The sequence below is a fragment of the Sorghum bicolor genome, chromosome 3 (genome assembly GCF_000003195.3).
Source record: "Sorghum bicolor cultivar BTx623 chromosome 3, Sorghum_bicolor_NCBIv3, whole genome shotgun sequence".
Taxonomy (NCBI): Eukaryota; Viridiplantae; Streptophyta; class Magnoliopsida; order Poales; family Poaceae; genus Sorghum; species Sorghum bicolor.
This window is the reverse complement of record NC_012872.2, coordinates 34,795,980-34,868,068: the sequence shown is the minus strand read 5'-3', so window position 1 is coordinate 34,868,068 and position 72,089 is coordinate 34,795,980.

Here is a 72,089-nt window from a genome sequence, read left to right as displayed (position 1 = left end):
CTTCGTCCTCGTCGTCGGCGATCCTCACGAGCCGGCGACGCTTCGGGGCCTGGCTTGTCTCCGCCGGCATTGCCTCCATGGGGGATGGCTCCATAGCCATTGGCCTTTTCCCCGCCACCCTGTCTTCAGTGGTCGGTGCTGGTCGGCTCTGGTCTTCTTCGCTACTGGTCTATTGGAGACACCGAGCAACATTGTGTGCCGGTGGGTCCACCCTTGCAGGATGGTCCACACCGGGTGCCAGCGACACGTACACCGAGCACCGGTCAATATCTCCTATCTGCAATACAACAGCGACAAGTCATCAGTCAAAAGTCATCAGTCAAAAGGCTATCTTACTTATATTGAAATATAGATAAAAAAGGGCATCCATTTACCTTAGGAGCTGGTCGGCCTAGCTTAAAAGCAGGCATCCGGTCATCACTTCGAACGAAGTTATCATCAGTCAGGTTGAATAACTCGTTCATCAACCGCTGGACCTCTGCCTTCTCCAAACCGTCCCGGTGCATCCTGGTCGGGTCTTGGCTTCCTACGTACTCGTACGCCGAGTGCACCCTCCTCTGACAGGGCATTACTCGTCGCATGAGGAAGTTCCCGACCACTCCTGGTCCGTCCAGGCGGGACCAGTCGATCAAGTTCATCAACTCCGACACCTGACCAGCATACTCGGGCCGATATGTCCAGCTGACCCTCTTCTCGGGAATATATCCAACATCGCAAAAAGTGGCGCTGCCCGATTCTTCCCTAATGTAGAACCACCTCTTGTACCATTCGGTGAGGGAGGTGTTCCACGGGCAACTAAGGTAACGGTTTTTCATCCCGTCACGAAGATTGAGGTATACTCCACCTACAGTCTTGGAGCCTCCAACTGCTCCCTTCTTCGTCAAGCAGAATAAGTAACGGAAGAGATCAATGTGCGGCTCTATCCCGACATAGGCCTCACACAAATAAATAAAAAGTGGAACGAGAAGAATGGAGTTCGGGTGCAGGTTGCAGATCCCGATCTCATAGTAAAGAAGAAGGCCTTGAAGGAAAGGATGAACTGGAATCCCAAACCCCTCTTGAAAAAATCTTCAAAAACTACGATCTCACCGGCATGAGGGTCGCGGTAGCTTTCCCCTTCCGGTGCTCTCCAGCCGTCGAGCTCCTGATTGTGTAGGAGTGCCATCTCGACGAGGTCATTGAGGGATCTTGTGTTGCTCCGGGACTTCTTCCATTCCTTGGCCATCATCTCGGCCCTCTGCTTGGCGTCGCTCTTCGTCATTTCCTTCTTGTGGAAAGCTTTGAGCTCGGATTTGGGGTTTGAAGGTGCTGAGGAAGATGAAGGCTGGGCAATAGTATGTGATTGCTGGGTACAGAACTAGGGTGCGACATTGGGCTTTTTATAACAACAGCACCACCTCTACCACTTCCCGCATTTTGGGGAAGTGGGCGGATCTTGCGGCAGCTGCGGTGTTTTGGTTTTCAATAATTATCGCAGTTAATTTGGTGGCTTTTCTGCATAATTGATGGTTTTCTTTTCTTGGACCGCGCAAAGAGCGGCTGCACAGTTACCAGGCGCACCTTTTTATGCAATAGCCTAACAATATGGCAGGATGCTGTGTCACATCGCACATTAATACGGCGATATGGTTTTGTCAAAAGAAAAGTAGGACTTTTGGTCAGACAGACATGATATACTTGGGGACTGTACCGACCACCGAGCATGACATGCTCAGGGACTGGTCGACCAGTCTGCCAATTCGACATCCTAGGGACTGTACCGACCACCGAGCATGACATGCTCGGGGACTGGTCGACCAGTCTGCCCTCTCGACAACTTGGGGACTGTACCGACTATTGAGCTTGGTATGCTCGGGGACTGGTCGACCAGTCTGCCCTCTCGACAATCTAGGACTGCACCGACCACCGAGCACGCCATACTCAGGGACTGGCTGATTAGTCTCATCTTTTGAAAATCTGGGAATTGTGCCAAACCTCGAGCATGACACACTCAGGGATTGGTTAATCGGTTCTCTCAGACACAAAAAGAGCAACACGATCTTGGCATTGAAAAATCAAATTGTATAACGGCTGCTTGGATAATTCTAATTTTTTAGACCCTGCTACAAGGCTCATGCTTTGCCTTCCAGCAAGCTTGGGGACTACATCGGTACGATGCATCTGGCGATGCATTTCAGTATCAGATTTTTCTATGTGGTTTTTCTCTTTAGACCCTGGCACCACGTGCCTACGTCACCTACTACTAGGTTCGGGGACTAAGTGGGCACACTTCACCTTGCGGTGAATATGCTAGCTTTTTGAAAGTCTATACTTTTTAGAAAAGTAAAGTGGGCACACTTCGTTAGGAAAAAAATATTTTTTGATTAAGAGCACCATGCATTCTTCGAACAACCTGCTTCTTTGATGTCAATGTTGATCAACTGTCTTTTAAGTTGATTAAAATACCATTGCAACTGTTCAGGCGACTTTCCTGCTAATCAAAGACATCAAGTCTCACTCGTCGAAGAAGATCAAGATGGTGTGTTACATCACAATACACGGTGCTCGGGGACTAGCTGTGGGGGTATAAACCCCTATACCCTTACGGCTAGACTTGGGCCAGGAGGCTTGGCCCATCACAAGATAGTTCGAAGCTTGAACCAACTGCTCGGAGCTTCACGCAAGGAAACAAGATGTGGAGATCAAGTAGGATTCTAGTCGGTTAGAATAGGAATTGATGTCGCACTATCTATGGCAATTGTAACCGACTAGGATTAGTTTCTAGAGCTGTAACCCTGCCCTCTGGACTATATAAAGAGAGGCGAGGGACCCCTTAGGATAGATCATCTCAACTCAACACAATCTACGGCAATACAATAAGACACATGACGTAGGTATTACGCCCACACGGCGGCCGAACCTGGATAAAATCCTTGTCTCTGTCTTGCGTCACCATCGAGTTCGTAGCTTGCGCACCTGTCTGGCGATAAACTACAACCGTGGGTATACCCCAAGATAGACTGCCGGCTAGCTTTCATCGACAGAGTACAAATAGGTGTGTCAAAAATGGTTTCTTAGACTTTGGTGCATTAGGAGCAAACCGTGCACATATCTTGCACCGAAACTAATATTGTCTCTAAGCACACCAAAGCGAGATTCCATATGACACACGTCATCAAGGAGTTCTATCAGGTGTGTCCAAAATTAATTTCTAAGTATATGGTACGTTCCATGCACACCGTGCATCTATCCTGCATCAAGATTAGCACTATCTCCAAATAGACCAAACTGAGCTTTCACTTGAGCCTTTTACCTAGGAGTACCATCGGGTGCGTCCAAAATGGCTTCTTAGCCTATGCTGCATTATGTGCAAACCTTGCACCTATCCTGCACCGAAACTAACACTGTCTCCAAACAGACTATGGTTTCTTAGACTATGGTGCATTAGGTGCCAACTGTGCACCTATCTTGCACCGAAACTAACAATGTCTCCAAATGGACCATAGCGAGATTCCATATAACACACGTCATCAAGGAGTTCCATCGGGTGCATCAAAATGGATTTCCAAGCATATGGTATGTTCCATGCAAACCGTGCATCTATCTTGCATTAAGATTAGCACTATCTCCAAACAAATCAAACCGAGCTTTCACTTGAGCCCCTTGACCTTGGAGTACCATCGGGTGCATCCAAAATAGTTTCTTATCCTATGGTGCATTAGGTGCAAACCGTGCACCTATCTTGCATCGAAACTAACACTGTCTCTAAACGGACCGAAGTGAGATTTCATATGACACATGTCATCCAGGAGTTCCATCTAGTGCGTCCAAATTGATTTCTGAGCATATGGTATGTTCCATGCAAATCGTGCACCTATCTTGCATCAAGATTAGCACTGTCTCCAAACAGACCGAACCGAGCATCCACTTGAGCCCCTTCACCTAGGAGTACCAACAAGAGCGTCCAAAATGGTTTCTCAGACTATGGTGCATTAGGTGCAAATTGTACTCCTATCTTGCACCGAAACTAACAATGTCTCCAAATGGACCGAAGCGAGATTCCAAATGACACACGTCATCAAGGAGTTCCATCGGGTGCATCCAAATTGATTTCGAAGCATATGGTATGTTCCATGCAAACCATGCACCTACCTTGCATAAGGATTAGCACTATCTCCAAACTGACCGAACCAAGCTTCCACTTAAGCCTCTTCACCCAGGAGTACCAAATAGTGTGTCCAAAATGGTTTCTTAGACTATGGTGCAGTAGGCGCAAACTGTGCACCTATCTTGCACTAAAACTTACGATGTCTACAAATGGACCGAAGCAAGATTCCATATGACACACGTCATCTAGGAGTTCCATTGGGTGCGTCCAAATTGATTTATAAGCATATGGTATGTTCCTTGGAAATCATGCACCTATCTTGCATCAAGATTAGCACTATCTCCAAACAGATCAAACCGAGCTTCCACTTGAGCCTCTTCACCGAAGTACCAACAGGTGCTTCCAAAATGGTTTCTTAGACTACGGTGCATTAGGCGCAAACCATGCACATATCTTGCAACGAAACTAACACAGTTTCTAAAAGACCAAAGCGAGATTCCATATGACACACGTTATCAAGGAGTTCCATCGGGTGCATCCAAATTGATTTCCAAGCATACGGTATGTTCTATGCAAACCGCGCACCTATCTTGCATCAAGATTAGCATTATCTCCAAACAGTCCAAACCGAGCTTCCTGATGCGAACCCGCTAGGGTTTTTGCCTGATCTTTTGATGAGAGACGGGGATAACTCGATTGGTGGATGGAGATGACGTTCACGGCCCGACTACAGCCCTCAAGACCGCGCCTTAGCAACCGATACACCACGTCCAACAGCCGTCACGATCTTGTGGAGCGCGACAACCAGCCCCTAGGGCTCCCGTCCTGCAAGCAATCGAAGAACTAGCAAGAACGAGGAAACAAGTACTGAATTTGCAAGATGAATTGAAGGTTTCAAACTGATTCTGAATCAACAATGGGGTTCCGAAGACAAGGAGACGGGCGGCTGATCCTGCACGCGCGCCTACAAGCAAGTAGCGAAGGCTAAACTTGATCTAAACAAAACCCAACGACCATGGCGGCTCTAGAGGAATATAAGTAGATGGATTGACGACCAAAGAGGTGTTGGGGTCGTCCTCCAACCCTAGGACGCGTCCCTAATGGACCCAACTTGATACATGGGCCATCAGCCCAAAATGAGGTGACGCAGCACCCTGGACAGCAAGACCTATCGACGGTAATTGGATCATTGCCGCTGCTGCCGAACAGGTATTGACGTGGGACTTGATTCATATGAAAGTAGACTTGATAAGCTTTCCAACAAGACCTGAAGCACCTGAATCCGAATCCGTATGCAACCGTGGTAACGGTCACAAGTTGGCGCTTTGCTGCTGTCCGAATCCAGCGAGCGTGAGTCCTTCTCCCTTTCGGTCTTCTCCTTGGTTCCTAATCAAAACAAGAGTGCACGCGTTTCCATTGTCTAAACAAGATGGACACGAGCTTATCAAGGAACTCACTTGATTATTAAGTTGACGAACACGAGCACGAGTAAGAGGACCAGCTATAGGTTGTGTCGGAGAGGATGTATCGCTGGTGTTGATGTCCTCATCACTTCCACTTGAGCCTCTTCATCTAGGAGTACAAACAGGTGCGTCCAAAATGGTTTCTTAGACTATGGTGCATTAGGCACAAACTATGAACCTATCTTGCACCGAAACTAACATTGTCTCCAAACAGACCGAAGCGAGATTCCATATGACACACGTCATCTAGGAGTTCCATTGGGTGCATCCAAATTGATTTCTTAACATATGGTACGTTCCATGCAAACTGTGCAACTATCTTGCATCAAGATTAGCACTTTATCTGAACTGACCAAATCAAGCCTCCACTTGAGCCTCTTCTACTACGAGTACCATCGGGTGCATCTAAAATGGTTTCTTAGCCTATGGTGCATATGGTGTAAACCGTGCACATATCTTCTATCAAAACTAACACTGTCTCTAAACGAACCGAAGCAAGATTCCATATGACACACATCATCAAGGAGTTATATCAGGTGTGTCCTAATTGATTTCTGAGCATATCGTATGTCCATGCAAACCGTGCATCTATCTTGCATCAAGATTAGAACTATCTCCAAACAGACCAAACCGAGCTTTCACTTGAGCCCCTTGACCGAGGAGTACTATCGGGTGCGTCCAAAATGGTTTCTTATCTTATGGTTCATTAGGTGTAAACCGTGCACCTATCTTGCACCGAAACTAACACTATCTCTAAACGGACCGAAGTGAGATTCCATAAGACACATGTCATCTACGAGTTCCATCTGCTGCATCCAAATTCATTTTTGAGCATATAGTATGTTCCATGCAAATCGTGTAGCTATCTTGCATCAAGATTAGCACTATCTCTAAACAGACCGAACTGAGCCTCCACTTGAGCCTCTTCACCTAGGAGTACCAACAGGTGCTTCCAAAATGGTTTCTTAGACTTTGGAGCATTAGGCGCAAACCGTGCACATATCTTGCACCGAAACTAATACTATCTCTAAGCACACCAAAGCGAGATTCCATATGACACGTCAACAAGGAGTTCTATCGGGTGTGTCCAAATTAATTTCTAAGCATATGGTACATTCCATGCACACCGTGCATCTATCTTGCATCAAGATTAGCACTATCTCCAAATAGACCAAACTGAGATTTCACTTGAGCCTTTTACTTAGGAGTACCATCGGGTGCGTCCAAAATGGTTTCTTAGCCTATGCTGCATTATGTGCAAACCTTGCACCTATCCTGCACAGAAACTAACACTGTCTCCAAATAGACTATGGTTTCTTAGACTATGGTGCATTAGGTGCCAACTGTGCACCTATCTTGCACCGGAACTAACAATGTCTCCAAATGGACCAAAGCGAGATTCTATATGACACACGTCATCAAGGAGTTCTATCGGGTGCATCAAAATGGATTTCCAAGCATACGGTATGTTCCATGCAAACCATGCATCTATCTTGCATTAAGATTAGCACTATCTCCAAACAGACCAAACCGAGCTTTCACTTGAGCCCCTTGACCTTGGAGTACCATCGGATGCATCCAAAATAGTTTCTTATCCTATGGTGCATTAGGTGCAAACCGTGCACCTATCTTGCACCGAAACTAACACTGTCTCTAAACGGAACGAAGTGAGATTTCATATGACACATGTCATCTAGGTGTTCCATCTAGTGTGTCCAAATTGATTTCTGAGTATATGGTATGTTCCATGCAAATCGTGCACCTATCTTGCATCAAGATTAGCACTGTCTCCAAACAGACCGAACCGAGCATCCACTTGAGCCCCTTCACCTAGGAGTACCAACAAGTGCGTCCAAAATGGTTTATTAGACTATGGTGCATTAGGTGCAAATTGTGCTCCTATCTTGTACCGAAACTAACAATGTCTCCAAATGGACCGAAGCGAGATTCCAAATGACACATGTCATCAAGGAGTTCCATCGGGTGCATCCAAATTGATTTCCAAGCATATGGTATGTTCCATGCAAACCATGCACCTACCTTGCATAAGGATTAGCACTATCTCCAAACTGACCGAACCAAGCTTCCACTTGAGCCTCTTCACCCAGGAGTACCAAATAGTGTGTCCAAAATGGTTTCTTAGACTATGGTGCATTAGGCGCAAACTGTGCACCTATCTTGCACTAAAACTTACAATGTCTACAAATGGACCAAAGCAAGATTCCATATGACACACGTCATCAAGGAGTTCCATCAGGTGTGTCCAAATTAATTTCAAAGCATATGGTACGTTCCATGTAGACCGTGCATCTATCTTGCATCAAGACTAGCACTATCTCCAAATAGACCAAACCGAGCTTTCACTTGAGCCTTTTACCTAGGAGTACCATCAGGTGCGTCCAAAATGGTTTCTTAGCCTATGCCGCATTATGTGCAAATCTGCACCTATCTTGCACCGAAACTAACACTGTCTCCAAACATACCGAAGCAAGATTTCGTATGACACACGTCATCTAGGAGTTCCATCATCTGCGTCTAGATTGATTTCCAAGCATTTGGTATGTTCCATGCAAACTGTGCACCTATCTTGCATTCAGATTAGCATTATCTCCAAGCAGTCCAAACCGAGCTTCCACTTGAGCCTCTTCATCTTGGAGTACAAACAGGTGCGTCCAAAATGGTTTCTTAGACTATGGTGCATTAGGCACAAACTATGAACCTATCTTGCACCGAACCTAACATTGTCTCCAAACAGACCGAAGCGAGATTCCATATGACACACGTCATCTAGGAGTTCCATTGGGTGCATCCAAATTGATTTCTTAACATATGGTACGTTCCATGCAAACTGTGCAGCTATCTTGCATCAAGATTAGCACTTTATCTGAACTGACCAAATCAAGCCTCCACTTGAGCCTCTTCAACTACGAGTACCATCGGGTGCGTCCAAAATGGTTTCTTAGCCTATGGTGCATATGGTGTAAACCGTGCACATATCTTCTACCAAAACTTACACTGTCTCTAAACGAACCGAAGCAAGATTCCATATGACACACATGTCGGGCCCTCAATTTGAGAGTCCAAGTGTACATGTATTTGTGCTAGGATCAAGCACAAATACGCACGAGATAACAGAATTAGCACTCAGATTTAATATAAAATACCGAGCTTTATTGATATATTAAAAATATATGGTCTTACAATAGTCATGGTTCAGATGGTATAGCCATAGGCATTACATAGCTAGCGAGATTTTGCTGCCGTAAAGTAGCAATTTATTACAACAGGATGGTAGATACTACAACGGATTCTATAGCATAGCGATACTCTAAACCACAGGCAAGCTTGAGCGCGGTCGAAACCCTGTGCCCTAGAGACTCCTAGCATATCCGTAGACCTTCGTGTGGCTCCTAGTCCTCGTGGTCTGCCTCCTCGTCGACGTTATAGTCCTCCTCGGGGTTGATATCTGTGAGTCATCAATAGGTGAGTACATACAGTACTCAGCAAGCCCTAACCTTGGGGTACGGTGGAGTGGATGGTGGAGGTGGTAAAGGAATGGTGGTATAGTACAATTAAATAACGGTTGGACCCTGGGAGAGCATTACCCTTCTCGCCAGTTTCCGAGTTAGTATCACAAATATGAAAATAATTATGTTAGCACAGTTCCATTTCTCATAAAATAACTAATCATAAGAGACCTCATCCTAGTGGCTGCCCATTCCAAGGACGTGGCTATTCGAATAGGTTTATTACTCTTTGCAGAGGGTGTACACTTTCCCCACATGATAGGCACAATCCCAACCATGATCAGTGGTAGAATTAGCCTAACAAGACCCCATTCCCGGTTGGCGCGACCTTGGGTTTCCATATAATTCTACTACGGCCTATTCAGGGGTCGGTAACCACAAAGCGTTTGGATGGTCACATGACATCCTATCAGCGTTTGGATGATCACACAGCATCCAATTAAAAAAAGGGGCTCGCACCCGGCCCAACAATAATTTCACATGGAAGATCACATAGCAACCATGCCGACCAGACCACGGAGATCACCCAGCAACCGTGTCCTTTCCTGATAGTCCGTTGCCACCCCGGCCTCCTAGTAACAATTATATTTCTACCCAACGGGGTGTGAGATCAAGTCTACCCATATAGACATGTGGTTGTACGCATATCAGACTAGGTGAGATGGCCTATGAACCGGTCCTTACATGACCAAAACGAGCATCTCCAACAGGAACCTTCTCTAGGCGATCCTGCCAAGGTAAATCATACCACATGATTTACCCTCGCTCGTTCCCGTCTAACATGTTCAAGTTCACCAAATTTATGTTGCATATTTATATAGTTCAGTTCACAGCTTGTCCATATTAGAAGTTCATAGAGTATCATATAGTTCCCATCATAACATGCAGGTCGTTCCATTTTACGAATATTCAACGGTTCGTAACATAACATAGTAGCTCATAATATTCAGTTTCAAAAGTATACATGTCTATATATATATAGAAGGTGACACACATTATATAATTTAAGTTTATTAGTCGTTTGGTGGAAAAATGAGTGTTGATGGGTTTGTAGTGGGATGATAAAACATGGTGGCGGCGGAAGGGGGAAGCTAGGACTTGCCTTCGTTGTACTCTCCATCCGATTCAACGTACTCTGGGTCCTCGCCTTCCTGGTACTCACTCTCCTCTGTCGGTCATTGCTAAAATGAGACTACCGTTCACACAAAAGTAACACATAAAAACAAACATAGAACCATATCGTGGTACTATAAAATAATTAGAGCTTTTTTTAAAAAAAATGGTGGGGGTCTTACGGAAAACTATTATGGATTGGAGAATATATGATTTTTAGGAGTTTAAATAGCTTTTGGAAATTCATGGGATTTGGAGGTATTTGGACGAGTCGGAGGAGTCATGGTAAAGGTATGGATAGGTTCTAGGATGAATCTAATATTTTTTTTAGAAATTTTCTAGAAATTTTTTCTGAGTAAGGAAAATGATTTCCCATCACTCTATGCATACTGCCCGTGTAGTAAACACTTGCGTGTTGTGCATTGTGTACGTGAGCTGGTGTATATGACAAGTGGGGTCAGGCCGTCAGTGACTCGTTTCCATCCCTGGCCTCTTCACACACACAGATAGAGGATGCATTTTGGCTGGACCCGCGGAGCAGAGGGGAGTGAATCAACGACGGGACAACGGGATCCCCTCGCGTCGGCCAAACAGGGGAGGGGCGTGCTCTCGCCGGAGTTGGCCTTACCGGCGTCGTACTTGTCCGAATCTCGGTACTAGGTGCTGCCCGTCATTTCAGAGGTGCTCCCATGGTTGCTGGCGGCTTTTCTTGGACAAAGGATACCCATGGTGCTGATGACGGCCAGCCGAGGTGAATGCCACAGCGTGGTGACGTGCTGAAGCGTTTGGGTATGAGCCAGTGCGTGTGTTGTATGGCTACGTGTGTGAGGATGTCATATACGTGCTTGGCCATGCTTGCCCACCGGCCGTGGTGGTCAACAACACGAAGCTGCATTTCGTTGGCAGGTGCTACACGGCGGCAGCTTACAGCAGAGCGAAGGAAGGATGCTAGGAGCAATGGAAGAGGTGGGGTAAAGGTCCCGAGCCTCACCTGCTTCCCAATCTGGCCGGAGTTGCGCTTCAGGGGATGAACTGAGGCTCGGACTCCACAGCGGCGGCGGCGACACCCAGTTTTGGGGAAAATGTGACGGTGCTGAAAAATGAGATGGGAATAGGGGAGGTGCGGGGAAGACGGCGTGTTCCAACTCAATGCGAAGCTCGTAGTGATGGTCGTGACGGCGGAGACTCACCCGTAGAACCCTTTTATAGGCCGGCGAGGTCAGTGGCGGCGGCGAGATCTTTTCAGCTCGCCGGCAGATATTTTCTTCCTCGCGCACGTGGTCGAGCTCGAGGTTCTAGGTGCCGGGCTAGACTCTTCCTTGTCCTCTCACCTCCGGCGAGGTCGGTGCTAGGTGAGGTCTCATCAATGGCGTCGGTGGGGTTTGCGTGCCATCCTCTCTGATGGTGTTGACATGCTGTGAAGCATAGGGAAGAAGGAGAGGGGATGATGGAATGGTTCGAGGCTGGTCAGCTGGTTCCTGTGTGCTGGTCCACCTTGACATTGGGACAGGGCCACGACAGGGCCGGTGAATCGAGCGTGGATGCGGATTCACGCTGAAGATGATGAAGCTGACCAGAGGGTCCCACTCGTCAGTGAGAAGTGAGGGAAAGGGGTAGAGCTGTCGCTGCGCCTTGCTGGGCTAGAAGGGAATAGGGGAAAAAAAAGGCTTGAGTTCGTTTTTTCTCATTTATAGAATGCCTTTTCCCTTTCCCTTTCTCCGAAAAACCACTAGAGAGAAATTTACTTTATATTCGAAAATAATTTTCAAGGGATATTATGTACCACCATAGGTTCATTGAGCATAACACAACACATGATTTGTTCAACTTGGTGAATTCTATTCGTGTCAAAAAAATGCTACGCGGTTAATTATTTTTATAGAGAAAATTTAAAAGTTCAAATTTTTAGTGACTTTTGAAACATAGAAAATTTTTAGGGTGTTACAACACATCATCAAGGAGTTATATCAGGTGTGTCCTAATTGATTTCTGAGCATATCGTATGTTCCATGCAAACCGTGCATCTATCTTGCATCAAGATTAGCACTATCTCCAAACAGACCAAACCGAGCTTTCACTTGAGCCCCTTGACCGAGGAGTACTATCGGGTGCGTCCAAAATGGTTTCTTATCCTATGGTTCATTAGGTGTAAACCGTGCACCTATCTTGCACCGAAACTAACACTATCTCTAAACAAACCGAAGTGAGATTCCATATGACACATGTCATCTAGGAGTTCCATCTGGTGTGTCCAAATTGATTTATGAGCATATGGTATGTTCCATGCAAATCGTGCACCTATCTTGCATCAAGATTAGCACGGCGCAAACCATGCACATATCTTGCACAGAAACTAATACTGTCTCTAAGCACACCAAAGCGAGATTCCATATGACACACGTCATCAAGAAGTTCTATCGGGTGTGTCCAAATTAATTTCTAAGCATATGGTACGTTCCATGCACACCGTGCATCTATCTTGCATCAAGATTAGCACTATCTCCAAATAGACCAAACTGAGCTTTCACTTGAGCCTTTTACCTAGGAGTACCATCGGGTGCGTCCAAAATAGTTTCTTAGCCTATGCTGCATTATGTGCAAACCTTGCACCTATCCTGCACCGAAACTAACATTGTCTCCAAATAGACTATGGTGCATTAGGTGCCAACTATGCACCTATCTTGCACCGAAACTAACAATGTCTCCAAATGGACCAAAGCGAGATTCCATATGACACACGTCATCAAGGAGTTCCGTCGGGTGCATCAAAATGGATTTCCAAGCATATGGATGTTCCATGCAAACCGTGCATGTATCTTGCATTAAGATTAGCACTATCTCAAAACAGACCAAACCGAGCTTTCACTTGAGCCCCTTGACCTTGGAGTACCATCGGGTGCATCCAAAATAGTTTCTTATCCTATGGTGCATTAGGTGCAAACCGTGCACCTATCTTGCACCGAAACTAACACTATCTCTAAACGGACCGAAGTGATATTTCATATGACACATGTCATCTAGGAGTTCCATCTAGTGCGTCCAAATTGATTTCTGAGCATATGGTATGTTCCATGCAAATCGTGCACCTATCTTACATCAAGATTAGCACTGTCTCCAAACAGACCGAACCGAGCATCCACTTGAGCCCCTTCACCTAGGAGTACCAACAAGTGCGTCCAAAATGGTTTCTTAGACTATGGTGCATTAGGTGCAAATTGTGCTCCTATCTTGCACCGAAACTAACAATGTCTCCAAATGGACCGAAGCGAGATTCCAAATGACACACGTCATCAAGGAGTTCCATCGGGTGCATCCAAATTGATTTCGAAGCATATGGTATGTTCCATGCAAACCATGCACCTATCTTGCATAAGGATTAGCACTATCTCCAAACTGACCGAACCAAGCTTCCACTTGAGCCTCTTCACCCAGGAGTACCAAATAGTGTGTCCAAAATGGTTTCTTAGACTATGGTGCATTAGGCGTAAACTGTGCACCTATCTTGCACTAAAACTTACGGTGTCTACAAATGGACCGAAGCAAGATTCCATATGACACACGTCATCTAGGAGTTCCATTGGGTGCGTCCAAATTGATTTCTAAGCATATGGTATGTTCCTTGGAAATCATGCACCTATTTTGCATCAAGATTAGCACTATCTCCAAACAGATCAAACCGAGCTTCCACTTGAGCCTCTTCACCGAAGTACCAACAGGTGCTTCCAAAATGGTTTCTTAGACTATGGTGCATTAGGCGGAAACCATGCACATATCTTGCAATGAAACTAACACAGTTTCTAAACAGACCAAAGCGAGATTCCATATGACACACGTTATCAAGGAGTTCCATAGGGTGCATCCAAATTGATTTCCAAGCATATGGTATGTTCTATGCAAACCGCGCACCTATCTTGCATCAAGATTAGCATTTTCTCCAAACAGTCCAAACCGAGCTTCCACTTGAGCCTCTTCATCTAGGAGTACAAACAGGTGCGTCCAAAATGGTTTCTTAAACTATGGTGCATTAGGCACAAACTATGAACCTATCTTGCACCAAAACTAACATTGTCTCCAAACAGACCGAAGCGAGATTCCATATGACACACGTCATCTAAGAGTTCCATTGGGTGCATCCAAATTGATTTCTTAACATATGGTACGTTCCATGCAAACTGTGCAACTATCTTGCATCAAGATTAGCACTTTATCCGAACTGACCAAATCAAGCCTCCACTTGAGCCTCTTCAACTACGAGTACCATCGGGTGCGTCTAAAATGGTTTCTTAGCCTATGGTGCATATGGTGTCAACCGTGCACATATCTTCTACCAAAACTAACACTGTCTCTAAACAAACCGAAGCAAGATTCCATATGACACACATCATCAAGGAGTTATATCAGGTGTGTCCTAATTAATTTCTGAGCATATCGTATGTTCCATGCAAACCGTGCATCTATCTTGCATCAAGATTAGCACTATCTCCAAACAGACCAAACCGAGCTTTCACTTGAGCCCCTTGACCGAGGAGTACTATCGGGTGCGTCCAAAATGGTTTCTTATCCTATGGTTCATTAGGTGTAAACCGTGCACCTATCTTGCACCGAAACTAACACTACCTCTAAACGGACCGAAGTGAGATTCCATACGACACATGTCATCTACGAGTTCCATCTGGTGCATCCAAATTCATTTTTGAGCATATAGTATGTTCCATGCAAATCGTGCAGCTATCTTGCATCAAGATTAGCACTATCTCTAAACAGACCGAACTGAGCCTCCACTTGAGCCTCTTCAACTAGGAGTACCAACAGGTGCTTCCAAAATGGTTTCTTAGACTTTGGTGCATTAGGCGCAAACTGTGCACATATCTTGCACCGAAGCTAATACTGTCTCTAAGCACACCAAAGCGAGATTTCATATGACACATGTCATCAAGGAGTTCTATCGGGTGTGTCCAAATTAATTTCTAAGCATATGGTACGTTCCATGCACACCGTGCATCTATCTTGCACCAAGATTAGCACTATCTCCAAATAGACCAAACTGAGCTTTCACTTGAGCCTTTTACCTAGGAGTACCATCGGGTGCGTCCAAAATGGTTTCTTAGCCTATGCTGCATTATGTGCAAACCTTTCACCTATCCTACACCGAAACTAACACTGTCTCCAAACAGACTATGGTTTCTTAGGCTATGGTGCATTAGGTGCCAACTGTGCACCTATCTTGCACCGAAACTAACAATGTCTCCAAATGGACCAAAGCAAGATTCTATATGACACACGTCATCAAGGAGTTCCATCGGGTGCATCAAAATGGATTTCCAAGCATAAGGTATGTTCCATGCAAACCGTGCATCTATCTTGCATTAAGATTAGCACTATCTCCAAACAGACCAAACCGAGCTTTCACTTGAGCCCCTTGACCTTGGAGTACCATCGGGTGCATCCAAAATAGTTTCTTATCCTATGGTGCATTAGGTGCAAACCGTGCACCTATCTTGCACCGAAACTAACACTATCCCTAAACGGACCGAAGTGAGATTTCATATGACACATGTCATCTAGGAGTTCCATCTAGTGCGTCCAAATTGATTTCTGAGCATATGGTATGTTCCATGCAAATCGTGCACCTATCTTACATCAAGATTAGCACTGTCTCCAAACAGACCGAACCGAGCATCCACTTGAGCCCCTTCACCTAGGAGTACCAACAAGTGCGTCCAAAATGGTTTCTTAGACTATGGTGCATTAGGTGCAAATTGTGCTCCTATCTTGCACCGAAACTAACAATGTCTCCAAATGGACCGAAGCGAGATTCTAAATAACACACGTCATCAAGGAGTTCCATCGGGTGCATCCAAATTGATTCCAAGCATATGGTATGTTCCATGCAAACCATGCACCTACCTTGCATAAGGATTAACACTATCTCCAAACTGACCGAACCAAGCTTCCACTTGAGCCTCTTCACCCAGGAGTACCAAATAGTGTGTCCAAAATGGTTTCTTAGACTATGGTGCATTAGGCGCAAACAGTGCACCATCTTGCACTAAAACTTACAATGTCTACAAATGGACCGAAGCAAGATTCCATATGACACACGTCATCTAGGAGTTCCATTGGGGGCGTCCAAATTGATTTCTAAGCATATGGTATGTTCCTTGGAAATCATGCACCTCTCTTGCATCAAGAATAGCACTATCTCCAAACAGATCAAACCGAGCTTCCACTTGAGCCTCTTCACCGAAGTACCAATAGGTGCTTCCAAAATGGTTTCTTAGACTATGGTGCATTAGGCGCAAACCATGCACATATCTTGCAACGAAACTAACACAGTTTCTAAACAGACCAAAGCGAGATTCCATATGACACACGTTATCAAGGAGTTCCATCGGGTGCATCCAAATTGATTTCCAAGCATATGGTATGTTCTATGCAAACCGCGCACCTATCTTGCATCAAGATTAGCATTATCTCCAAACAGTCCAAACCGAGCTTCCACTTGAGCCTCTTCATCTAGGAGTACAAACAGGTGCGTCCAAAATGGTTTCTTAGACTTTGGTACATTAGGCACAAACTATGAACCTATCTTGCACCGAAACTAACATTGTCTCTGTAACATCCCTGATGTTACGGTTACTAAAATTCGGATCATGGCATCATCAGCATTGCACAACATAGTTGTTAAGCACACCTTGATGCATCAACTTAAAATGAGTTTAATTTGGTTGAATGTGCTTAGGGAATTAAAGTGTGTTTATCTTGTGTATTGATGCTTGTGTTGGTTGCTAAAACCCTAGGGTAAAAGATTTCCGAAAGATTAGGGGGGGAAACCCTGATTTTTGAACCCTAGATTTGCCCCCTTTTTCACAATTTAAAAACCAAGCAAAATTTGAGGTTGAGTTCAAAAGCAAAGTTGTAGATCTTGTCAAGATGTACAACTTTGGTGTTTTGAGTTTTTGAAGTTTCAATACAAAATTCAAAGTAATTTTGAAAATACAGATTTCCAGAAAGTGCCCCCTTTTCCAATTTGAATCTCCAATTCAAAATCTATTTGGAATTTTGAAAAGTGACCAACATGAAAGTTGTAGAGCTCAAAAAGTTGAACAACTTTTATGTTGGGAGTTTTTCAAGTTGTTATGAAAAATCAAAAGTAATTTTGGAAATTCTGATCTGCCCCAATTCAAAAATTTGAATTTCCCCAAATTGGATTTTGAACTTCAAATTGTTTGGTCAAATTCATCATGTTCCACTCAAAATTAGCTCTGGTCACCAAAATATGATTTGTAGCTTATAAAATTTTGCACAACTTTCATTTCGGTGGCAATTTGGCTTTAGTTCAAGTTTTGGCCGAATTTTTGCAAAAGACAGAAAGGGGGAGGATAAGGGCCAGCTACAGTGATCCGATGAGGATCACCAGCTCCCTGTCCAGCACGGCCGCCGCGCGCGCAGCACCGCGTGCGCGCGAGCAGGCACGCAGCCTGCTTGCCTGCCTGAGTCGCCAGGCGACGTGGACGCCCTGGGCTTGCTTCCCCCTCCACTTGAGCACCAGTGTGGACGCCGCCGCCCGATTTCTCTGTCCACGACCGAGGAAACTCGACGTCTCCCTCTCTCAAATTCACCGTGCTCGATCCCTCTCAAACCAAATTGAGCAGTCCACTACGTTTGCCACCTCCCTACGAACCCAGCGCACCCCCGAGCTCACTCCCTAACCCACCCAATCGCCGATACTCCTTCTTCTCCCCCAACTCCGGCAAAAACCTCCGCCGTGAAACCCCCTCTGTGGCCGCGCTGTTCCAGTGAGTGGCACACCTTGCTCGTGGTTGTTTCCGGTTCCTTTTCCACCCCTGCAACTTATGCACTCGCTCTTTCGCTTTGGACGCGAACAGGATCGCCGGAACGAGCTCGCCGGAGCCGAAGCACCCGCCCGACCGACGGCCACCGTCGCCAAGCTCTTCTACCGCTTCTCCCGTTGTGGTGATGTGAGCACCATGCTCCCCGCTTCTTCTCGAACCTCCCGGACTTGCTGGTTTACGCTCTACCGAGCCCTAGTGGCCGGCCTGTGGTCGGCTATGGCGGCCGCCCGCCTTTCGCGTGGCCGAAGTGGAGGGAGACGGTAGAGCGCGCTTAGGGGACAGCAGTGGTGTCGCGGAGATGAGGCGGTGCCAGTGCGCACGCGCGCACGGGTCGAGGACCTCGCTAACGGCGGCCGGAGCCGTGGCAGTGCCGCCGCGCGTGAGGAAGGAGGAGCTGACGGGTGGGGCTACCCCGTCAGCGTCCCGCAGAGAGAGGGAAGAAGAGGGCCTGACGAGCGGGACCCGCTCGTCAGCGACCGCGTGCAGAGGGGGGGGCAGCGCGCGCTCGCGCGCGTGGGCCGAGCGGGAATGGGCCGACCTGCGGGCCGATTTCCCGGCCGCTCGCTGCGCAGTGTTTTTCTTTTTCTTTTTATGCAGTTTTTGCTTTATATTTGAATTTGTGTAATAAATCTTGTGCTGCTCCAAAAAGTATGAAAATTTTTGTATAGGTTCCATAGAATAAGTAGAACACAAGAAAAATGTTAAGTTTTATTTTCTGGTAGTTTGGATGTGTATAAAAATTGCCTATTTAATTAGTAAATAAAACTTCTATGAATTTTAATAATTTATTAATATGTCCAAAAATCACCAAAATTTGTGGGATGCCTCTGAATATTATTCCCTGGCTCCACACAAAATTTGGTGGTATTTGGATAATGTTTGAATAAAATATTATTAAACCCTTAATTAGTAATTGAATAATAATTCTAGGATAATTAGGTAATAATTAGTTGAATTCTCAAAATTAGGGTTTGAGTGATTTTGGGATTATGTGATGACCTGAGGTCATTAACCCTAATGACCTTTGGCATTTAATTATTGTTTGGTCTTAATGCTTAATTGCTCTCATTAATAATTACTTAAGAAGTAATTAAGATAAAAGGATTTATAATTAGTTAATTAAGAATAATTATGAATTAAGAGAAACCTTAATTTACAGATGCAACCTCTTGGGTAAAGACACTAAGATGCTAAACAACTTAAATTATTGTTTAGTCTCTGTTGCACCAAGAGAGCCAGTAGTACTTAACTTGGTCCTTTTTGCATATTTGTCATATGCATATCATGAGCATTCATCATTTTGCGTATAGTGCACGTGACCGAAGGAGCGACCGATGAACCACACCCTGAGGTCGGTGCTCCGTTCGAGGAAGTAGGATCCGATACTTGGGAAGTCTCCGAGGGTCCCTCTCTGCCCTGCAACCAAGGCTAGCCCCGGATGCATTAACCCCTCCTTGAATGTTTTAAATCTTTTATCACTTATGAATTGAAAATGCTGCATTAGGTAGTCGAGAATTGGGTTAACCTACTTGCTGCATTTACTACCGTGATATTTGTTATCTTGTCCTTGGCACCTGTTTTGTTTTACAACTGCGTAGTGATGCTTAGCCCTGCTATTAGATAGGTTTTCAAACAAGAAAGTTTGAAGGGTTGTTGTGGAATACATTTATGGTCAATGATGTTTCAACTTGAGACCGGTCGGTGGACTTGCTTTAAGAATGGAGTCTTAAAGTAGTGTCTCCAACTGTGTCGGTTAAGGACCGGTCCGTTGATGGCCTACTGGGTTGAGAATTTATAGTACTAGCCACTTGCCCTCGGTAAGCCCGATCTTGTAATCCCTCGACGCGAACAGCTACTCGCGCACTGGGCGTGGAGCGATGGCGAGAGTAGTGTGTACCCACCTTACGGATCTAAGATGACCGGGGAACATCTAGATCTGCTGTAGGATGGTGGAGTACTATGCTCTCGGGTGCCGCGAACCTGGTCAAATTTGGGGAGAGCTTGCTTTGGGTTGATATATGCAAGATTTGGTTCTACATATGTCGGGTGGTTAGGAACTCCAGCTGGATTGCTAAGCGATTCGAATCGTCATTGCTCCCCGATTGGGAGACTCAATTCCTTTGACCCTCATCGTAGTTAAATATGCAACTAAGTGATAAAATGAGAAAAGGGGGAAATGTCTCATGAGGTTCGGATCCCAATTCCCGGACTCAGAGGAACTCACAGACTTGTCTGTGGGAGGCAACTAGATAGACTGTCTTCGAACTCCTCGGCCTCTTCGGGAGAGCAATTCGCGGGTAAAACTTGAAAGTAAGGATGCACCATTAGTAAGCTTTTTGGCAAAACACTTTGGCTCCTTGCTCAGCCACTCCTTGTCTACCCTAAGCCTGCATTCCTAATTTCTCCTCTTTTTCTACCGGGTAAGTCTTGTTGAGTACTCCCGTACTCAGGGTTTCATAACCCCTGTTGCAGGTGAAGCTCAGGAGCCAACTTGTTTCGGACCCTGTTGTGTGTCCGTCGTCGAGGTTGACGACGAGGAAGAGTGAGCGTGACCCATGGGCAGGGTCTGTAAATTTGTAATCTGTGTACTAAAGTTTAAGTTGCTCCGCTGGACCTGGTTTGTAATAACACTCTGCTATTTGGAAGAACTCCTTTTGTAAAATAAGTTATGTAATACTTCCGCTGTTTTACTCTGGAATATTATTTTGGTCTTGTGTCGTCTGTGATACTGCAATGTCTTCGCAACGAATGATCCTGGTGTTAAGGTGGCCACTTGCTATCATATAAGGGCGAGGAGAAGAAATTTTCGTTAATTGACCATCGCTGGTGGTCAGGACGAGCCTGTTTGATACGCCCCAGGTAGCGGTGGAATGAGCGTCCTGAGATGCTCATCGGACTTCTAAAGTGGAAGGATCCCCGGCAGCACCGTCAGAGGTCTTTGGGACAATGACAGGTGCCGGTGGGCCCAAACACTTAGTGGGTTCTGCCACAGCTGGTATCAGAGCATTCGTTGCTAAGATGACTGTTGTATCCTTTCAAAAACGTCAAAATCCTTTGGATCTAATGCTATAAACTTGCCTATTTTGAGTCCAAGTGCTTTAGTCCTAACTTACCCCTGTCGGTAGGCCTTTTTAGAATTTTTGAAGTGGTTTGGAGGAGCAACTTTAAGTATCGCCCTATGTTATGAAAAATTTGAAGTAATACCGTTATGAATTGTTGATAGGAATCGTAAGTACGTGCATGCATCATGATATATCACTTGGTTAAATTCCTTCCTCCTTGTTTGGGTTGGGTTGTATAGAATCAATCCCCTTCTTGCTAACCCGTAAGGTCTCTCTTACTAATCCAAACTTACCCGCTACAGGATGGGCCGCTGGAAGCAGACCCCGCGCAAGAGGACAGGTCCAAAAGGGGTCCCCAAACACCAGATGGCCCCGCGAAGCGATCAAGCAAGCAGTAGCCGTTCACCACCCCAGCAGGAGGTGGACACGTTGTCCGTCGAGCTGACCGAAGTGATGAGAGAAAGGATGTACAACGTCATGGAGATCGGTGAACTTAAAGCCCAACTAGCCAAAGAAAAACAAGCCACAGAGAACTGTGAGGCTATGCTGTCCCGTATGGTGGAGGAGAGGAATGCCGCTATTGCCCGAGAAGAAGAGGCCAGGAGCGCACACAGGCACGAGCTGACTAGGATGAATGTGAAGCTGGGCAAGGCCAAGTACCTTAAAGATCTGTACGTGAAGATGACGGCCACGGTCACCGCACAGCGGGATGTCGCATGGCAGCGGGAGGACCAGCTCCAGTTGGAGAAGCTGGAGCTGGCACATCATTTAGATACCGTCAATGACTTGGCAATGCAATATCGTGATGTTGCATTCGACCTATATCACCAGCTCCATCCACCTCCAGGCGAAGGAGAGATGGACACGGATGGAGAGTTGGCTGACGATGGGGAACCCGATCAAGGCCTCAGTGATGAGGAGGAGTCCGACGCCGATGATGACAACCCGGGGGGTAATCATGATGATGGCGATGACGACCCGGGCTACAGCTCTGGCCACACCGACTAGTTCGGTGAAGCCGCGGGCAACGTCGTTGTAGGATCCCTAGTTTACCGTAGTGGGGTCGGGTTTGTAGTATAAAGTTTTCTTTCAGTTTAAGAAGTTGAACTCGTTTATTTCTAGTGTGTTGAACTAATGTTTGATAAATAAATGGAAGTATGTAAGTTATGTTCTAAGTTATGAATTTCGTGTGGTAACAAGTACATATGACTCTTGTAGCAGATGCCGATGCGTACACGAGGATCTGATGGAGCCGGGACATCTTAGGGAGGGGATGATATCCCCAACCCTCCACCTGCTCCACCTTCTTTGGCTGATGCCATTGCTGTTCTTTTGAGTGCCACTACCGACAACGCTCGCTTGCTGCGTGAGTTAGCACAACGTCAACCACACCCCGCCCCAAACTTCAGAGCACCGCACAATGGGGACGGAGAAGCTCGGTACGTGGACTTTACCGAGACAAGGCCCCCGGTATTCACTAAGGCTGATGAGCCGTTAGAAGCGGATGACTGGCTCCGGACCATGGAGCACAAGTTCAGTTTGATTTAGTGTTCAGAAACTCAGAAACCCCTATTCGCAGCTCAGCAGCTTGGGGGAGCTGCAGGTGCCTGGTGGGAGAACTTCCTAGCTATCCAAGCTCCGGGACACCAGGTCACCTGGACCGAGTTTAAGGACGCGTTCCGCGCCCATTACATCCCTGAAGGGCTCATGGCCATGAAGGCCGAAGAATTTCTCGCCTTGCAGCAAGGCGATAAAAGTGTCATGGAGTATGTGGCAAAATTTAATCATCTTTCTCAATATGCCACAGACCATGTGAACACGGATAGAAAGAAGAAAGCCTGTTTCATGCATGGTCTAAATACCAAACTTCAGACCATGATGACCACCTGCCAAAATGCTACTTTCTATGAGGCGGTAAATATTGCCATCGCCTCAGAAGAAAAGAATAGAAAGCACAAAGAAACCAAGAAGAAGGCTGCTTCCTCCTCCTTCTCTGGTCGCGGTCAAAAGCGCCAGAGAATCATTTACCATCCACAAGGCCACGGACGCTTTCCAGCGCCGACACCTTATCGTGGTCCTTTTTCCCCTCCACAATATAAACCAGGGCAGCAGGTATATCCTCGACCTACTGCCATCGTCACTGCACCACGCCAACCGAACGCCCCAGGTGTTCGCCCCACTGCTCCGCCCAACCACAATTACCCTTGTTTCAATTGTGGTAAGCCTGGGCATTTTTCCAAAGAGTGGCCCTACCCCCGCCAAACCAACCCCACTTTCCAAAGGCCACCTATGGGCCAACCCCAGCCGAGCCAATTCAGGACTGCGGTTCAGAAAGGACAACCTGTGCAAAGGGGTAAACCCGTGAAGAAAACGGGACAAGTCTTCCATACCGAGGTGGAGACGATACCGGAAGGAGAACCGGTGATGATGGGTACGTTTCCTGTTGCGAACCATCCTGCTTTAATGCTTTTTGATTCTGGTGCATCTCATACATTCATCAACCGCACCTTTGTGTTAAAGCATGGCATACCCATTGGGGAAACACAAGATCATTTTTATATACAGTCGCCAGGAGGACGGCTGAGTTCTAAAGAGATGGTTCACTAGATACCCATCGAATTTGGTGGGCATAGTTTTCCCACTAACATGATTGTTCTTAAGGACCAGGAGATTGATGTCATACTAGGCATGAACTGGATGGCACAACGAGGGGTTGTGCTAGATACTTTGCATCGAACCATTAAAATCCCATTGCCCAATGAGAAATCTTACCTTCTGATCCAGTTAGCTACTCCCAAGCGGACAATTCGGCAAGTTCATGCCGCTAATGTGTCTGCAGTCAACGATATCCCGGTAGTTCGAGATTTTCCGGATGTATTTCCTGAAGACTTACCAGGTCTGCCACCGGACCGGGATGTCCAGTTTAGTATAGAATTGAAACCAGGGACAGCCCCAATATCTCGAAGGGCCTACAGAATGGCACCGAAAGAACTGGCCGAATTAAAAACCCAACTACAAGAGTTGATGCAAAAAGGTTTTATTCAGCCCAGTTCTTCTCCATGGGGTTGCCCAGCCTTATTCGTGAAAAAGAAAGATCAAACGTTAAGGCTGTGTGTCGACTATCGTCCCCTGAATGAGGTGACGATTAAAAATAAGTACCCATTGCCCCGTATTGACTTACTATTTGACCAGTTAGCCGGGGCCAAAGTATTCTCAAAAATTGATCTGAGATCAGGGTACCACCAAAATAAAATTAGGCCGGAAGATGTACCCAAGACAGCTTTTACAACCCGTTACGGGCTGTATGAATACTTGGTAATGTCTTTTGGGTTGACCAATGCACCGGCCCATTTCATGTACTTGATGAACTCTGTCTTCATGCCAGAATTGGACAAATTTGTGGTCGTCTTCATTGATGACATTCTGATCTATTCCAAAACTAAGAAAGAACATGCTGAACATCTGAGAATTGTGCTGACCCGTCTTAGGGAGCATCAACTATATGCCAAGTTCAGCAAATGTGAGTTCTGGCTGGACAAAGTTCATTTCCTGTGTCATGTATTATCAGCGGAGGGAGTCGCTGTAGACCCAGGCAATGTAGAAGATGTGTTGAATTGGAAACCCCCGACTACGGTACATGAGGTCCGTAGTTTTCTGGGTATGGCCGGACATTACCGTCGCTTTATCCCGGACTTTTCAAGAGTCGCCAAACCAATCACAACCTTGCTCAAGAATCAAACAAAATTTGTTTGGTCATCTCAATGTGAGCAAGCCTTTCAGACTCTGAAAAGGTTATTGACAACTGCACCTGTCTTAGCCCAGCCAGATATTGAAAAACCCTTCGATGTGTATTGTGACGCATCAAGAATAGGGATAGGCTGTGTGCTAATGCAGGAGGGTCGAGTAATTGCATATGCTTCCAGGCAGCTTAAACCACATGAAGAGAATTACCCGACCCATGATCTTGAACTAGCCGTCGTGGTACATGCATTAAAGGTCTGGCGCCATTATCTGTTGGGGAACACATGTCATCTATACACAGATCACAAAAGCTTGAAGTACATCTTTACTCAAGCTGAACTTAATATGCGCCAGCGAAGGTGGCTAGAGTTAATCAAAGATTACGATCTTGAGGTGCATTATCACCCTGGCAAGGCGAATGTAGTAGCGGATGCCCTCAGTCGTAAGGCTCACTGTAATTGTTTAACAGTGACGCCTAAAGACTTAACTTTGTGCCAAGAGCTAGAGAACCTGGGAATAGAAATGATTTCCCAAGGAAGCCTTGCCAATCTAAAGATTGATTTCAATCTCGAAGCTCAAATCATAGGGGCACAAAAGGAAGACAAAGGCGTGAAATATCTTAAAGAGAAAATTTCTAATAGAGCACCCACAGACTTTAAGGTGGATGGTGCAGGAGTAATCTGGTTCAAGAACCGATTAGTGGTTCCAAAGGTACCTGAACTACGTCAACAAATCCTGGACGAAGCTCATACCACGAGGTATTCTATTCATCCGGGAATCAATAAGATGTATCAGGACCTAAAACAAAGGTTTTGGTGGACAAAAATGAAGATAGAAATAGCCCGCTATGTGGCCTAATGTGACACATGTCGAAAAGTCAATGTTATTCATCTCAAGTCCGCTAGGGAGTTGCAACCTTTGCCTATCCCAGCATGGAAATGGGATGACATAAGTATGGATTTCATAGTAGGATTGCCCAAGACGGCCAAAGGCTTTGATTCTATTTGGGTCATTGTGGATCGTCTCACCAAAACAGCACATTTCTTGCCTGTAAAGATATTGTATCCTGCCTCCACCTATGCTAAGATTTATTTTGATCGTATCCTAAGTCTGCATGGGGTACCAAAGACAATAGTGTCAGATAGAGGCACACAATTTGTCTCCCAATTCTAGAAATGTTTACACGAGTCTTTGGGCATAAAACTTTTATACAGCACAACCTACCACCCTCAAACAGGTGGGCAAACTGAAAGGGTGAATCAAACTCTAGAAGATCTATTGAGATCTTGTGCCCTAAATTTTCCAGATAAGTGGGATGACTGCTTGCCTCTAGCAGAATTTTCTTACAACAATAGCTACCAAGAGAGTATCAAGATGGCTCCCTTTGAGGCACTATATGGCCGTCGATGTCGAACTCCGTTACACTGGTCGGAACCCGGAGAAAGATGGTTCTTCGGGGTTGACTTAGTGAAAGAGACTGAGAACAAAGTTAGGCAAATCCAAAATAACTTAAAAGTTGCTCAGTCCCGACAGAAAAGCTATGCCGATAAAAGACGTCGACCGTTAAGGTTCGCCAAAGGTGATCATGTGTATTTGAAAGTATCCCCAATGAAAGGAGTAAATCGTTTTGGTGTTAAAGGCAAGTTAGCGCCCCGTTACATTGGTCCATTTCCAATCATTGACCGATGTGGACAGGTAGCTTACCGCCTTAAACTGCCCGAACGATTATCCGGGATACACAATGTATTTCATGTGTCTCAATTGAAAAAGTGTCTTCGAGTACCGGACCAAATCCAAGATATTGAAGATGTGGAACTTGAACCGGATTTAACTTATTCGGAGTATCCTATCCGAGTATTGGACCAAAGAGATAGAGTTACTCGAAGAACAACTACCAAGTGGTACAAGATACAGTGGAGCCAGCACTCTGAAGAGGAAGCCACCTGGGAATCTGAGAATTACCTAATGGAGAATTTTCCTGAGTTCCACGCTTCTCTTCAAGACAACATCTGATGAATAGGGAGTGTACTCTAGCGAGGGAAAAGGGTAGCCGAAGTCATGTACTTAGTGTACATATGTGTTTATAATTAAGTAATCTTTCCCCCGCTTCTTGTTTTATGAGAAGGTGTAAGATGAAATAGTTTGACAAATTTCCTTTTCCATTACTTACCCTAAGGCTTTAAATCTCGGGGACGAGATTTCTTTAAGGGGGAAGGGCTGTAACATCCCTAATGTTACGGTTACTAAAATTCGGATCATGGCATCATCAGCATTGCACAGCATAGTTGTTAAGCACACCTTGATGCATCAACTAAAAATGAGTTTAATTTGGTTGAATGTGCTTAGGGAATTAAAGTGTGTTTATCTTGTGTATTGATGCTTGTGTTGGTTGCTAAAACCCTAGGGTAAAAGATTTCCGAAAGACTAGGGGGGAAACCCTGATTTTTGAACCCTAGATTTGCCCCCTTTTTCACAATTTAAAAACCAAGCAAAATTTGAGATTGAGTTCAAAAGAAAAGTTGTAGATCTTGTCAAGATGTACAACTTTAGTGTTTTGAGTTTTTGAAGTTTCAATACAAAATTCAAATTAATTTTGAAAATACAAATTTCCAGAAAGTGCCCCCTTTTCCAATTTGAATCTCCAATTCAAAATCTATTTGGAATTTTGAAAAGTGACCAACATGAAAGTTGTAGAGATCAAAAAGTTAAACAACTTTCATGTTGGGAGTTTTTCAAGTTGTTATGAAAAATCAAAAGTAATTTTGGAAATACTGATCTGCCCCAATTCAAAAATTTGAATTTCCCCAAATTGGATTTTGAACTTCAAACTGTTTGGTCAAATTCACCATGTTCCACTCAAAATTAGCTCTGGTCACCAAAATATGATTTGTAGCTTATAAAATTTTGCACAACTTTCATTTTGGTGGCAATTTGGCTTTAGTTCAAGTTTTGGCCGAATTTTTGCAAAAGACAGAAAGGGGGAGGATAAGTGCCAGCTACAGTGATCCGATGAGGATCACCAGCTCCATGTCCAGCACGGCCGCCGCGCGCGCAGCGCCACGTACGCGCGAGCAGGCATACAGCCTGCTTGCCTGCCTGAGTCGCCAGGCGACGTGGACGCCCTGGGCTTGCTTCCCCCTCCACTTGAGCACCAGCGTGGACGACGCCGCCCGATTTCTCTGTCCACGACCGAGGAAACTCGACGTCTCCCTCTCTCAAATTCACCGTGCTCGATCCCTCTCAAACCAAATTGAGCAGTCCACTACGTTCGCCACCTCCCTGCGAACCCAGCGCACCCCCGAGCTCACTCCCTAACCCACCCAATCGCCGGTAGTCCTTCTTCTCCCCCAACTCCGACAAAAACCTCCGCCATGAAACCCCCTCTGTGGCCGCGCTGTTCCAGTGAGTGGCACACCTTGCTCGTGGTTGTTTCCGGTTCCTTTTCCACCCCTGCAACTTATGCGCTCGCTCTTTCGCTTTGGACGCGAACAGGATCGCCGGAACGAGCTCGCCGGAGCCGAAGCACCCGCCCGACCGACGGCCACCGTCGCCAAGCTCTTCTACCGCTTCTCCCGTTGTGGTGATGTGAGCACCATGCTCCCCGCTTCTTCTCGAACCTCCCGGACTTGCTGGTTTACGCTCTACCGAGCCCTAGTGGCCGGCCTGTGGTCGGCTATGGCGGCCGCCCGCCTTTCGCGTGGCCGAAGTGGAGGGAGACGGTAGAGCGCGCTTAGGGGACAGCAGTGGTGTCGCGGAGATGAGGCGGTGCCAGTGCGCACGCGCGCACGGGTCGAGGACCTCGCTAACGGCGGCCGGAGCCGTGGCAGTGCCGCCGCGCGTGAGGAAGGAGGAGCTGACGGGTGGGGCTACCCCGTCAGCGTCCCGCAGAGAGAGGGAAGAAGAGGGCCTGACGAGCGGGACCCGCTCGTCAGCGACCGCGTGCAGAGGGGGGGGCAGCGCGCGCTCGCGCGCGTGGGCCGAGCGGGAATGGGCCGACCTGCGGGCCGATTTCCCGGCCGCTCGCTGCGCAGTGTTTTTCTTTTTCTTTTTATGCAGTTTTTGCTTTATATTTGAATTTGTGTAATAAATCTTGTGCTGCTCCAAAAAGTATGAAAATTTTTGTATAGGTTCCATAGAATAAGTAGAACACAGGAAAAATGTTAAGTTTTATTTTCTGGTAGTTTGGATGTGTATAAAAATTGCCTATTTAATTAGTAAATAAAACTTCTATGAATTTTAATAATTTATTAATATGTCCAAAAATCACCAAAATTTGTGGGATGCCTCTGAATATTATTCCCTGGCTCCACACAAAATTTGGTGGTATTTGGATAATGTTTGAATAAAATATTATTAAACCCTTAATTAGTAATTGAATAATAATTCTAGGATAATTAGGTAATAATTAGTTGAATTCTCAAAATTAGGGTTTGAGTGATTTTGGGATTATGTGATGACCTGAGGTCATTAACCCTAATGACCTTTGGCATTTAATTATTGTTTGGTCTTAATGCTTAATTGCTCTCATTAATAATTACTTAAGAAGTAATTAAGATAAAAGGATTTATAATTAGTTAATTAAGAATAATTATGAATTAAGAGAAACCTTAATTTACAGATGCAACCTCTTGGGTAAAGACACTAAGATGCTAAACAACTTAAATTATTGTTTAGTCTCTGTTGCACCAAGAGAGCCAGTAGTACTTAACTTGGTCCTTTTTGCATATTTGTCATATGCATATCATGAGCATTCATCATTTTGCGTATAGTGCACGTGACCGAAGGAGCGACCGATGAACCACACCCTGAGGTCGGTGCTCCGTTCGAGGAAGTAGGATCCGAGACTTGGGAAGTCTCCGAGGGTCCCTCTCTGCCCTGCAACCAAGGCTAGCCCCGGATGCATTAACCCCTCCTTGAATGTTTTAAATCTTTTATCACTTATGAATTGAAAATGCTGCATTAGGTAGTCGAGAATTGGGTTAACCTACTTGCTGCATTTACTACCGTGATATTTGTTATCTTGTCCTTGGCACCTGTTTTGTTTTACAACTGCGTAGTGATGCTTAGCCCTGCTATTAGATAGGTTTTCAAACAAGAAAGTTTGAAGGGTTGTTGTGGAATACATTTATGGTCAATGATGTTTCAACTTGAGACCGGTCGGTGGACTTGCTTTAAGAATGGAGTCTTAAAGTAGTGTCTCCAACTGTGTCGGTTAAGGACCGGTCCGTTGATGGCCTGCTGGGTTGAGAATTTATAGTACTTGCCACTTGCCCTCGGTAAGCCCGATCTTGTAATCCCTCGACGCGAACAGCTACTCGCGCACTGGGCGTGGAGCGATGGCGAGAGTAGTGTGTACCCACCTTACGGATCTGAGATGACCGGGGAACATCTAGATCGGCTATAGGATGGTGGAGTACTATGCTCTCGGGTGCCGCGAACCTGGTCAAATTTGGGGAGAGCTTGCTTTGGGTTGATATATGCAAGATTTGGTTCTACATATGTCGGGTGGTTAGGAACTCCAGCTGGATTGCTAAGCGATTCGAATCGTCGTTGCTCCCCGATTGGGAGACTCAATTCCTTTGACCCTCATCGTAGTTAAATATGCAACTAAGTGATAAAATGAGAAAAGGGGGAAATGTCTCATGAGGTTCGGATCCCAATTCCCGGACTCAGAGGAACTCACAGACTTGTCTGTGGGAGGCAACTAGATAGACTGTCTTCGAACTCCTCGGCCTCTTCGGGAGAGCAATTCGCGGGTAAAACTTGAAAGTAAGGATGCACCATTAGTAAGCTTTTTGGCAAAACACTTTGGCTCCTTGCTCAGCCACTCCTTGTCTACCCTAAGCCTGCATTCCTAATTTCTCCTCTTTTTCTACCGGGTAAGTCTTGTTGAGTACTCCCGTACTCAGGGTTTCATAACCCCTGTTGCAGGTGAAGCTCAGGAGCCAACTTGTTTCGGACCCTGTTGTGTGTCCGTCGTCGAGGTTGACGACGAGGAAGAGTGAGCGTGACCCATGGGTAGGGTCTGTAAATTTGTAATCTGTGTACTAAAGTTTAAGTTGCTCCGCTGGACCTGGTTTGTAATAACACTCTGCTATTTGGAAGAACTCCTTTTGTAAAACAAGTTATGTAATACTTCTGCTGTTTTACTCTGGAATATTATTTTGGTCTTGTGTCGTCTGTGATACTGCAATGTCTTCGCAACGAATGATCCTGGTGTTAAGGTGGCCACTTGCTATCATATAAGGGCGAGGAGAAGAAATTTTCATTAATTGACCATCGCTGGTGGTCAGGACGAGCCTGTTTGATACGCCCCAGGTAGCGGTGGAATGAGCGTCCTGAGATGCTCATCGGACTTCTAAAGTGGAAGGATCCCCGGCAGCACCGTCAGAGGTCTTTGGGACAATGACAGGTGCCGGTGGGCCCAAACACTTAGGGGGTTCTGCCACAGTCTCCAAACAGACCGAAGCATGATTCCATATGACACACGTCATCTAGGAGTTCCGTTGGGTGCATCCAAATTGATTTCTTAACATATGGTATGTTCCATGCAAACTGTGCAACTATCTTGCATCAAGATTAGCACTTTATCCGAACTGACCAAATCAAGCCTCCACTTGAGCCTCTTCAACTACGAGTACCATCGGGTGCGTCTAAAATGGTTTCTTAGCCTATGGTGCATATGGTGTAAACCGTGCACATATCTTCTACCAAAACTAACACTGTCTCTAAACGAACTGAAGCAAGATTCCATATGACACACATCATCAAGGAGTTATATCAGGTGTGTCCTAATTGATTTCTGAGCATATCGTATGTTCCATGCAAACCGTGCATCTATCTTGCATCAAGATTAGCACTATCTCCAAACAAGCCAAACCAAGCTTTCACTTGAGCCCCTTGACCGAGGAGTACTATCGGGTGCGTCCAAAATGGTTTCTTATCCTATGGTTCATTAGGTGTAAACCGTGCACCTATCTTGCACCGAAACTAACACTATCTCTAAACGGACCGAAGTGAGATTCCATATGACACATGTCATCTACGAGTTCCATCTGGTGCATCCAAATTCATTTTTGAGCATATAGTATGTTCCATACAAATCGTGCAGCTATCTTGCATCAAGATTAGCACTATCTCTAAACAGACCGAACTGAGCCTCCACTTGAGCCTCTTCACCTAGGAGTACCAACAGGTACTTCCAAAATGGTTTCTTAGACTTTGGTGCATTAAGCGCAAACCGTGCACATATCCTGCAACGAAACTAATACTGTCTCTAAGAACACCAAAGCGAGATTCCATATGACACACGTCATCAAGGAGTTCTATCGGGTGTGTCCAAATTAATTTCTAAGCATATGGTACGTTCCATGCACACCGTGCATCTATCTTGCATCAAGATTAGCACTATCTCCAAATAGACCAAACTGAGCTTTCACTTGAGCCTTTTACCTAGGAGTACCATCGGGTGCGTCCAAAATGGTTTCATAGCCTATGCTGCATTATGTGCAAACCTTGCACCTATCCTGCACCAAAACTAACACTGTCTCCAAACAGACTATGGTTTCTTAGACTATGGTGCATTAGGTGCCAACTATGCACCTATCTTGCACCGAAACTAACAATGTCTCCAAATGGACCAAAGCGAGTTTCCATATGACACACGTCATCAAGGAGTTCCATCGGGTGCATCAAAATGGATTTCCTAGCATTTGGTATGTTCCATGCAAACCGTGCATCTATCTTGCATTAAGATTAGCACTATCTCCAAACAGACCAAACCGAGCTTTCACTTGAGCCCCTTGACCTTGGAGTACCATCGGGTGCATCCAAAATAGTTTCTTATCTTATGGTGCATTAGGTGCAAACCGTGCACCTATCTTGCACCGAAACTAACACTGTCTCTAAATGGACCGAAGTGAGATTTCATATGACACATGTCATCTAGGAGTTCCATCTAGTGCGTCCAAATTGATTTCTGAGCATATGGTATGTTCCATGCAAATCGTGCACCTATCTTGCATCAAGATTAGCACTGTCTCCAAACAGACCAAACCGAGCATCCACTTGAGCCCCTTCACCTAGGAGTACCAACAAGTGCGTCCAAAATGGTTTCTTAGACTATGGTGCATTAGGTGCAAATTGTGCTCCTATCTTGCACCGAAACTAACAATGTCATCAAATGGACCGAAGCGAGATTCCAAATGACACACGTCATCAAGGAGTTCCATCGGGTGCATCCAAATTAATTTCCAAGCATATGGTATCTTCCATGCAAACCATGCACCTACCTTGCACAAGGATTAGCATTATCTCCAAACTGACCGAACCAAGCTTCCACTTGAGCCTCTTCACCCAGGAGTACCAAATAGTGTGTCCAAAATGGTTTCTTAGACTATGGTGCATTAGGTGCAAACTGTGCACCTATCTTGCACTAAAACTTACAATGTCTACAAATGGACCAAAGCAACATTCCATATGACACACGTCATCAAGGACTTCCATCAGGTGTGTCCAAATTAATTTCAAAGCATATGGTATGTTCCATGCAGACCGTGCATCTATCTTGCATCAAGACTAGCACTATCTCCAAATAGACCAAACCGAGCTTTCACTTGAGCCTTTTACCTAGGAGTACCATCGGGTGCGTCCAAAATGGTTTCTTAGCCTATGCCGCATTATGTGCAAATCTTGCACCTATCTTGCACCGAAACTAACACTATCTCCAAACATACCGAAGCAAGATTTCGTATGACACACGTCATCTAGGAGTTCCATCATCTGCGTCTAGATTGATTTCCAAGCATTTGGTGTGTTCCATGCAAACCGCACACCTATCTTGCATCCAGATTAGCATTATCTCCAAACAATCCAAACCGAGCTTCCACTTGAGCCTCTTCATCTAGGAGTACAAACAGGTGCTTCCAAAATGGTTTCTTAGACTATGGTGCATTAGGCACAAACTATGAACCTATCTTGCACCGAACCTAACATTGTCTCCAAACAGACCAAAGCGAGATTCCATATGACACACGTCATCTTGGAGTTCCATTGGGTGCATCCAAATTGATTACTTAACATATGGTACGTTCCATGCAAACTGTGCAACTATGTTGCATCAAGATTAGCACTTTATCCGAACTGACCAAATCAAGCCTCCACTTGAGCCTCTTCAACTACGAGTACCATCGGGTGTGTCTAAAATGGTTTCTTAGCCAATGGTGCATATCGTGTAAACCGTGCACATATCTTCTACCAAAACTAACACTGTCTCTAAACGAACCGAAGCAAGATTCCATATGACACATATCATCAAGGAGTTATATCAGGTGTGTCCTAATTGATTTCTGAGCATATCGTATGTTCCATGCAAACCATGCATCAAGATTAGCACTATCTCCAAACAGACCAAACCGAGCTTTCACTTGAGCCCCTTGACCGAGGAGTACTATCGGGTGCGTGCAAAATGGTTTCTTATCCTATGGTTCATTAGGTGTAAACTGTGCACCTATCTTGCACCGAAACTAACACTATCACTAAACGGACCGAAGTGAGATTCCATATGACACATCTCATCTAGGAGTTCCATCTGGTGTGTCCAAATTGATTTCTGAGCATATGGTATGTTCCATGCAAATCGTGCACCTATCTTGCATCAAGATTAGCACGGCGCAAACCATGCACATATCTTGCACCAAAACTAATACTGTCTCTAAGCACACCAAAGCGAGATTCCATATGACACACGTCATCAAGGAGTTCTATCGGGTGTGTCCAAATTAATTTCTAAGCATATGGTACGTTCCATGCAGACTGTGCATCTATCTTGCATCAAGACTAGCAATATCTCCAAATAGACCAAACCGAGCTTTCACTTGAGCCTTTTACCTACGAGTACCATCGGGTGTCCAAAATGGTTTCTTAGCCTATGCTACATTATGAGCAAATCTTGCACCTATCTTGCACCGAAACTAACACTGTCTCCAAACATACCGAAGCAAGATTTCGTATGACACACGTCATCTAGGAGTTCCATCATCTGTGTCCAGATTGATTTCCAAGCATTTGGTATATTCCATGCAAACCGTGCACCTATCTTGCATCCATATTAGCACTATCTCCAAACAGACCGGACCAAGCATCCACTTGAGACCCTTCAACTAGGAGTACCAAAATGGTTTCTTAGACTATGGTGCATTAGGTGGAAACTGTGCACCGTTCTTGCATCGAAACTAACAATGTCTCCAAATGAGCCGAAGCGAGATTCCATGTAACACACGTCATCAAGGAGTTGCATCGGGTGCATCCAAATTGACTTCCAAGCATATGGTATGTTCCATGCAAACTAGGCACCTACCTTGCATAAGGATTAGCATTATCTCCAAACTGACCGAACCAAGCTTCCACTTGATCCTCTTCACCCAGAAGTTCCAAATAGTGCGTCCAAAATGGTTTCTTAGACTATGGTGCATTAGGCACAAACTGTGTACCTATCTTGCACTAAAACTTACAATGTCTACAAACGGACCGAAGCAAGATTCCATATGACACACGTCATCTAGGAGTTCCATTGGGTGCGTCCAAATTGATTTCTAAGCATATGGTATGCTCCTTGCAAATCATGCACCAATCTTGCATCAAGATTAGCACTATCTCTAAAATAGATCAAACCAAGCTTCCACTTGAGCCCCTTCACCGAAGTACCAACAGGTGCTTCCAAAATGGTTTCTTAGACTATGGCGCACTAGGCGCAAACCATGCACATATCTTGCACCAAAACTAACACTATTTCTAAATAGACCAAAGTGAGATTCCATATGACACACGTCATCAAGGAGTTCAATCGGGTGCATCCAAATTGATTTCCAAGCATATGGTATGTTCCATGCAAACCGTGCACCTATCTTGCATCAAGATTAGCACTATCTCCAAACAGACCGAACCGAGCTTCCACTTGAGCTTCTTCATCTAGGAGTACAAACAGGTGCGTCAAAAATAGTTTCTTAGACTATGGTGCATTAGGCACAAACTATGCACCTATCTTGCACCAAAACTAACATTGTCGCCAAACGAAACAAAGTGAGATTCCATATGACACACGTCATCTAGGATATCCACTGGGTGTGTCCAAATTGATTTCTTAACATATGGTACGTTCCATGCAAACTATGCAACTATCTTGCATCAAGATTAGCACTATATCTGAATAGACCAAATCGATCCTCCACTTGAGCTTCTTCAACTACGAGTAACATCGGGTGTGTCTAAAATGGTTTCTTAGGCTTTGGTGCATATGGCGTAAACCGTGCACATATCTTCTACAAAAACTAACACTGTCTCTAAACAAACCAAAGCAAGATTCCATATGACACACGTCATCAAAGAGTTATATTAGGTGCGTCCTAATTGATTTCTGAGCATATCATATGTTCCATGCAAACCATGCATCTATCTTGCATCAAGATTAGCACTATCTCCAAATAGACCAAACCGAGCTTTCACTTGAGCCCCTTGACCTAGGAGTGCCATCGGGTGCGTCCAAAATGGTTTCTTATCCTTTGGTGCATTAGGTGCAAACCGTGCACCTATCTTGCACTGAAACTAACACTGTCTCTAAACGGACCGAAGTGAGATTCCATATGACACATGTCATCTAGGAGTTTGATCTGGTGCGTCCAAATTGATTTCTGAGCATATGGTATGTTCCATGCAAATCGTGCACCTATCTTGCATCAAGATTAGCACTATCTCTAAACAGACCGAACCGAGCCTCCACTTGAGCCTCTTCACCTAGGAGTACCAATAGGTGCTTCCAAAATGGTTTCTTAAACTTTGGTGCATTAGGCGCAAACTGTGCACATATCTTGCACCAAAACTAATACTGTGTCTAAGCACAAGATAGCCAGATTCCATATGGCACACGTCATCAAGGAGTTCTATCGGGTGTGCCCAAATTAATTTCTAGGCTTATGGTACGTTCCATGCAGACCGTGCATGTATCTTGCATCAAGATTAGCACTATCTCCAAATAGATCAAACCGAGCTTTCACTTGAGCCTTTTACCTAGGAGTACCATCGGGTGCGTCCAAAATGGTTTCTTAGCCAATGCTGCATTATGTGCAAACCTTGCACCTATCCTGCACCGAAACTAACACTGTCTCCAAACAGACCGAAGCAAGATTTCGTATGACACACGTCATCAAGGACTTCCATCATGTGCTTCCAGATTGTTTTCCAAGCATTTGGTATGTTTCATGCAAACCGTGCACCTATCTTGCATCAAGATTAGCACTATCTCCAATCAGACCGAACCGAGCATCCACTTGAGCCCCTTCACCTAGGAGTACCAAAAAGTGCGTCCAAAATGGTTTCGTAGACTATGGTGTATTAGGTGCAAACCGTGCACCTATCTTGCACCGAAACTAACACTGCCTCTAAACGGACCGAAGTGAGATTCCAGATGACACATGTCATCCAGGAGTTCCATTTAGTGTGTCCAAATTGATTTATGAGCATATGGTATGTTCCATGCAAATCGTGCACCTAACTTGCATCAAGATTAGCACTATCTCTAAACAGACCGAACCAAGCCTCCACTTGAGCCTCTTCACCTAGGAGTACCAATAGGTGCTTCCAAAATGGTTTATTAGACTTTGGTGCATTAGGGGCAAACCGTGCACATATCTTGCACTGAAACTAATAATGTCTCTAAGCACACCAAAGCGAGATTCCATATGACACACGTCATGAAGGAGTTCTATCGAGTGTCCAAATTATTTTTTAAGCATATGGTACGTTCCATGCAGACCGTGCATGTATCTTGCACCAAGAGTAGCACTATCCCCAAACAGATCAAACCGAGCTTCCACTTGAGCCTCTTCACCGAAGTACCAACAGGTGATTCCAAAATGGTTTCTTAGACTATGGTGCATTAGGCGCAAACCATGCACATATCTTGCACCGAAACTAACATTGTTTCTAAACTGACCAAAGCGAGATTCCATATGACACACATCATCTAGGAGTTCCACTGGGTGCGTCCAAATTGATTTCTTAACATATGGTACGTTCCATGCAAACTTTGCAACTATCTTGCATCAAGATTAGCACTATACACAAAGAGACCAAATCGAGCCTCCAGTTGAGCCTCTTCAACTACGAGTACCATCGGATGCGTCTAAAATGGTTTCTTAGCCTATGGTGCATTAGGCGTAAATCGTGCACATATCTTCTACCAAAACTAACATTGTCTCTAAACGAACCGAAGCAAGATTCCATATGACACACATCATCAAGGAGTTATATCAGGTGCGTCCAAATTGATTTCTAAGCATATCGTATGTTCCATGCAAACCGTGCATCTATCATGCATCAAGATTAGCACTATCTCCAAGAAGACCAAACCGAGCTTTCACTTGAGCCCCTAGACCTAGGAGTACCATCGGGTGCGTCCAAAATGGTTTCTTATCCTATGGTGCATTAGGTGCAAAAAGTGCACCTATCTTGTACCGAAACTAACACTGTCTCTAAACGGGCCGAAGTGAGATTCCATATGACATATGTCATCTAGGAGTTCCATCTGGTGCATCCAAATTGATTTCTGAGCATATGGTATGTTACATGCAAATCGTGCACCTATCTTGCATCAAGATGAGCACTATCTCTAAACAGACCGAACCGAGCCTCCACTTGAGCCTCTTCACGTAGGAGTACCAACAGGTGCTTCCAAAATGGTTTCTTAGACTTTGGTGCATTAGGCGCAAACCGTGCATATATCTTGCACCGAAACTAATACTGTCTCTAAGCACACCAAAGCGAGATTCCATATGACACGCGTCATCAAGGAGTTCTATCGGGTGTGTCCAAATTAATTTCTAAGCATATGGTACGTTCCATGCAGACCGTGAATCTATCTTGCATCAAGATTAGCACTATCTCCAAACAGATCAAACCGAGCTTCCACTTGAGCCTCTTTACCGAAGTACCAACATGTGCTTCCAAAATGGTTTCTTAGACTATGGTGCATTAGGCGCAAACAATGCACATATCTTGCGCCGAAACTAACACTGTTTCTAAACTGATGAAAGCGAGTTTCCATATGACACACATCATCAAGGAGTTCCATCGGGTGCATCCAAATTGATTTCCAAGCACATGGTATGTTCCATGCAAACCGTGCACCTATCTTGCATCAAGATTAGCGCTATCTCCAAATAGACCGAATCGTCCTTCCACTTGAGCCTCTTCATCTAGGAGTACAAATAGGTGCGTCAAAAATGGTTTCTTAGACTATAGTGCATTAGGCACAAATTTTGCACCTATCTTGCACCGAAACTAACATTGTCTCCAAACAGACCGAAGCAAGATTCCATATGACACACGTCATCTAGGAGTTCCATTCGGTGCGTCCAAATTGATATCTTAACATATGGTACGTTCCATGCAAACTGTGCAACTATCTTGAATCAACATTAGCACTATATATGAACAGATCAAATCGAGCTTCCACTTGAGCCTCTTCAACTACGAGTACCATCGGATGCGTCTAAAATGGTTTCTTAGCCTATGGTGCATTAGGCGTAAACCGTGCACATGTCTTCTACCAAAACTAACACTGTCTCTAAACGAACCGAAGCAAGATTCCATATGACACACATCATCAAGGGTTATATGAGATGCATCCTAATTGATTTCTGACCATATCGTATGTTCCATGCAAACCGTGCATCTATCTTGCATCAAGATTAGCACTATCTCCAAACACACCAAACCGAGCTTTCACTTGAGCCAATTGACCTAGGAGTACCATCGGGTGCGTCCAAAATGGTTTCTTATCCTATGGTGCATTAGGTGAAAACCGTGCACCTATCTTACACTGAAACTAACACTATCTCTAAACAGACCGAAGTGAGATTCCATATGACACATGTCATCTAGGAGTTCCATCTGGTGCATCCAAATTGATTTCAGAGCATATCGTATGTTCCAAGCAAATCATGCACCTATCTTGCATCAAGATTAGCACTATCTCTAAACAGACCGAACCGAGCCTCCACTTGAGCCTCTTCACCTAGGAGTACCAACAGGTGCTTCCAAAATGGTTTCTTAGACTTTGGTGCATTAGGCGCAAACCGTGCATATATCTTGCACCGAAACTAATACATTCTCTAAGCACACCAAAGCGAGATTCCATATGACACACGTCATCAAGGAGTTCTATCGGGTGTGTCCAAATTAATTTCTAAGCATATGGTATGTTCCATGCCAACCGTGCATCTATCTTGCATCAAGATTAGCACTATCTCCAAATAGATCAAACCGAGCTTCCACTTGAGCCTCTTCACCGAAGTACCAACAGGTGCTTCCAAAATGGTTTCTTTGACTATGTTGCATTAGGCGCAAACCATGCACATATCTTGCACCGAAACTAACACTGTTTCTAAACTGACCAAAGCGAGATTCCATATGACACACGTCATCAAGGAGTTCCATCGGGTGCATCCAAATTGATTTCCAAGGATATGGTATGTTCCATGCAAACCGTGCACCTATCTTGCATCAAGATTAGTACTATCTCAAAACAGACCGAACCGAGGGGCAACAATATGAAACTGGTATAGTCCCTCCCGCTGAGTTTACTAGCATATGGGTTTTCATGGCAACTAGTGGAATGCTATGAACTCTAACAAATGCTTGTGATATGAATGTATGCGAAGCTCCAGAATCAAATAAAACTGTTGCGGGGATAGATCTGATACTGAACGTACCCATCATAATCTCCGGTCCCTCTTGTACTGTATCTACAGCCACATGGTTCACCTTTGCTCCAAGAGAATTAGACTTTTGATTGTTGTTCTGCTGGTTGAATCTCTCCGGGCAATCATATGACATATGACCTTCTTTTCCACAGCGAAAACACCTAGTAGGGGTATTGGGAGCACTTCTCTTCATAGAGGTGGCATTTGAATTTCCTGAGCGGTGAATCTGCTGACCACTATGCTGTTGATTAGGATTACGCTGAGGTTGTTGGTTGCGATCCCATTGACCAACCGGTCCCTGGTACCTCTGTTGATCGCCCTGCTGAGAATTGAAACGTTGGCGGTTGTTGCCTCCAGAACCTTGTGCCAGCATCCTCCTCTTCTTATCTTGACCTTTACGCATGTTATCCAACACAATAGCACGGTTTACCAGAGCCTGGAAAGTAGGGTAGGTATTTCCAGTCAACTGCAACCTAAGTTCATAGTAAAGACCTTTCATGAAGAGACGTTGTTTGTCAGCATCTTCTCTAACTTTGTTTGGGGCATAGCGAGCCAGTTGCTCAAACATGTCATGATACTCAGCCACAGTCATAGAACCCATTCTGAGAGATCTGAATTCTTCTTGCTCGAGCTCCATCATTCCTTTATTTATATGTCGAGCTCTGAAGTCTCTACAGAATTCCAGCCATGTGACAGGAGGAGCATTGTTGGGACGAGCAGCTTGATACGATTCCCACCATTTCTGAGCTGCCCCCTGAAGCTGCCCAGAAGCATACAATACCTTCTCCAAGTCATTGCACTGTGCTATGTTCAGTTGCCTCTCCACAGCACGTAACCAATCATCTGCCTCCATAGGATCAGCTGAGTGTGTAAATACTGGAGGTCTTCCCTTCATAAATTCGCCACGCTTATCTCTCACATGAACAGGTGGTGGTGGTGGTGGTGGAGGTTGCTGTTGTAGGTGCTGCATGAAAACGTGCATCATCTCATTCTGAGTCTGCATGAGCTCTTCCACGGTAATTGGATCATTGGCACCCATGCCACGGCCTCTGCCTCTGCCTCTTCCTCTAGCTGCCATCTGCATTCCAAGGTATAGAATCATGTCTTAGTAATGTCCAGCATGACAATTACAAGAGTTAACGGAATCTGAAATTTTTTGGGCAACATCCAACATCAGCAGATCAGAAAATCATTCATATCTCGAGTTCCAGAATTCAAAAGGATACATGCTATACACTGTTGGAAAGATAAAGGAGTTATCTACAACTTTCATTTGGACCATATTAACAGATTCTGTAGTTGAATTAGTCAAAACTGAGCATAACCAAAACTGTTCCAGAATTCCAGACTGCGCAGAAACTTCAACTTTAAACAGCCATAACTCACAGCTCATAACAGATAATAGTGTCATTCTTGAGGCATTGGAAAGATATGAAAGTCTACTTGTTCCCAGAAAAATTTGATGAACATTGCACGAACAGATTTTGAATTACACCAGATTGATTGCAGACAGCTCCAAAAACATCAAGGACAGAAACAGGATTTTAACCAAACCCAACTATTTAGTTCATTAATCCTTATGCCTTAGGCCTATAAACTAAATGAAATTGTAGAGAAACTCAACAATATCATTACACTCATTACAAAAATCCAAATCAAGCATAAGCATAATAACAAACCAAACCAAGCATCAAAAGTTCACACTTCAAGCATTGACTCAACTTGCGGTACTAACGTTCTCTTCCTATTAAGGGCAAAGATCCTAAAACACCTATTTCAATGATGCTAGAAAGTGGTAAGACAAGGTTCTACAAGCATATCAAGCAAGGAGTGAGGATAAGAACAAGTCTTTAAAATAAGCAACAAGGTGAAGATGAATAGCAATGGAAAGGATATAGTATAGGAGAAAATATCAAGGTTCATAGAACAAGGATTTTATAGCAATTTCAAAACCTTAAGACGGCCCATTTCTAACTAGGCTTGCGTCCGATAGTCAACAAAGCTTTGATACCAATCTGTCACACCCATATTTTAAGAACAAAATAGGATGCATAAAAGACTCATATGTGCCCCAGAAACAGTCGCACACATAAGTAGACAAATCTCAAATGTACCATTGCAGTGTTTATTACATAGCGGAACATAATAAATCACATAGTCTTGTATAAAAAAATGATAATAAGATTAAACAACGCTCTCGACGGAAGCACCACACAGGGACACTGTTGACTGGTTGACTCCAAACCTAATACTCATAGCGATAGTCCTCATTCCAATCATCATCATTAGCATAACCTGGGGTGTTGGGAAATTGCAAGAGTGAGCACATATCGTACTCAACAAGTATAACTAGGGGTTCATGAGGCTCAAAATAGCTGACACTCATTTGACTGCATTTAGCTTTTAATAGTGGATAGCATATTCATAATTAATTAGCAAATGTCAAGGTAGCATAAATAATCCATTAATCACATGATCAAGTGTAAGCATAATTAATCTCATAGCATAAACGATAATCAAATGAACATAACAACTTAACAAGCTCATCGTCGTCGCAGCAAGAACCCCCAAGGCCGCTCATGACCGTGAGCACGGCTAGTACATGAAAACTGTGCAACTATCTTGCATCAAGATTAGCACTATATCCGAACAGACCAAATCGAGCCTCCTCTTGAGCCTCTTCAACTACGAGTACCATCGGGTGCGTCTAAAATGGTTTCTAAGCCTATGGTGCATTAGGCGTAAACCGTGCACATATCTTCTACCAAGCTAACACTGTCTCTAAACGAACCGAAGCAAGATTCAATATGACACACATCATCAAGGGTTATATCAGATGAATCCTAATTGATTTCTGACCATATCGTATGTTCCATGCAAACCGTGCATCTATCTTGCATCAATATTAGCACTATCTCCAAATAGACCAATCTGAGCTTTCACTTCAGCCCCTTGACCTAGGAGTACCATCGGGTACGTCCAAAATGGTTTCTTATCCTATGGTGCATTAGGTGAAAACCGTGCACCAATCTTACACCGAAACTAACACTGTCTCTAAACAGACCGAAGTGAGACTCCGTATGACACATGTCATCTAGGAGTTCCATCTGGTGCATCCAAATTGATTTCTGAGCATATCGTATGTTCCATGCAAATCGTGCACCTATCTTGCATCAAGATTAGCACTATCTCTAAACAGACCGAACCGAGCCTCCACTTGAGCCTCTTCACCTAGGAGTACGTTCCATTCAAATTGTGCAACTATCTATAATCAAGATTAGCACTATATCCGAATAGACCAAATCGAGCCTCCTCTTGAGCCTCGTCAACTACGAGTACCATCGGGTGCGTCTAAAATGGTTTCTTAGCCTATGCTGCATTAGGCGTAAACCGTGCACATATCTTCTACCAAGCTCACACTGTCTCTAAACGAACCGAAGCAAGATTCCATATGACACACATCATCAAGGAGTTATATCAGGTGCGTCCTAATTGATTTCTGAGAATATCGTATGTTCCATGCAAACTGTGCATCTATCTTGCATCAAGATTAGCACTATCTCCAAACAGACCGAACCGAGCTTTCACTTGAGCCCCTTGACCTAGGAGTACCATTGGGTGTGTCCAAAATGGTTTCTTATCCTATGGTGCATTAGGTGCAAACAGTGCACCTATCTTGCATCGAAACTAACATTGTCTCCAAATAGACCGAAGCGAGATTCCATATGACACACGTCATCTAAGAGTTCCATTGGGTGCGTCCAAATTGATTTCTTAACTTATGGGACGTTCCATGCAAACTGTGCAACTATCTTGCATCAAGATTAGAACTATCTCTAAACAGACCAAACTGAGCCTCCACTTGAGCCTCTTCACCTAGGAGTACCAACAGGTGCTTCCAAAATGGTTTCTTAGACTTTGGTGCATTAGGCGCAAACCGTGCACTTATATTCTACCAAAACTAATACTGTCTCTAAGCACACCAAAGCGAGATTCCATATGACACACGTCATCAAGGAGTTCTATCAGGTGTGTCCAAATTAATTTCTAAGCATATGGTACGTTCCAAGCAGACCGTGCATCTATCTTGCATCAAGATTGGCACTATCTCGAAATACACCAAACCGAGCTTTCACTTGAGCCTTTTACTTAGGAGTACCATCGGGTGCGTCCAAAATGGTTTCTTAGCCTATGCTGCATTATGTGCAAACCTTGCACCTATCTTACACCGAAACTAACACTGTCTCCAAACAGACCGAAGCAAGATTGATTTCCAAGCAATTTGGTATGTTCCATGCAAACTGTGCACCAATCTTTCATCAAGATTAGCGCTATCTCCAAACAGACCGAACCGAGCCTCCACTTGAGCCTCTTCACCTAGGAGTACCAACAGGTACTTCCAAAATGGTTTCTTAGACTATGGTGCATTAGGTGCGAACTGTGCACCTATTTTGCATCGAAACTAGCAATGTCTCCAAATGGACCGAAGCGAGATTCCATGTGACACACGTCATCAATGAGTTCCATCGGGTGCATCCAAATTGGTTTCCATGCAAACCATGCACCTACCTTGCATAAGAATTAGCACTATCTCCAAACTGACTGAACCAAGCTTTCACTTGAGCCTCTTCACCCAGGAGTACCAAATAGTGCGTCCAAAATGGTTTCTTAGACTATGGTGCATTAGGCACAAACTGTGTACCTATCTTTCACTAAAACTTACAATGTCTACAAACGGACCGAAGCAAGATTCCATATGACACACGTCATCTAGGAGTTCGATTGGGTGCGTCCAAATTAATTTCTAAGCATATGGTATGTTCCTTACAAATCATGCACCTATCTTGCATCAAGATTAGCACTATCTCTAAACAGATCAAACAGAGCTTCCACTTGAGCCTCTTCACTGAAGTACCAACAGGTGCTTCCAAAATGGTTTCTTAGACTATGTTGCATTAGGCGCAAACCATGCAGATATCTTGCACCAAAACTAACACTGTTTCTAAACAGACCAAAGCAAGATTCCATATGACACACGTCATCAAGGAGTTTCATCGGGTGTATCCAAATTGATTTCCAAGCATATGGTATTTTCCATTTAAACCGTGCACCTATCTTGCATCAAGATTAGCACTATCTCCAAACAGACCGAACCGAGCATCCACTTGAGCCTCTTCATCTAGGAGTACAAATAGGTGTGTCCAAAATGGTTTTTTAGACTATGGTGCATTAGGCACAAACCATGCACCTACCTTGCACCGAAACTAACATTGTCTTCAAACAGACCAAAGAGAGATTCCATATGACACACGTCATCTAGGAGTTCTATCAGGTGCGTCCTAATTGATTTCTGAGCATATCGTATGTTCAATGCAAACCGTGCATCTATCTTGCATCAAGATTAGCACTATCTCCAAACAGACCAAACTAAGCTTTCACTTGAGCCCCTTGACCTAGGAGTACCATCGGGTGCGTCCAAAATAGTTTCTTATCCTATGGTGCATTAGGTGCAAACAGTGCACCTATCTTGCACCGAAACTAACAGTGTCTCTAAATGGACCGAAGCGAGATTCCATATGACACACGTCATCAAGGAGTTCCATCGGGTGCATCCAAATTGATTTCGAAGCATATGGTATGTTCCATGCAAACCATGCACGTACCTTGCATAAGGATTAGCACTATCTCCAAACTGACCGAACCGAGCCTCCACTTGAGCCTCTTCAATTAGGAGTACCAACAGCTGCCTCCAAAATGGTTTCTTAGACTTTGGTGCATTAGGCGCAAACCGTGCACATATCTTGCACCAAAGCTAATAATGTCTCTAAGCACACCAAAGCAAGATTCCATATGACACACGTCATCAAGGAGTTCTATCGGGTGTCCAAATTAATTTCTAGGCATATGGTACATTCCATGCAGTCCGTGCATCTATCTTGCATCAAGACTAGCACTATCTCCAAATAGACCAAACCGAGCTTTCACTTGAGCCTTTTACCTAGGAGTACCATCGGGTGCGTCCAAAATGGTTTCTTAGCCTATGCTGCATTATATGCAAACCTTGCACCTATCTTGCACAGAAACTAACACTGTCTCCAAACATACCGAAGCAAGATTTCGTATGACACATGTCATCTAGGAGTTCAATCATCTGCGTCTAGATTGATTTCCAAGCATTTGGTATGTTCCATGCAAACCGTGCACATATCTTGCATCAAGATTAGCATTATCTCCAAACAGAACGAAACGAGCATCTGATGCGAACCCGCTAGGGTTTTTGCCTGATCTTTTGATGAGAGACGGGGATAACTCGATTGGTGGATGGAGATGACGTTCACGGCCTGACTACAGCCCTCAAGACCGCGCCTTAGCAACCGATACACCACGTCCAATAGCCGTCACGATCTTGTGGAGCGCGACAACCAGCCCCTAGGGCTCCCGTCCTGCAAGCAATCGAAGAACTAGCAAGAAAGAGGAAACAAGCACTGAATTTGCAAGATGAGTTGAAGGTTTCAAACTGAATCTGAATCAACAATGGGGTTCCGAAGACAAGGAGACGGGCGGCTGATCCTGCACGCGCGCCTACAAGCAAGTAGCGAAGGCTAAACTTGATCTAAACAAAACCCAACGACCATGGCGACTCTAGAGGGACATAAGTAGATGGATTGATGACCAAAGAGGTGTTGGGGTCGTCCTCCAACCCTAGGACGCGTCCCTAATGGACCCAACTTGATACATGGGCCATCAGCCCAAAATGAGGTGACGCAGCACCCTGGACAGCAAGACCTATCGACGGTAATTGGATCATTGCCGCTGCTGCCGAACAGGTATTGACTCAAGCTCATCTTCCTCACCCAAATAAGGCTTCAAATCTGCAATGTTAAAGGTGGGACTAACCCCAAAATCTGCAGGAAGATCAAGCTTATATGCATTCTCATTAATTCGTTGCAGCACTTTAAAAGGACCATCAGCTCTAGGCATCAATTTGGATTTTCTCAGTTCTAGAAATCTATCTTTTCGCAAATGCAACCAAACCAAATCCCCAGGTTCTAGAATCAATTGCTTTCTACCTTTATCTCCAGCGCATTTGTACTTAGCATTCATGCGCTCTATGTTTTGTTTAGTGGCTTCATGCAATTTTAACATCAATTCAGCACGTTGCTTAGCATCAAAATTTATTTTTTCAGAACTTGGCAAAGGCATTAAATCAATAGGAGAACGTGGCAAGAAGCCATAGACAATCTCAAAAGGGCACATTTTTGTAGTAGAATGCAATGAACGATTATAGGCGAACTCAATATGAGCCAAACATTCTTCCCACATCTTAATATTCTTCTTTAAAACAGCCCTTAACATAGTGGATAAAGTTCTATTAACAACTTCAGTTTGACCATCAGTTTGGGGATGACAAGTGGTGGAAAATAAAAGCTTAGTCCCCAATTTGAACCACAAAGTCTTCCAAAAATGACTAAGAAATTTAGCATCACGATCAGAAACAATTGTGTTGGGCACACCATGTAAGCGAACAATTTCTTGAAAGAACAAATCAGCAATATTTGTAGCATCATCAGTTTTATGACATGGTATGAATGTGCCATCTTAGAAAATCTATCAACAACCACAAACACACTATCACGTCCCCTCCTAGTCCTTGGTAGTCCCAACACAAAATCCATAGATATATCCTCCCAAGGAGCATTAGGAACAGGAAGAGGTAAATACAAACCTTGGGGATTTAACCGTGACTTTGCCTTTTGACATGTTGTGCAACGAGCAACAAACCTCTCCACATCTCTCTTCATCCTTGGCCAAAAGAAATGACCAGCAAGTATGTCCTCGGTCTTCTTTGCTCCAAAATGTCCCATCAAGCCACCTCCATGCGCTTCCTGCAACAACAACAAACGAACAGAGCTAGCTGGAATGCATAGCTTGTTAGCTCTAAACACAAACCCATCACTAACGATGAATTTATTCCACCCTTTTCCATCTTTACAATGCAGCAACACGTCTCTAAAATCAGCATCATGAACATATTGGTCTTTAATTGTTTCTAACCCAAATATCTTGTAAACAAGTTGATTCAGCAAAGTATATCTCCGTGATAAAGCATCAACAATAATATTTTCCTTCCCTTTCTTGTGCTTAATAATATAAGGAAAAGATTCAATAAATTCAACCCATTTTGCATGCCTACGATTCAGTTTTCCTTGACTACGAATATGTTTCAAAGATTCATGATTAGAATGGATAATAAACTCTTTGGGCCACAAATAATGCTGCCATGTCTCTAATGTTCTAACAAGAGCATAGAGTTCTTTATCATAAGTTGAATAATTGAGAACAGGCCCACTCAATTTCTCACTAAAATATGCAATAGGTTTTCCCTCTTGTAATAAAACACCTCCCAAACCAATTCCACTAGCATCACATTCAAGCTCAAAAGTCTTATTAAAATCAGGAAGTTGTAGGAGAGGTGCATGAGTTAGCTTATCTTTCAACATGTTGAATGAATTCTCTTGTGCTTTGCCCCAATCAAAAGGCACCCCCTTCTTTGTAAGCTCATTCAATGGTGCAGCAATGGTGCTGAAATCCTTCACAAAACATCGATAGAATCCAGCAAGTCCTAGGAAACTCCGCACCTGGGTGATAGTATTCGGGACAGGCCATCCCTATATAGCTTCCACCTTGGCTTGATCAACCTCAATTCCCTGTGGAGTCACAACATAACCAAGAAAAGACACTCGATCGGTGCAAAAGGTGCACTTCTCAAGATTACCAAATAAACGTGCCTCGCGTAGTGCATTAAAAACAACACGTAAATGATCAAGATGTTCATCCAATGATTTGCTGTAAATCAATATATCATCAAAATATACGACAACAAATTTCCCAATGAAAGCACGCAAAACCTCGTTCATTAATCTCATGAAAGTACTAGGTGCATTAGTTAACCCAAAAGGCATGACTAACCACTCATACAAACCGAACTTAGTTTTGAAAGCAGTTTTCCATTCATCTCCCAATTTCATACGAATCTGGTGGTACCCACTACGTAAATCAACTTTTGAAAACACAACAGCACCACTCAGCTCATCTAGCATATCATCTAATCGTGGAATAGGGTGTCGATATCAAATGGTTATATTATTAATAGCTCTACAATCAACACACATACGCCATGTTCCATCTTTCTTAGGCACTAAAATTACTGGAACAGCACAAGGACTAAGAGATTCTCGGACATAACCTTTGTCTAGTAGTTCTTGCACTTGTCACTGAATTTTCTTTGTTTCCTCTGGGTTTGTCCTGTATGGTGCACGATTTGGCAAAACTGCTCTAGGAATAAGATCAATTTGGTGCTCAATCCCGCGTAGTAGGGGCAGCCCCGCTGGTACCTCACTTGGAAACATATCAGAATACTCCTGCAAAACGTTAGCAACAGCAGGGGGCAAAGAACATTGCATATCCTCAATTGAAATCAAAGCATCCTTGCATATCAAAGCATAAGCAACAGAAGTGGATGCATTGAACTCATTAATATCTGATTTGGTAGCTATCATACAACGTCCTTTCAGTTTTATCTCATCTTTGTTACCAATTACAGATTTATTATTTTTATTGCTCTCGCTCTTTGCTTTAGTAGCCCTAGCAACATCAGTTTGCATAATAGTTTCAGGGGACATAGGATGCAACACAATTTTGCGATCATGGTATAGAAAAGAATACTGATTTGATCTACCATGATGCATAGAATCTCTATCAAATTGCCAAGGTCTACCTAGCAGAATGTTACAAGCTTGCATAGGCACAACATCACATTCAACAATATCTTTGTAGGATCCGATGGAAAAATTAATTCTCACAAGTCTAGTTACCTTTGCCTTACCACTGTTGTTCAGCCATTGGATGTAGTAGGGATGCGGGTGTGGTTTGGTGATGAGGGCAAGCTTCTGCACCATATCGCTGCTTGCCGAGTTGTTGCAGCTACCATCATCAATGATCATGCGACAAGAACGCTCTTTGATGACACACTTTGTTTGGAATAAAATGTGTCGCTGATTTTGCTCCGCCATCTCCATTTGTGCACTAAGCACTCGCTGCACGATCATGCTCTCATAGTGGTCCGCTTCACCTGCATTAATATGTTCTTCTATTTGATCTTCATTACCTGCATGGTCAGTCACAAGCAGTGCAAGTATATCCTCATCAAAATCACTAGCAGATGAGTACTCACCATCATCCCTGACAATCATAACTCGCTTGTTTGGACAGTCACGCATCATGTGCCCATATCCCTTGCACCGGTGACATTGTATGCTGCTTGTTCTACCCGTCGATGCCACGGATGAAGTACTCGCAGCAGGCTTTTGCATCGTCTTCGCAACTGAATTGGTGGGGGCAGCTTGAGTCTTGTCACTAGATGATGGAGTAGAAATACGTGTAGATGGAGTTGAAGCCATGCGTTGCTGCCATGAATTAGCCTTCCCTGCAGAAATATTACTCCTTGCGCTAGCACGTCGTCCCTGCACTTCCCTTTCAGCTTTACAAGCAAGATGAAATAAATGGGTTACATTATTGTATTCTTTGTAAGCGAGGATGTCCTGAATTTCCCGATTTAACCCACCCAAAAATCTAGCCATAGCCGGTTCCTCATCCTCCTCTAGGTTACAACGCAACATACCCGTTTGCAATTCCTGATAATATTCTTCTACACTTTTAGCACCTTGTCTTAATTGCTGCAACTTATTTATCATATCACGCGCATAGTAAGATGGAACAAAATCTAGCTCTCATGGCCCTTTTCAGTGCATCCCAAGTTCTAGGTAAGTTATTAGGATTTTTCTTTCCATATTCTATCCACCAAACAGAAGCAAAATCTGTAAACTCACTAGTAGCAGCCCTAACACGTGTAGTCTCAGGAAATTCATGACATGCAAACTTTTGATCAACAGCAATCTCCCAAGTGATGTAAGCATCAGGGTCATATTTACCATCAAAAGGAGGTATCTTAAATTTAATCTTACGGAAAGCATCATCATTATTGTGTACCTCGCGTCGGCGGTTGCCACCCATACCTCTACGGTTGTGACGAAGGCGACGTCGATCATGAGTGTCTTGATCATCATGTTCAGTATCACCAGTGTAGTCATCTTCATGACTACCGTGCTCTCGATCTTCCTCCTTTTCTTCTTTATGCTTCTCTTTATCTTCGGTGTGGAAATCATCAAATCGCCTTAGGAGAGCAGCAAGGCTTTTGTCCACACTAGCAACGCATTCCTCCAAACTTGTGAGCTTGTTGTTTGTGGCAATCTGCGTAGCCTCCAACTGCCCTAGCTTTTCATTTGTCACTTGCAAGTCGTTATCAAGTCCCTCTGTGTGCAGCTTCACTTTCCTTTCAAAATGTTGTATGATGCCCTTAGTGCGAGGTGTATGTGGTGTTTCGTTACCATCATCTGCCCCTGGCATGGTTCGAAGACAAAGACAACAAAAAGGCAAGTGAAGAAATAAAAGCCCTACAACTACTAGGATGTAGCTACAGCAAGTCGCTCACACTCAACCTGTAACACAAGTTCTTACCAATTCTTACCTTACTTGACAGGAGGGGTCGTCTGCCAACAAGTGTACAGCAATGGACGAAGTGTATCGGTGCTGCAGCACAAGACCTGTCAAGCTGTAGAGTATGTGGAGCTTTAGGTGGGCTGAAACAAGGAACGAACTAGCACCACGTTAGTTATAAAAAGCAAGCTGAATAAGCGTTCGACGATGGTACTGTGCTGGTCCTAGGCTAGACCGTGCTAGAGACGCGAGCCTGGACACAAAGGAAAACCACAGCACACCCCCGAAAACAAGGTGGAACAAACCTAAAATCAATATGAAAAACAGCCCCTTTTTTTGAATCTTTTCTCTTTTCTTTTTTTTCTTTTTTTTTGGGCAACCTCAAAAACTGATTATATGAACAAAAGAATACAAAAGAGCAATTTGCTACACACACTTTTCTCTCTCTCTCTCTCTCTAGAGTAAGGCCGAACAAGTATGGAGTTATCTTTCGTTTTGGATCACAGAAGGACTCACATAGACGGAGTTCAGGCTATATTAACAAGCGGACTCCAAGTTCTATTCGGTTTCCACTCAGAACCAACCACAAAACGGATTCCACCTATTGCCGAGTTCTACTCGGTTTCCTTCTTTTTTTATCACGTTGGTGGAACTCAGATTGGAACTCTACTCGATCCGGACCAAGACCACAGTTCAATTTGGACTTCGCAACACATCGACAGAGAGAAGATATGGTAATACTCGGCTGTGTATAGACGGTGACAAGAACTCGAAACTCTAAACGACTAGACACTAAGACCAGCAACTCGACACAAACCGAAGCAACGCAAATTCAACAAGCCCTAACTAAAATGGTACTAGCCAAGGCACAAAGGTTTAATAGGATTATGAAAAAACTAATCTACTATATTTTTTTTGACTTTTCTGGACTATAGGAAAGTAATTAAAAACAGCAAAGGATTAGAAGTCTCTCACCGAAGAACCTTGCTCTGATTACCAACTGATGCGAACCCGCTAGGGTTTTTGCCCGATCTTTTGATGAGAGACGGGGATAACTCGATTGGTGGATGGAGATGACGTTCACGGCCCGACTACAGCCCTTAAGACCGCGCCTTAGCAACCGATACACCACGTCCAATAGCCGTCACGATCTTGTGGAGCGCGACAACCAGCCCCTAGGGCTCCTGTCCTGCAAGCAATCGAAGAACTAGCAAGAACGAGGAAACAAGCACTGAATTTGCAAGATGAATTGAAGGTTTCAAACTGAATCTGAATCAACAATAGGGTTCCGAAGACAAGGAGACGGGCGGCTGATCCTGCACGCGCGCCTACAAGCAAGTAGCGAAGGCTAAACTTGATCTAAACAATACCCAACGACCATGGCGACTCTAGAGGGATATAAATAGATGGATTGACGACCAAAGAGGTGTTGGGGTCGTCCTCCAACCCTAGGACGTGTCCCTAATGGACCCAACTTGATACATGGGCCATCAGCCCAAAATGAGGTGACGCCGCACCCTGGACAGCAAGACCTATCGACGGTAATTGGATCATTGCCGCTGCTGCCGAACAGCTATTGACGTGGGACTTGATTAATATGACAGTAGACTTGATAAGCTTTCCAACAAGTCCTGAAGCGCCTGAATCCGAATCCGTATGCAACCGTGGTAACGGTCACAAGTTTGCGCTTTGCTGCTGTCCGAATCCAGCGAGCGTGAGTCCTTCTCCCTTTCGGTCTTCTCCTTGGTTCCTAATCAAAACAAGAGTGCACACGTTTCCATTGTCTAAACAAGATGGACACGAGCTTATCAAGGAACTCACTTGATTATTAAGTTGACGAACACGAGCACGAGTAAGAGGACCAGCTATAGGTTGTGTCGGAGAGGATGTATCGCTGGTGTTGATGTCCTCATCAGCATCCACTTGAGACCCTTCACCTAGGAGTACCAACAACTGTGTCCAAAATGGTTTCTTAGACTATAGTGCATTAGGTGCAAACTGTGCACCTATCTTGCACCAAAACTAACAATGTCTCCGAATGGACCGAAGCGAGATTCCATATGACACACGTCATCAAGGAGTTCCATCGGGTGCATCTAAATTGATTTCCAAGCATATGGTATGTTTCATGCAAACCATGCACCTACCTTGCATAAGGATTAGCACTATCTCCAAACTGACCGAACCAAGCTTCCACTTGAGCCTCTTCACCTAGGAGTACCAAATAGTGCGTCCAAAATGGTTTCTTAGACTATGGTCCATTAGGCGCAAACTGTGCACCTATCTTGCACTAAAACTTACAATGTCTACAAACGGACCGAAGCAAGATTCCATATGACACACGTCATCTAGGAGTTCTATTGGGTGCGTCCAAATTAATTTCCAAGCATATGGTATGTTCCTTGCAAATCATGCACCTATCTTGCATCAAGATTAGCACTATCTCCAAACAGATCAAACCGAACTTCCACTTGAGCCTCTTCACCAAAGTACTAACAGGTGCTTCCAAAATGGTTTCATAGACTGTGGTACATTAGGCGCAAACCATGCACATATCTTGCACCGAAACTAACAATGTTTCTAAACAGACCAAAGTGAGATTCCATATGACACACGTCATCAAGGAGTTCCATCAGGTGCGTCCAAATTAATTTCCAAGCATATGGTATGTTCTATGCAAACTTATGCGAACCCGCTAGGGTTTTTGCCTGATCTTTTGATGAGAGACGGGGATAACTCGATTGGTGGATGGAGATGACGTTCACAGCCCGACTACAGCCCTCAAGACCGCGCCTTAGCAACCGATACACCACGTCCAACAGCCGTCACGATCTTGTGGAGCGCGACAACCAGCCCCTAGGGCTCCCGTCCTGCAAGCAATCGAAGAACTAGCAAGAACGAGGAAACAAGCACTAAATTTGCAAGATGAATTGAAGGTTTCAAACTGAATCTAAATCAACAATGGGGTTCCGAAGACAAGGAGACGGGCGGCTGATCCTGCACGCGCGCCTACAAGCAAGTAGCGAAGGCTAAACTTGATCTAAACAAAACCCAACGACCATGGCGGCTCTAGAGTAGATGGATTGACGACCAAAGAGGTGTTGGGGTCGTCCTCCAACCCTAGGACGTGTCCCTAATGGACCCAACTTGATACATGGGCCATCAGCCCAAAATGAGGTGACGCCGCACCCTGGACAGCAAGACCTATCGACGGTAATTGGATCATTGCCGCTGCTGCCGAACAGCTATTGACGTGGGACTTGATTAATATGACAGTAGACTTGATAAGCTTTCCAACAAGTCCTGAAGCGCCTGAATCCGAATCCGTATGCAACCGTGGTAACGGTCACAAGTTTGCGCTTTGCTGCTGTCCGAATCCAGCGAGCGTGAGTCCTTCTCCCTTTCGGTCTTCTCCTTGGTTCCTAATCAAAACAAGAGTGCACGCGTTTCCATTGTCTAAACAAGATGGACACGAGCTTATCAAGGAACTCACTTGATTATTAAGTTGACGAATACGAGCACGAGTAAGAGGACCAGCTATAGGTTGTGTCGGAGAGGATGTATCGCTGGTGTTGATGTCCTCATCATCCTCCCTTGCTTGCATTTGAGTCGTCCTCGACTCAAGCTCATCTTCCTCACCCAAATAAGGCTTCAAATCTGCAATGTTAAATGTGGGACTAACCCCAAAATCTGCAGGAAGATCAAGCTTATATGCATTCTCATTAATCCGTTGCAGCACTTTAAAAGGACCATCAGCTCTAGGCATCAATTTGGATTTTCTCAGTTCTGGAAATCTATCTTTTCGCAAATGCAACCAAACCAAATCCCCAGGTTCCAGAATCAATTGCTTTCTACCTTTATCTCCAGCGCATTTGTACTTAGCATTCATGCGCTCTATGTTTTGTTTAGTGGCTTCATGCAATTTTAACATCAATTCAGCACGTTGCTTAGCATCAAAAATTATTTTTTCAGAACTTGGCAAAGGCATTAAATCAATAGGAGCATGTGGCAAGAAGCCATAGACAATCTCAAAAGGACACATTTTTGTAGTAGAATGCAATGAACGATTATAGGCGAACTCAATATGAGGCAAACATTCTTCCCACATCTTAATATTCTTCTTTAAAACAGCCCTTAACATAGTGGATAAAGTTCTATTAACAACTTCAGTTTGACCATCAGTTTGGGGATGACAAGTGGTGGAAAATAAAAGCTTAGTCCCCAATTTGAACCACAAAGTCTTCCAAAAATGACTAAGAAATTTAGCATCACGATCAGAAACAATTGTGTTGGGCACACCATGTAAGCGAACAATTTCTCGAAAGAACAAATCAGCAATATTTGTAGCATCATCAGTTTTATGACATGGTATGAAATGTGCCATCTTAGAAAATCTATCAACAACCACAAACACACTATCGCGTCCCCTCCTAGTCCTTGGTAGTCCCAACACAAAATCCATAGATATATCCTCCCAAGGAGCATTAGGAACAGGAAAAGGTAAATACAAACCGTGGGGATTTAACCGTGACATTTGCCTTTTGACATGTTGTGCAACGAGCAACAAACCTCTCCACATCTCTCTTCATCCTTGGCCAAAAGAAATGACCAGCAAGTATGTCCTCGGTCTTCTTGGCTCCAAAATGTCCCATCAAGCCACCTCCATGCGCTTCCTGTAACAACAACAAACGAACAGAGCTAGCTGGAATGCATAGCTTGTTAGCTCTAAACACAAACCCATCACTAACGATGAATTTATTCCACCCTTTTCCATCTTTACAATGCAGCAACATGTCTCTAAAATCAGCATCATGAACATATTGGTCTTTAATTGTTTCTAACCCAAATATCTTGTAATCAAGTTGATTCAGCAAAGTATATCTCCGTGATAAAGCATCAGCAATAATATTTTCCTTCCCTTTCTTGTGCTTAATAATATAAGGAAAAGATTCAATAAATTCAACCCATTTTGCATGCCTACGATTCAGTTTTCCTTGACTACGAATATGTTTCAAAGATTCATGATCAGAATGGATAATAAACTCTTTGGGCCACAAATAATGCTGCCATGTCTCTAATGTTCTAACAAGAGCATAGAGTTCTTTATCATAAGTTGAATAATTGAGAACAGGCCCACTCAATTTCTCACTAAAATATGCAATAGGTTTTCCCTCTTGTAATAAAACACCTCCCAAACCAATTCCACTAGCATCACATTCAAGCTCAAAAGTCTTATTAAAATCAGGAAGTTGTAGGAGAGGTGCATGAGTTAACTTATCTTTCAACATGTTGAATGAATTCTCTTGTGCTTTGCCCCAATCAAAAGGCACCCCCTTCTTTGTAAGCTCATTCAATGGTGCAGCAATGGTGCTGAAATCCTTCACAAAACGGCGATAGAATCCAGCAAGTCCTAGGAAACTCCGCACCTGGGTGATAGTATTTGGGACAGGCCATCCCTGTATAGCTTCCACCTTGGCTTGATCAACCTCAATTCCCTGTGGAGTCACAACATAACCAAGAAAAGACACTCGATCGGTGCAAAAGGTGCACTTCTCAAGGTTACCAAATAAACGTGCCTCGCGTAGTGCATTAAAAACAGCACGTAAATGATCAAGATGTTCATCCAATGATTTGCTGTAAATCAATATGTCATCAAAATATACGACAACAAATTTCCCAATGAAAGCACACAAAACCTCGTTCATTAATCTCATGAAAGTACTAGGTGCATTAGTTAACCTAAAAGGCATGACTAACCACTCATACAAACCGAACTTAGTTTTGAAAGCAGTTTTCCATTCATCTCCCAATTTCATACGAATCTGGTGGTACCCACTACGTAAATCAACTTTTGAAAACACAACAGCACCACTCAGCTCATCTAGCATATCATCTAATCGTGGAATAAGGTGTCGATATCGAATGGTGATATTATTAATAGCTCTACAATCAACACACATACGCCATGTTCCATATTTCTTAGGCACTAAAATTACTGGAACAGCACAAGGACTAAGAGATTCTCGGACATAACCTTTGTCTAGTAGTTCTTGCACTTGTCGCTGAATTTCCTTTGTTTCCTCCGGGTTTGTCCTGTATGGTGCACGATTTGGCAAAACTCCTCCAGGAATAAGATCAATTTGGTGCTCAATCCCGCGTAGTGGAGGCAGCCCCGCTGGTACCTCACTTGGAAACACATCAGAATACTCCTGCAAAACGTTAGCAACAGCAGGGGGCAAAGAACATTGCATATCCTCAATTGAAATCAAAGCATCCTTGCATATCAAAGCATAAGCAATAGAAGTGGATGCATTGAACTCATTAATATCTGATTTGGTAGCTATCATACAACGTCCTTTCAGTTTTATCTCATCTTTGTTACCAATTACAGATTTATTATTTTTATTGCTCTCGCTCTTTGCTTTAGTAGCCCTAGCAACATCAGTTTGCATAATAGTTTCAGGGGACATAGGATGCAGCACAATTTTGCGATCATGGTATAGAAAACAATACTGATTTGATCTACCATGATGCATAGAATCTCTATCAAATTGCCAAGGTCTACCTAGCAAAATGTTACAAGCTTGCATAGGCACAACATCACATTCAACAATATCTTTGTAGGATCCGATGGAAAAATTAATTCTCACAAGTCTAGTTACCTTTGCCTTACCACTGTTGTTCAGCCATTGGATGTAGTAGGGATGCGGGTGTGGTTTGGTGTTGAGGGCAAGCTTCTGCACCATATCGCTCGCTGCTTGCCAAGTTGTTGCAGCTACCTCCATCAATGATCATGCGACAAGAACGCTCTTTGATGACACACTTTGTTTGGAATAAAATGTGTCGCTGATTTTGCTCCGCCATCTCCATTTGTGCACTAAGCACTCGCTGCACGATCAAGCTCTCATAGTGGTCCGCTTCACCTGCATTAATATGTTATTCTATTTGATCTTCATTACCTGCATGGTCAGTCGCAAGCAATGCAAGTGTATCCTCATCAAAATCACTAGCAGGTGAGTACTCACCATCATCCCTGACAATCATAACTCGCTTGTTTGGACAGTCACGCATCATGTGCCCATATCCCTTGCACCGGTGACATTGTATGTTGCTTGTTCTACCCGTCGATGCCACGGATGAAGTACTCGCAGCAGGCTTTTGCATCGTCTTCGCAACTGAATTGGTGGGGGCAGCTCGAGTCTTGTCACTAGATGATGGAGTAGAAATACGTGTAGATGGAGTTGAAGCCACGCGTTGCTGCCATGAATTAGCCTTCCCTGCAGAAATGTTACTCCTTGCGCTAGCACGTCGTCCCTACACTTCCCTTTCAGCTTTACAAGCAAGATGAAACAAACGGGTTACATTATTGTATTCTTTGTAAGCGAGGATGTCCTGAATTTCCCGATTTAACCCACCCAAAAATCTAGCCATAGCCGGTTCCTCATCCTCCTCTAGGTTACAACGCAATATACCCATTTGTAATTCCTGATAATATTCTTCTACACTTTTAGCACCTTGTCTTAACTGCTACAACTTATTTATCATATCACGCGCATAGTAAGATGGAACAAATCTAGCTCTCATGGCCCTTTTCAGCGCATCCCAAGTTCTAGGTAAGTTATTAGGATTTTTCTTTCCATATTCTATCCACCAAACAGAAGCAAAATCTGTAAACTCACTAGTAGCAGCCCTAACACGTGTAGTCTCAGAAAATTCATGACATGCAAACTTTTGATCAACAGCAATCTCCCAAGTGATGTAAGCATCAGGGTCATATTTACCATCAAAAGGGGGTATCTTAAATTTAATCTTACTGAAAGCATCATCATTATTGTGTACCTCGCGTCGGCGGTTGCCACCCATACCTTTACGGTTGTGACGAAGGCGACGTCGATCACGAGTGTCTTGATCATCATGTTCAGTATCACCAGTGTAGTCATCTTCATAACTATCGTGCTCTCGATCTCCCTCCTTTTCTTCTTTATGCTTCTCTTTATCTTCGGTGTGGAAATCATCAAATCGCCTTAGGAGAGCAGCAAGGCTTTTGTCCACACTAGCAACGGATTCCTCCAAACTTGTGAGCTTGTTGTTTGTGGCAATCTGCGTAGCCTCCAACTGCCCCAGCTTTTCATTTGTCACCTGCAAGTCGTTATCTAGTCCCTCTGTGTGCAGCTTCACTTTCCTTTCAAAATGTTATATGATGCCCTTAGTGCGAGGTGTATGTGGTGTTTTGTTACCATCATCTGCCCCTGGCATGGTTCAAGGACAAAGACAACAAAAAGGCAAGTGAAGAAATAAAAGCCCTACAACTACTAGGATGTAGCTACAGCAAGTCGCTCACACTCAACCTGTAACACAAGTTCTTACCAATTCTTACCTTGCTTGACAGGAGGGGTCGTCTGCCAACAAGTGTACAGCAATGGACGAAGTGTATCGGTGCTGCAGCACAAGACCTGTCAAGCTGTAGAGTATGTGGAGCTATAGGTGGGCTGAAACAAGGAACGAACTAGCACCACGTTAGTTATAAAAGCGAGCTGAATAAGCGTTCGACGATGGTACTGTGCTGGTCCTAGGCTAGACCGTGCTAGAGACGCGAGCCTGGACACAAAGGAAAACCACAGCACACCCCCGAAAACAAGGTGGAAGAAACCTAAAATCAATATGAAAAACAACCCCTTCTTTTTTTGAATCTTTTCTCTTTTTTTTCTTTTGTTTTTCTTTTTTTTGGGCAACCTCAAAAACTGATTATATGAACAAAAGAATACAAAAGAGCAATTCGCTACACACACTTCTCTCTCTCTCTAGAGTAAGGCCGAACAAGTATGGAGTTATCCTTCTTTTTTTTATCACGTTGGTGGAACTCAGATTGGAACTCTACTCGATCCGGACCAAGATCACAGTTCAATTCGGACTTCGCAACAGATTCGACAGAGAGAAGATATGGTAATACTCGGCTGTGTATAGATGGTGACAAGAACTCGAAACTCTAAAGGACTAGACACTAAGACCAGCAACTCGACACAAACCGAAGCAACGCAAATTCAACAAGCCCTAACTAAAACGGTACTAGCCATGGCACAAAGGTTTAATAGGATTATGGAAAAACTAATCTACTATATTTTTTTGGCTTTTCTGGACTATAGAAAATAAATTAAAAACAGCAAAGGATTAGAAGTCTCTCACCGAAGAACCTTGCTCTGATACCAACTGATACGAACCCGCTAGGGTTTTTGCCTGATCTTTTGATGAGAGGCGGGGATAACTCGATTGGTGGATGGAGATGACGTTCACAGCCCGACTACAGCCCTCAAGACCGCGCCTTAGCAACCGATACACCACGTCCAACAGCCGTCACGATCTTGTGGAGCGCGACAACCAGCCCCCAGGGCTCCCGTCCTGCAAGCAATCGAAGAACTAGCAAGAATGAGGAAACAAGCACTGAATTTGCAAGATGAATTGAAGGTTTCAAACTGAATCTAAATCAACAATGGGGTTCCGAAGACAAGGAGACGGGCGGCTGATCCTGCACGCGCGCCTACAAGTAAGTAGCGAAGGCTAAACTTGATCTAAACAAAACCCAACGACCATGGCGGCTCTAGAGGGATGTAAGTAGATGGATTGACGACCAAAGAGGTGTTGGGGTCGTCCTCCAACCCTAGGACGCGTCCCTAATGGACCAACTTGATACATGGGCCATCAACTTGATACACTAGCTTTCACTTGAGTCTCTTCATCCAGGAGTATATAACACTCCGAAATTTCTATTTCGGGTTGTTATTAGAAAATACTAAATAAAATGAATGGTTTAATATGTGGATAAAATTTGCCAACAATAGTTTAGATTTCTATATATTTTTATCAAAGAAAAATAGTTCTTTTCAAATGTTTTGAAATTAATTAGACGACCTTTAGTTGATGTCATGCTCGTATATTACTTGAGTTTATTATTTTTATGTGTGCTAAGATTTTAAAAACACGTTTAGACGTCGTCCGATCCTTCCCGAGAATTTTTCAGACCTTTTCGAGAGTTTTCCCCATTTTCCTAAAATAAAAATCTAATTTTTGGATGCATTAAAACTCTTTTTCATGGGCTCCAAAAACTTTATTTGGATTCAAAATCTCCCAATCTATCACTACTAGTTTATTGACTTTTTTGGAATTTTTAAAATATTTTCAAAAATTTAAAATGATTTTAGCTTTTTCTGGGTTTATTTTTGAACTGAAAATGAATTATTGAAACTCCCGAAATTATAAAAATGCCTCATTTTCCCCCTACCTCAAACCCTGCATATAAATATATGCTGACGTTCTCCTTCTCGCGCTGATCGTAAAAGCACAAACCCTATCTTGAGCCGCCACTTTGTTTGCCCTAGATCTAACGCCGAAGTTCCACCGGTGAACTTTTCCGGCGATCCTTCGGCGAGCGTTTCGGCCTTCTCCGGCGTCTCTGGTGAAAACCGTCGCTGCTGCAAGGTTTGTCTTGATCTCCTCTACATCGTCATGCCTTCGTTTTGGCGAATCCACCGCCATATGGCCGTTTCTCTATTATTTTTCTATTCCGATCATCTTTCCGATGAGCTCCACCATGGACGTACTTGTTCTTCATCTCCGTCGGCCGGCCATGATGCCCTTCAGGCCAGCGATGCCAAGCTCGGTGCCCCTCTTTGCTGGCCATAGTCTAAGAAACCATTTTTGACGCACCTGTTTGTACTCCTAGATGAAGAGGCTCAAGTGGAAGCTCGGTTCGGTCTGTTTGGAGATAGCGCTAATCTTGATGCAAGATAGGTGCACGGTTTGCATGGATCATACCATATGCTTGGAAATCAATTTGGATGCACCCGATGGAACTCCTTGATGACGTGTGTCATATGGAATCACACTTTCGTTTGTTTAGAAACAGTGTTAGTTTCGGTGCAAGATCTGTGCATGGTTTGCGCCTAATGCACCATAGTCTAAGAAACCATTTTGGAAGCACATGTTGATACTTCGGTGAAGAGGCTCAAGTGGAAGCTCGGCTTGATCTGTTTGGAGATAGTGCTAATCTTGATGCAAGATAGGTGCATGATTTGCAAGGAACATACCATATGCTATGAAATCAATTTGGACGCACCCAATGGAACTCCTAGATGACGTGTGTCATATGGTATCTTGCTTTTGTCCATTTGTAGACATTGTAAGTTTTAGTGCAAGATAGGTGCACAGTTTGCGCCTAATGCACCATAGTCTAAGAAACCATTTTGGACGCATGAAAGGTCCTTGTTTGGTTTTGGTAATTGAGTGACAAATTAGGTGGACTAATAGTGTTTATGTGAGATACACAAGAGATTAGTCCACAGGTGATGATGTGATGATGGAGGAGCCCATTGCACATGAGACATGACATGGAGTCATTTGACCAAGGTGGAGAAGATCAAGATGAGGCTTGGCTCGATGGACCGGTTGCAAGAGTGAAGGGCAAGTCGGAGGCTTTGAAGCGAGGGACCGCGTGTGACGGTGAAGCTTGAGCAAGACTTGGCGCCGATGGACCGAGGCAACGGTGAAGAGCAAGTGAGGTCAAGATCGATGAACCAATACGGTCACGTGATGATATGAAGTGGATCATATCATTTGGTGATTGGTTGGTGCATGTGTTGCATCAACATTGGAGGAGATGGAATGGAATGCGCAAGGCAAAGGTATAACCTAGGGCTTTTTCATTTCACCGGTCATAGGTGTGTAGAGAAGTTTATGACCGGATTTAGGATAGATGGCCGTACTATCAAGAGGGGCAAACTTGTTTGCATATCGGTCATCTAGTGCCACTTGAGCGATCTAACTTTGCATACGTGTTAGGATCGAGTGGCGTGGCAAGTTTGAGAGGCTAACTCCTTTGGGAAAATGTTTGTGAAAAGCTAACACACTTGCACATGGTGGTATACACTTGGTGGTGTTGGCACATTTACAAAGGAGGTGGAGTTCCTAGGGTTGAGAGGGGTGTGGGTTCCTCTCTCCCTCCCACCGAGCTTGTGAGGCGGGATTCGGCGCCTTTGAGAAAATTAAGTGCATATTTTCAATTGCGCCAGTGGGAAATTTGGAGAAGTCGCGGGAGTGTTTCTCACTGAGAAACACTCACCGGACGCTAAGTGCAGAGGCACCGGACGCTGGTCCAGAGCGTCCGGTGTGGTGTCCGTGGCGTAGGTGTGCACCGGACGCACCGGAGAGAGTCCGGTGCTCAGCGTCCGGTGTGCGGGCGGTTTGGCGACCCTCTCTACGCATGAGTCCGGTGGCTTGCGTCCGGTGACCGTGCGAGTTTGCGGAGCTCTCTGCGCATGGGTCCGGTGTGCACCGGACGCGTCCGGTGTGACGCAGTAGAGCGTCTGGTGGTGCTGTGCAGGCGCGTGTGTGCAGTAGCCGTTGGCGGCAACGGTCGAGTTCAAACGGCTAGTGACACGTGGCGGTCAGCTGAGCACCGGACGCTGGGAGTTGAGCGTCCGGTGCCCACGTGTTTTGCCCAGTGAAGGGGCAACAGCTAGTTTAGCCCTTGGGGCTATAAATAGAAGTGGTGACCGGCCTTGGCTGGTGCTGAGCACCCTTGGGACTTAGTGTCCATGCTTGGGGAGTGCTAGTGAAGCCTCTAACTCACATATGCTTGATAGTGATCATCCGATTGTGTGAGTGAGCGATTCTAGTGCGTTGCATTGAGAGATTGCATCGAGTGGCACTAGATGTTCGTGTTGCAAGCCGGTGGTGCTTGTTACTCTTGGAGGTTGCCACCTCCTAGACGGCTTGGTGGCTTGTGACTCCGTCGAAGCACGCAAGGAGATTGTGTGGTGCTCCGGAGAAGAGATTGTGAGGGGTACGGTGCTCACCCTGCGGGGATCGTGAAGAGCAACTCTATTGGATCGTGCGTGTCATTGAGCTACCTCACTTGTGGGTAGGTTCTTGCGGTGTCCTAGTGGGGACGAGGTTCGTGTAACACCTCTTAGCCGCCGAACCACCAAGTGTTGGTCGACACAACGGGGACGTAGCTTGGTGGCAACCAAGTGAACCTCGGGAGAAAATCATCGTGTCAACTTTGTTCTTCCCATTGGTTTGCAAGTCCCTAACACAAGCTTGTATTTACATTCATTTACTTGTGCTTGTGTAGTTGCTCTTGTAATTAGTTAGCTTGTGTAGCTTGCTAGTTACCTTCTTGCTTGTGTAGCTAGAAGTAGTTCCCTTGCGTGACTAATTTGGTTTGTGTAATCTTGTTAGTCACATTGCTTAGTTTGTGTAGCTAAGCAATTTGCGCTCTCTAATTTGGCATTGGTTGCCTTGTTATTGAGCTTGCTAGTGAGCTTAGGCTTTGTGCTTTTGCTTACTAGTTGTGTAGGAGCTCCCCGGTTTGTGTGACCTTGCTCCTAGAATTGGTTAGGTGAGCTCTTGCTAAGGTAACACCTTGTTTGCTTGTTTAGGATCTTTTACAAGGTGCTAGAGAACTTAGATAGAGGGGTGTAATCTTGGCTAGACCGATAGTTTTAATTCTGCATTTGTTTCGGTTAGCCGGCGTGTTAAAGTTTTAGAAAGGACTATTCACCCCCCCTCTAGTCCGCCATCTCAACCCTTCAACGCACTATTTGGTACTCTTGGATGAAGAGGCTCAAGTGGAAGCTTGGTTCGGTCAGTTTGGAGATAGTGCTAATCCTTATGCAAGGTACGTGAATGGTTTGCATGGAACATACCATATGCTTGGAAATCAATTTGGATGCACCCGATGGACCTCCATGATGACGTGTGTCATATGAAATCTCGCTTTGGTTCATTTGGAGACATTGTTAGTTTCGGTGCAAGATAGGTGCACAGTTTGCACCAAATGCACCATAGTCTAAGAAACCATTTTGGACGCACTTGTTGGTACTCCTAGGTGAAGGGGCTCAAGTGGATGCTCGGTTTGGTCTGTTTGGAGATAGTGCTAATCTTGATGCAAGATAGGTGCAAGGTTTGCATGGAACATAACAAATGCTTGGAAATCAATCTGGACGCACATGATGGAACTCCTAGATGACGTGTGTCATACGAAATCTTGCTTCGGTCTATTTGGAGACACTGCTAGTTTCGATGCAAGATAGGTGCAAGGTCTGCACATAATGCAGGATAGGCTAAGAAGCCATTTTGGACGCACCCGATGGTACTCCTAGGTAAAAGGCTCAAGTGAAAGCTCAGTTTGGTCTATTTGGAGATAGTGCTAATCTTGATGCAAGATAGGTGCATGATTTGCAAGGAACATACCATATGCTTAGAAATCAATTTGGGCGCACCCAATGGAACTCCTAGATGACGTGTGTCATATGGAATCTTGCTTCGGTTCATTTATAGACATTGTATGTTTTAGTGCATGATAGGTGCACAGTTTGCGCCTAATGCACCATAGTCTAAGAAACCATTTTGGATGCACTATTTGGTACTCCTGGGTGAAGAGGCTCAAGTGGAAGCTTGGTTTGGTCAGTTTGGAGATAGTACTAATCCTTATGCAAGGTAGGTGCATGGTTTGCATGGAACATACCATATGCTTGGAAATCAATTTGGATGCACTCGATGGAACTCCTTGATAACGTGTGCTATATGGAATCTCGCTTCGGTCCACTTGGAGACATTGTTAGTTTCGGTGCAACGCCCAGTTTGCACCTAATGCACCATAGTCTAAGAAACCTTTTTGGACGCACTTGTCGGTACTCCTAGGTGAAGGGGCTCAAGTGGATGCTCGGTTTGGTCTATTTGGAGATAGTGCTAATCTTGATGCAAGATAGGTGCATAGTTTGCATGGAACATACCAAATACTTGGAAATCAATGTAGACGCACATGATGGAACTCGTAGATGACGTGTGTCATACGAAATCTTGCTTCGGTCTGTTCGGAGACAGTGTTAGTTTCGGTGCAAGATAGGTGCAAGGTCTGCATATAATGCAGCATAGGCTAAGAAACCATTTTGGACGCACCCGATGGTACTCCTAGGTAAAAGGCTCAAGTGAAAGCTCGGTTTGGTCTATTTGGAGATAGTGCTAATCTTGATGCAAGATAGATGCACGGTCTACATGGAACGTACCATATGCTTAGAAACTAATTTCGACACACCCATAGAACTCCTTGATGACGTGTGTCATATGAAATCTCGCTTTGGTGTGCTTAGAGACAGTATTAGTTTCGGTGCAAGATATGTGTACGGTTTGCGCCTAATGCACCAAAGTCTAAGAAACCATCTTGGAAGCACCTGTTGGTACTCCTAGGTGAAGAGGCTCAAGTGGAGGCTCGGTTCGGTCTGTTTAGAGATAGTGCTAATCTTGATGCAAGATAGGTGCACAATTTGCATGGAACATACCATATGCTTAGAAATCAATTTGGACGCACCAGATGGAACTCCTAGATGACATGTGTCATATGGAATCTCACTTTGGTATGTTTAGAGACAGTGTTAGTTTTGGTGCAAGATAGGTGCACGGTTTGCACTTAATGCACCATAGGATAAGAAACCATTTTGGACGCACCCGATGGTACTCCCAGGTCAAGGGGCTCAAGTGACAACTCGGTTTGGTCTGTTTGGAGATAGTGCTAATCTTGATGCAAGATAGATGCACGGTTTGCATGGAACATGTGATATGCTCAGAAATCAATTAGGACGCACCTGATATAACTCCTTGGTGATGTGTGTCATATGGAATCTTGCTTCGGTTTGTTTAGAGACAGTGTTAGTTTTGGTAGAAAGATATGTGCACGGTTTACGCCTAATGCACCATAGGATAAGAAACCATCTTAGACGCACCCGATGGTACTCATAGTTGAAGAGGCTCAAGTGGAGGCTCGATTTGGTCTGTTCGGATATAGTGCTAATCTTGATGCAAGATATTTGCACAGTTTGCATGGAACATACCATATGTTAAGAAATTAATTTGGACGCACCCAATGGAACTCCTAGATGACGTGTGTCATATGGAATCTTGCTTCGGTCTGTTTGGAGACAATGTTAGTTTTGGTACAAGATAGGTGCACAGTTTGTGCCTAATGCACCATAGTCTAAGAAACCATTTTTGATGCACCTGTTTCTACTCCTAGATGAAGAGGCTCAAGTGGAAGCTCGGTTCGGTTTGTTTGGATCTAGTGCTAATCTTGATGCAAGATAGGTGCACGGTTTGTATGGAACATACCATATGCTTGGAAATAAATTTGGATGCACCCGATGGAACTCCTTGATGACGTGTGTCATATGGAGCCTCGCTTTGGTCCGTTTAGAAATAGTGTTTGTTTCGGTGCAAGATATGTGCATGGTTTGCGCCTAATGCACCATAGTCTAAGAAACCATTTTGGAAGCACCTGTTGCTTAGAAATTAATTTGGACGCATCCAATGGAAATCCTAGATGTCGGGTGTCATATGGAATCTTGCTTTGGTCCATTTGTAGACATTGTAAGTTTTAGTGCAAGATAGGTGCACAGTTTGCGCCTAATGCACCATAGTCTAAGAAACCATTTTGGACGCACTATTTGGTACTCCTGGGTGAAGAGGCTCAAGTGAAAGCATGGTTCGCTCAGTTTGGAGATAGTTCTAATGCATGGTTTACATGGAACATGCCATATGCTTGGAAATCAATTTGGACGCACCCGATGGAACTCCTTGATGACGTGTTTCATATGGAATCGCGCTTCGGTCCATTTGGATACATTGTAAGTTTCGGTGCAAGATAGGTGCACCGTTTGCACCTAATGCACCATAGTCTAAGAAACCATTTTGGACGCACTATTTGGTACTCCTGGGTGAAGAGGCTCAATTGGAAGCTTGTTCAGTCAGTTTGGAGATAGTGCTAATCCTTATGCAAGGTAGGTGCATGGTTTGCATGGAACATACAATATGCTTGGAATCAACTTGGATGCACCCGATGGAACTCCTTAATGATGTGTGTCATATGGAACCTCGCTTTGGTCCATTTGGAGACATTGTTAGTTTTGGTGCAAGATAGGTGCACAGTTTGCACCTAATGCACCATAGTCTAAGACACCATTTTGGATGCACTTGTTGGTACTCCTAGGTGACGGGGCTCAGTTCAATGCCCGGTTCGGTCTATTTGGAGATAGATCTAATCTTGATGCAAAATAGGTGCACGGTTTGCATGGAACATACCAAATGCTTGGAAATCAATCTGGACGCACATGATGGAACTCCTAGATGATGTGTGTCATACGTAATCTTGCTTCGGTCTGTTTGGAGACTGTTAGTTTCGGTGCAAGATAGGTGCAAGGTTTGCACATAATGCAGCATAGGCTAAGAAACCATTTTGGAACTCCTAGGTAAAAGGCTCAAATAAAACTCGGTTTGGTCTATATGGAGATAGTGCTAATCTTGATGCAAGATAGATGCACGGTCTGCATGGAACGTACCATATGCTTAGAAATTAATTTAGACACACCTGATAGAACTCCTTGATGACTTGTGTCATATGGAATCTCACTTTGGTGTGCTTAGAGACAGCATTAGTTCCGGTGCAAGATATGTGCACGGTTTGTGCCTAATGCACCAAAGTCTACGAAACCATTTTGGAAGCACCTCTTGGTACTCCTAGGTGAAGAGGCTCAAGTGGAGTCTCGGTTCGGTCTGTTTATAGATAGTGCTAATCTTGATGCAAGATAGGTGCACGATTTGCATGGAACATAACATATGCTTAGCAATCAATTTGGACGCACAAGATGGAACTCCTAGATGACATGTGTCATATGGAATCACACTTCGGTCCGTTTAGAGACAGTGTTAGTTTCGGTGCAAGATAGGTACACGGTTTGCACCTAATGCACTATAGGATATGAAACCATTTTGGACGCACCTGATGGAACTCCTAGGTCATGGGGCTCAAGTGAAAGCTCGGTTTGGTCTATTTGGAGATAGTGCTAATGTTGATGCAAGATAGATGCACATTTTGCATGGAACATATGATATGCTCAGAAATCAATTAGGACGCACCTAATATAACTCCTTGACGATGTGTGTCATATGGAGTCTTGATTCGGTTCGTTTAGAGACAATGTTTGTTTTGGTAGAAGATTTGTGCACGGTTTACTCCTAATGCACCATAGGCTAAGAAACCATTTTAGACGCATCCGATGGTACTCGTAGTTGAAGAGGCTCAAGTGGAGGCTCAATTTGGTCTGTTCGGATATGGTGCTAATCTTGATGCAAGATAGTTGCACAGTTTGCATGGAACATACCACATTGTTAAGAAATCAATTTGGACGCACACAATGGAACTCCTAGATGACGTGTGTCATATGGAATCTCGCTTCGGTCAGTTTGGAGACAATGTTAGTTTCGGTGCAAGATAGGTGCATAGTTTGTGCCTAATGCACCACAGTCTAAGAAACCATTTTTGACGCACCTGCTTATACTCCTAGATGAAGAGGCTCATGTGGAAGCTCGGTTCGGTCTATTTGGAGATAGTGCTAATCCTTATGCAAGGTAGGTGCATGGTTTGCATGGAACATACCATATGCTTGGAAATCAATTTGGTTGCACCGGATGAAACTCCTTGATGACGTGTGTCATATGGAATCTCGCTTCGGTCCATTGGAGTCATTGTTAGTTTTGGTCCAAGATAGGTGCACAGTTTGCACCTAATGCACCATAGTCTAAGAAACCATTTTGGACACACTTGTTGGTACTCCTAGGTGAAGGGGCTCAAGTGGTTGCTCGTTTCGGTCTGTTTGGAGATAGTGCTAATCTTGATGTAAGATAGGTGCACGGTTTGCATGGAACATACCAAATGCTTGGAAATCAATCTCGACGCACATGATGGAACTCCTAGAGTATGTGTGTCATACGAAATCTTGCTTCGGTCTATTTGGAGACAGTGTTAGTTTCGGTGCAAGATAGGTGCAAGGTTTGCACATAATACAGCATAGGCTAAGAAACCATTTTGGATGCACCCAATGGTAGTCCTAGGTAAAAGGCTCAAGTGAAAGCTCGGTTTGGTCTATTTGGAGATAGTGCTAATCTTGATACAAGATAGGTGCACAGTCTGCATGGAACGTACCATATGCTTAAAAATTAATTTGGACACACCCAATAGAACTCCTTGATGACGTCTATCATATAGAATCTTGCTTTGGTGTGCTTAGAGACAATATTAGTTTCGATGCAAGATATGTCCACGGTTTGCGCCTAATGCACCAAAGTGTAAGAAACCATTTTGGAAGCACCTGTTGGTACTCCTAGGTGAAGAGGCTCAAGTGGAGGCTCGGTTTGGTCTGTTTAGAGATAGTGCTAATCTTGATGCAAGATAGGTGCACGATTTGCATGGGACATACCATATGCACAGAAATCAATTTTGACGCACTAGATGGAACTCCTAGATGACATGTGTCATATGGAATCTCACTTCGGTCCATTTAGAGATAGTGTTAGTTTCGGTGCAAGATAGGTGCACGGTTTGCACCTAATGCACCATAGGATATGAAACCATTTTGGACACACCCGAGGTACTCCTAGGTGAAGGGGCTCAAGTGGATGCTCGGTTCGGTCTGTTTGGAGATAGTGCTAATCTTGATGTAAGATAGGTGCACGGTTTGCATTGAACATACCAAATGCTTGGAAATCAATCTAGACGCACATGATGGAACTCCTAGAGTATGTGTGTCATACGAAATCTTGCTTCGGTCTATTTGGAGACAGTGTTAGTTTTGTTGCAAGATAGGTGCAAGGTTTGCACATAATGCAGCATAGGCTAAGAAACCATTTTGGATGCACCCAATGGTAGTCCTAGGTAAAAGGCTCAAGTGAAAACTCGGTTTGGTCTATTTGGAGATAGTGCTAATCTTGATACAAGATAGGTGCACAGTCTGCATGGAACGTACCATATGCTTAAAAATTAATTTGGACACACCCAATAGAACTCCTTGATGACGTCTGTCATATAGAATCTCGCTTTGGTGT